Below are 72,089 nucleotides of genomic sequence, written 5' to 3'. Positions count from 1 at the left end.
GTATCTGTAACTTGTTGCTTATATCCTAAGATTTTTTATTAATATTGATTGTTTCTTCATTGCTTATTTGACCCCTATGACAATCATTAAGTGTTGTACCACATGATTCTTGACAAATGTATATTTTACTTTATGTACGCTGAGAGCATCTGCACCAAGACAAATTCCTTGTGTGTCCAATCACACTTGGCCAATAAAATTGTATTCTATTCTATTCTGTTCTGTTCTGTTCTATTATTTCATTTAGCTGTTGTATATATATGAAATAATCAAACTCTGGAGGTAGAGAGAAAAAGGGAGGTATGTGGAAGAGGACTAGAAGGAAGAGAAGGAGAAAAGGGAAAAGAAAGAGAAATGAAGAAGAGAGAAGACAATAGAAGGAGGGGGAAGGGGGGAAGGAGGAGGAGGAGAAGGAGAAGGTGGACCAGTGTGGTGTGTTTATGAAACAGTACTCACTTCAAACAAATCACATAAAGAGATAATAACAAGGAAGAGATGGATTAACACAAGTGATGGGGAACAACTGAAATTGCACTTATGCAGCTGAGAATTTTCAATGCTTCTAAAACAGAAGGCCCTTATGTTTGCTATATTAATTCCATATAATATGCGTGTTATAAGGAGTCAGATCCTACTGAACTCCAGAATTCATATAGGAGAATAATTTGGGAACGTATTTCAAGCAGTACTTGAATAAATTTTCTATGTATAAAACGAGAAGTGTTCTTCATACAATGCTATTGTATTGAAGTTCTTTCGTTTGAAAAAGGAAGCAAATTCTTCATCTGAACAAAGCAAGATTGGTAATAAAGTGGAGTCACTTATCTTTTCAGTAGAAGACTAAGTGAAATACACTTATAATTTGTTAGAAACACCAGAAAATGCTATCATCTGCTATTGTCTGCAATATTTTATGGTTCTTATCAATACAATAAATTGTGGAAGATGACAATGGAGAGAGACCCATAAAATTATGATAGGGAGACTATATGGGTTAGGTGGTGGAAACAGATAACAGGAGAGCGTAGTGATTCTCTAAGAAATTTCAAGTTGTGACTGAGTGCCCCCAAATAGCTGATTCCACCTCACTGAGTTTTCTTCTGTCCCTTTCCTATTTCCCATGGGACTGATTCCAACAAAAATAGAGGTCTAATCGCTTTGGGAAAATTTGATGTGTAGGCTGTACACATCCTCAGACAATTTTTTCCCCTTATTGTTTAACTTGAAAATTGAGTCATTCAAATTTAAGCTCCCCTTTTAAACTTTTTTTTAAGTAGCCAACTTTCCTGATTTTTTCAGAGCAGGTCAATTTCAGTCAAAAAACTTAGCACATGATCGTTCCTGGGTGAAAGAAAGTACAGTCATACCTCGTCTTACGAACCTAGTTGGTTCCAGGGGGAGGTTCGTAAGACGAAAGGTTCGTAAGACAAAACATTGTTTCCCATAGGAAACCAATGTAAAGTCAATTAATCCGTGCAACCAACCCCCCCCCCCAGGCAAAAAAAACGCTGCTGCCTGGCTGTCACCTTTTAAAACAGCCTGGGGGCTTCTCAGCGACCTCCCGAATGCCGAACGCCAAACCCGAACTTCCGCGTTTGGCGTTCGGGAGGCCGCTGAGAAGCCCCCAGGCTGTTTTAAAAGGTGACAGCCGGGCGGCGGGGCTTCCCAGCAGCCTCCGAACGCCAAACGCGGAAGTTTGTGTTTGGCGTTCAGCTTCGGGAGGCTGCTGGGAAGCCCCCCGGCCCAGCTGTCACCTTTTAAAACAGCCGGGCAGCTTCCCAGCAGCCTCCCGAAGCCGAACGCCAAACACAAACTTCCGCGTTCAGCGGCTGCTGGGAAGCCCCCCGGCTGTTTTAAAAGGTCACAGCCGGGCTGGGGCGCTTCCCAGCAGCCTCCTGAACCCCGAACCCGGAAGTTCGGCAAAGGTTCAGGGTTTGGGAGGCTTCTGGGAAGCCCCCCAGCCCGGCTGTGACCTTTTAAAACAGCCGGGCAGCTTCCCAGCAGCCTCCCGAAGCCGAACACCAAACCCGAACTTCCACGTTTGGTGTTCGGAGGCTGCTGGGAAGCCCCCCGGCTGTTTTAAAAGGTGACAGCCGGGCTGGGGCGCTTCCCAGCAGCCTCCTGAACCCCGAACCCAGAAGTTCGGCAAAGGTTCGGGGTTCGGGAGGCTGCTGGGAAGCCCCCCAGCCCGGCTGTCACCTTTTAAAACAGCTGGGGGGCTTCCCAGCAGCCTCCCGAAGCCGAACGCCAAACCCAAACTTCCGGGTTCGGCGTTCGGAGGCTGCTGGGAAGCCCCGCCGCCCAGCTGTCACCTTTTAAAACAGCCGGGGGGCTTCCCAGCAGCCTCCTGAACGCCGAACCCGGAAGTTCGGGTTTGGCGTTCGTAACACGAAAAAAGTTCATAAGAAGAGGCAAATTTTTTCTGAACCCCGGGTTCGTATCTCGAGTTGTTCGTAAGACGGGTTCGTATCTTGAGGTACCACTGTAATCTCTATTCTTTTTAACCCTGCTGTTCTGTTCGGGTCGTATGTGACCCGAAACCAAGTTTGAGTCCCCTGTAAAACATTTTCCCTGCATATCTGAAACTTGAAATTTCATGACTTTTCATCATTTCAGGGGTTCTCCCTATGAGAATTTTTTTGGGGGGTGGGGGGCTTAGTTTTTGCTGGGCAAAAAGCTCCCTAATGTTATGTTCCCGGGTCTATTTGACCTGGACTGCAAATTGATCATTTTAGATACTTATATTTGGTCTTTTTGAAAGCTTTTTTCATCTGGAAACAAGTTTGAACATTTCTGCACACAATGGAATGAAAATTGAACTGAAAAAATTAATCCTTATTGGTTTATTTTGCACATAAATGTGCCTCCCCCCCCGTTTTTGTGAAAGTTTTTTCAATTTATGGATAGTTTTGCTTGCAAAATGCATTCTATTTTACTGGAGTTGGTGTGGGATTGGTAGCTTGAACATTTCTGAATATAAGAAAAATATAAAGGAACTGAAAAAAATGATTCTTACTGTTTTTTTAACATGAGAAATAAGGCCTCCCCCCCCCTTGGCTGCTTGCAACCATTTTCACTTTTTATTATTTTATGCTTCAAATCCAAAATATTCTTTAAAATATTAGGCATTCATTTACTCAATTTAACAATGCTGATCATCAAAAAAATATTTGTGGGGGTGGGGAAATTTTTTTTTCTTGGCAAAAAAAAAGTCACGTTTACTCTGTTCGGGTCATATAGACCCGGATCAAAATGATTTTTTTTAGGTACTTGAATTTGGTCTTTTTGAAAACTTTTTCCACTGGAAAACTAGTTTGAACATTTATGAACATAATGATATGAAAATTGAACTGGAAAAATTGAGACTTATATTTTTATTTTGATCAAAAAGCCCCTCCCCCCATCCTTTTTGAATTTCGTGTCAATTTATATTTTTTAAGGCTACAAATCCCTAAGGAATTTTCCCCCAAAAGGTTTGATATACTAAATTGAACAATCCTGAACATAAGAAAAATATAAATGAACTGAAAAAAATGACTCTTATTGGTTTATTGTTTTATACTCGAGTATAAGCCTACTCGAGTATAAGCCTATTTGAGTATAAGCATGGGGGCCCATTTATGAGTAAAATAAACAAATAAGGATCATTTTTTCAGTTTAATTTTCATATCATTATGTTCAGAAAGGTTCAAGCTACCAATTCCACACCAAAATAGAATAGTAAAATAGAATGCATTTTGCAGGCAAAATTATCAATAAACTCAAAAGTTTTGATATACTAAATTGAATAATCCTAAACATAAGAAAAATAGAAATGAACTGAAAAAAAATGATTCTTATTGGTTTATTTTTGAATATAAGACCATATCATTTTATACTCGAGTATAAGCCTACTCGAGTATAAGCCTATTTGAGTATAAGCATGGGGGCCCATTTATGAGCAAAATAAACCAATAAGGATCATTTTTTCAGTTCAATTTTCATATCATTATGTTCAGAAAGGTACAAGCTACCAATCCCACACCAACTTTAGTAAAATAGAATGGATTTTGCAAGCAAAACTATCCATAAATTGAAAAAACTTTCACAAAAATGGGGGGGAGGCACATTTATGTGCAAAATAAACCAATAAGGATTAATTTTTTCAGTTCAATTTTCATTCCATTGTGTGCAGAAATGTTCAAACTTGTTTCCAGGTGAAAAAAGCTTTCAAAAAGACCAAATATAAGTACCTAAATGATCAATTTGCAGTCCGGGTCAAATAGACCCGGGAACATAACATTAGGGAGTTTTTTCGAACAGAACAGCTGGGTTAAAACAAAAAACCTCCAATCTAAAGAGTGATGCTTCTCATGTTTTGCAGCTTGAAGATATATAGATTTCCATTCACAGAATTCCTCAGCTACCATAGGATTCTTGGAATTGAAATCCACACATCTCCAAGGTTTCCAAATTGAGAAACACTACCATAGAGAAATGGAATAGGATAAACAGTTGAAATATGGAGAGATTCCTTCCCTAGCAATTTGGCACATTCCCATGTTCCCTTGTCACCTTGTACTACACTGCTCAAAAAAATAAAAGTAACACTTCAACAACACAATACAACTCCAAATAAATCAAACTTTCTGTGAAATCAAACTGTCCACTTAGGAAGCAACGCTGATTGACAATCAATTTCACATGCTGTTGTGCACATTCAACTTTGTACAGAACAAAGTATTCAATGGGAATGTTTCATTCATTCAGATCTAGGATGTGATATTTGAGTGTTCCCTTTATTTTTTTTGAGCAGTATACATTTTTGTTGTTGGTTTTGTTTCTTACTATAGCAACTTCTTGTCAGTGCTCCTTTATAATATTACCAGGTCTTTTATAATTCTTTATAGGAAATTTAGCTTTGGTATTTTGGGGCAATCCCTTCTGTTCAGTCGGCATCCCAGCAATTTTGTCATTGTGATTGGGATAACTAATGGTAGATTTTCTGAAGACAAAACTTTTTGACTCAATATATCTCTCTTCTCTCCTTCCTTGTCAAAAGAGTGATTGACTCAAGCAAGTGCCAAATGGCTGTATGTTTTTCACCTGTCGTGATTCTGTCATTTATAGTGCAAAATAACTCTGGCAAGAAAAAACACAACTGGAGTTTTGCAGTGTGGTTTGAAATTAGAATATAAGCTGGAAAGATGCACAATAAGAGCAAGATCCTGCCAAAATTCCTTCTTAAAACAAATTTCAGAAATAAAATTTAGCAGAGGAAAACATTATCATTTTTCTACTTAAACAAATTCATTTTTGAAAAATTTGAAAAATTTTCGAGATACTTGAATTTTGCAGCTATTTCTTTCTTTAATTCAATCCACCTTTAAGAAAAACCAGATTCTGGGTAGAAATAGTTATTCCCATCCCAAATACATTTTAATAATAATAATAATAATAATAATAATAATAATAATAATAATAATAATAATAATAATAATAATAATTATTATTATTATTATTAATTAGATTTGTATGCCGCCCCTCTCCGAAGACTTTTGGATCCCTGTACTTTGTTTTTAAAAGTATTACAAAGTTTTAGGGGGGGTTATTTCAAAAAATTGAGTAGAGTCCCTGAGTATATTTTCCCGTAACGTCATAGCTCTGATTACTGTGCATCCCCCTCCTTCTTTCATCATTTAAAGAATAGAACAGTGAAGATAGGGAAAAAAGGGAGATCTATTTTGAAAGTTCCTCTGAACTTCATAAGTCAATAGTTTCTTATATAACTGTAATAAAAACCTCTGGGAAAGAACCTATTACGAGGACTGTGTCAGCAATTTCAGTTTATTACAGATGGCTTGTTCTCCTTTCCATATAACTATTTAATGAATTTAAACTAAAGATTGTATAATTTCATAGCTGAGTTTTTTCTCTCTGAGTTTTTATAACTGAAATTACAGACCAATTTAGTACAGGGATTTCATGAAGAAAATAATTCTTAAGCACTGCTGAGCTGGAGTTGCTTTCAGTCATCCTGCAACAGTCAAATTCCAAAAATTGAAACAGCTTTTAAGATTAAGTCAGCCCACAAAACACAATGGGAAGATGTGGGAAGCTAGAACAGAACTGAAATAGTTTCGCATATACTCGGTAGGAGTATTTCAAATTGGCTGAAAGTGTTTCTGTTGCTATTTGAGTTATCGAGAGCTATGCAAGATTTGTTTTGTTTTTCATTTTATTTTTTTAGAAATAATTCCAAAAATTTCAATCCCAGCTTTTGATTGAGAGATTTAGGATGGATGAGAAAGTTGCAAAGTTGGGAGGGAGGGAGCTGATCTGCCCTGTATAACTGAGACCTGGCTGGGCCAGGAGTGGGGTGTCCCCCTCTCAGATATGTGTGCAGATGGGTTTTGAGTACTGCATCAGCCATGATCCCAGGGAAGGGGTGAAGGAATGGCAATGATTGCCCACAAGAGTCTTTTTTCTTGCAGGATCTCTGCCTTGTTGGGTGTGAATCTCTCCTCTTGAAGTTAGACTCAGGGTTTCCTTGGGCTTATTGATGATGTACCTGCCTACCAGCTGCAATACAGTGGCCCTGCCTGTGCTGCTAGACCATTGCCACGAAGGGCCAATATCTTAAATTGCACCTGAAAACAAATCAGCAACCGATGCAGTTTACAGAACAATGATCTAACATGGGCTATCCTAGGGACTCCAAGAACTGTCTGTACCATTGCATTCTTCACCAGCTGTAGCTTCCAAAAGTCTCTGAGGATAGCCCCATGTAGTATGAATTGCAATAGTCCAGGCTATTCTCACCATGGTATGTATGTATGTATGTATGTATGTATGTATGTATGTATGTATGTATGTATGTATTTATTTATTTATTTATTTATTTATTTATTTATTTATTTATTTATTCAATTTTTATGCCGCCCTTCTCCTTAGACTCAGGGCGGCTTACAACATGTTAGCAATAGCACTTTTTAAACAGAGCTAGGCTATTGCCCCCACAATCTGGGTCCTCATTTTACCCACCTCGAAAGGATGGAAGGCTGAGTCAACCTTGAGCTGGTGATGAGATTTGAACCGCTGACCTTCAGATCTACAAGTCAGCTTCAGGGGCCTGCAGTACTGTGCTCTACCTGTATTCCAGCCATGATAATGCCAACATGATGTAACAGGTGTCATGATATCCCAATATTAATCCCATTGATGTACATGAATGCAAGTTGCTTGCTAATCAGCATGTTTATGGTATTAAGCTATACATTTTTGAGGATACGTGTTTAATACTACTTTAGCTTCCAGTTTGAAATTGCTTTTATTTTATTTTTAATTGGCAGTTCAGTGTCAGCTGCAAGTTTTACTTTACTTTTAACTTAGGGATGGGTCTTTGGGCAATTAATTTGTCTTAATAGCACATTCATTCTAACGGACTCACCTCATCTCTATTTGTTCTTTCATTTATTTGCTCTTTTCTAGGTCAGTCAGTACAACTATCTAGAGACAACAACAAGCAGTACATGTGATCGCATTCTTCCTATTATTTGCATTGTTTTAAAAAGCAGAAGAGCTTGTGATAGCAGTAATACGTCCTGTAAACTTCAAATAATGAATTTGGGCCTCTTCAAAGATGTAAGGCATTAGCAGATTTCACTATGACAGCTCTATTCTTCCAGACTTAATATGACATACCTTAACTATAAGTCAAAAGTTTAGAAAACTCTTGAGTAAAGATGCAGAATAATTTCATTGATAAAAACTCTGACTCATTCCATTTTTAATCCACATTACCAGACAAAATCAGATAGCTTTAGAGGGAAAAAGTGAGTTTTGTAAATCCTTTATATGCTTCTTCTCAACAGTGTGACTGCCTTCCATAAATAATTAAATGTTTGAAACATCTTCTCTAAACTTTCATCCCCTGTAGATGTTATTTAAACTCCAATCTTATCTTTCTTTACCTGAATGTTGTTGAATTTAGTAGAGCTAACTTGTGAACAAATAAATGATAGGGCTATTTTTCTGGATGCTTAGATTTTAGCTTTTATAAAGAAATGATATTTTTCCATTCTTTTGTGAACATTATATTCTCCTTGAAGCAACTATAATTGAAAACAGACACAATATCTTTTTCAGATTCTCAACAGGTTTTTATCTTATAGCATGTTCTTTTTTTCCTCCTCTCTAAATCTTTACTTAGAGGTCCCCTAAATTGTCAAACTCTGAAGAAAGGCTTAATAGCTTTCAATTTCCAGACTCAATTTTTGCTTGCATTAAAAAAAAAAAGTTGTCTATTGTCCTTTCAGTTTTAATGTTCATATAAAAATATAGTTGTGACAAGAGAAGAGAAGAGCTGATCTGGACTTTAAATTCTCATAGAAGCATTAAGCAAAGAAGCATTTATCTCTCATGTGGAAAATGTGTGATTGCTACATTCTACATAAACTCTTGCACATCTCTAAGTTTTGTTTTTGTTTAAAATGCTATAACTGGATTGGGGTTTTTTTTCTAAGTATTGCCCACACGATCATATGCTGCAACGTTCTACCTGTCAATGACTACTTCAGCTTCAACTGCAACAACACAAGAGCACGCAACAGATTCATACTTAATATTAACCACTCCAAACTTGACTGTAAAAAATATGACTTCAGCAACCGAGTTGTCGAAGCGTGGAACTCATTACCTGACTCAGTAGCATCAACCCCTAACCCACAACATTTTCCCCTTAGACTATCCACGATTGACCTCTCCAGGTTCCTTAGAGGTCAGTAAGGGGCGTGCATAAGTGTGCCTTCCGTCCTCTGTCCAATTGTCTCTCCTTATCTCATTTTTCTTTTCTTCCTTTCAAATATGTTCACCTATACTTCTATATCTTTTCTTCTATTCTTTTCTTTATTTAAATTACTACATATCTATTCTCTTCGATGTGTATTATGTATTGGAATAAATAAATAAATAAATAAATAAATGAATGAATGAATAAATAAATAAATGTTCCTCTTGCTTCTTATCGAAAACCTCATCTCAAAAATTGCACCATTGAGCTTGACTGATTATTTGCATTAAAATGCGGGCTAAGCTAACAAAGACTCAGATGAGTTTGGTGATCAATAATAAAAAGAAGTCGCTCTCTAATTAGTAATTAGAAGAAAGCCAAATAGAAACAACTATTAATCATTACAGGCATTTTGAAGGGTCCTGAAGATGTGGCCCATTCCATAGGTCTTTCAAAAGTACAAATGGCACTCCTTCATTTCCTTGTTCCCACCAGGATTTGTTTTCTCTGCTATGTCTGCTGTCTTTTGTTTTGGGTTTTATATTCCTTATTTCTAATGTTTTTTAACAATGTGTCACCCAAATTTGGTGGGAATCCAATGGTACATAAATTTAATAAGTTACTCTTCATCGTTTTAGCCATTGTCTATCCACTGAAGGATGTTCATGTTTCTATACACTCCTGAGCTTTCTTTTGCCAATACAACATTTGCTGAATAAATTATTATCTATAAAAATGTGAAATCATAGCTGCCAGTACTTTCCTGAGTTGTTTTTCATACACATTGTGTTCTTCCCAAAAACCTAGGAACCTAGAAATGTATTGGCCTAGTACATGTGTAGATCCAAGGAGCATGGCCTTTTTGTAATTGAGACATGGAAATTTTGTCAAAGCACAGATTTTTCTTAATGCCATTCAAATTTTTTTGTTACGGCACTCTGTGTGCCAAAAAAACAATGGGGACAACAGGGTCAGCTTATGCCACAAACTTTTAATTTCACTTTTCAGATCTTGATACTTTTGAATTTCTCCAATGCTTTGTCTTCTATTATACTTTCTTTTGGCATTGTCACATAAATTATCTACACTCTTTTCTTTTCAGCCAGTTATATTTGGTGTGTCATAAGCCAAGACTTTATTAGTTTGCATCTTGAAATTCCATCATATTTAAACATGCTCATTGTTGCCTACTTTTTCCATCTCTGTATTTCCACAATTATTTTATATTTGGTACATGATATTTTTTACAGATATTCTGTCAGGTGAGAAAGATCAGGCCCACACACGAAGATCTAAGTAAACTGATTTCTTGCTAAACAGACTATGACCAAATTTTATCAATTAATGGTTTGTAATAATTTTATACTCATTTGAGTAAACTGTGAAAGTAAAATTTAGAATCAAATAGAAGCAAAACAGTTAAAACTATTTGCCATTATTACTTAACTAAATGAAAAATATTAACCCAAATAAAGCAGGGAAAGAGAAAAATAAGTAAGTAAGTAAGTAAGTAAGTAAGTAAGTAAGTAAGTAAGTAAGGAAGGAAGGAAGGAAGGAAGGAAGGAAGTCAGGAAGTCAGGAAGTCAGTCAGTCAGGCAGGCAGGCAGGCAGGCAGGCAGGCAGGCAGAAAGAAAGAAAGAAAGAAAGAAAGAAAGAAAGAAAGAAAGAAAGAAAGACAACACAGAAAACAAAAATAAGAGAGAATTCCTGATGAAAATCTTCCTTGGTGAATCTTTGTGTGACTTTTTATCTTTTGCTAAATACATGTTTCTTTGATTTCTTCAGGTCTGGAATGGATCAAGAGAGGATTTATAAGTGGACTCATTTATTTCTAGCAGGCCAGATGACTTCTACTGTATGGGACTATTTTTTCTTTCTTTTAAAGCTCAAGATTTCTTTGATTACAATGCCATTTGTAATGTCATGCTTCTCTGACTTTCCGTCTATCTAAACACATGACAAATTAAAGTTTTCATACCCTGCAGTTTGTTCAACAAAATGTGTGTCAGTAATCTCCCAATAACTTTCCTCTTGATTCCTTGTGATTAAGCTAACAACATACAGAGATAGGGTATAAGCTGTATGAGTTATTTTCAAGAATTTAAGAATTGAGCTTTTGAAAAACTATACAGAAGTTTCTTAATCATGGATTTCCTGGAAGAAGCATGTTTCTTGGTATTAACTGGTGAATCAAATAAGTTGAATAATTATACATTTATTCCTCAAATGTTCATGAGATAAATAGTTCTTTCCCACCTTCTTCTTTGGAATACATCTAAAGAATTTAATGTCATCTCATCTGAGCTGTCATTTTCCGAATACCAAATTCAGACTTCTTACTTATGTTCCTCTTTTATTTCCTTCCTTCCTTCCTTCTTTCACAGATGCTGTCCTATATTTGTTTTTTCTTGTTTTCAGATTCTAACTATGTTTTTGTATAAACATATTAGCTTCTTCTGTTCTCTTCCTTGTTTTTACTTTGTTTGCACTCATGTTTTTAATATCTCCTTTTAAGAACTGCCAACAATATCCAAACTGAGCCTCTTTCCCCTTTAACATCTGCCATGGAGAAGATCCAATTTATTACAGCGGCAAACTAATTAAAATCTGCTTTCTTACTTACATCTGACTATATTCAGATTTAGTTCCCCTAAGATCAAAGACTACAGTATTATAAGGTTACATTCTCTCACCATTCCTGCTATTTCTATTTCTCCAATTAACCATTCCCCATTGAGTCATATTATGTTAAAGATAGTTGCTTGTCTTTATTCATTCATTTATTTATTCAATTTTTATGCCGCCCAATTGTCTAGGGACTCTAGGCAGCTCACCATCAAAAAATATAAAACATCCAAATAATACTAATAATACTACAACAGTTTAAAAACAATTTAAATACAACAGTTAAATTCATACATATCATTTATGGCCAGATCTAGATGATTACCACCATCAGATCAATGGCTCCAATCCTGCTGGAAAAGCCAGGTCTTTAAAGCTTTCTGGAAGGACAGTAGAGTGGAGGTAATCCAGATCTCAGGAGGTAACTGGTTCCAGAGAGTCTGAGCAGCTACAGAGAAGGCCCTACCATGCGGAGCTGCCAGCTGATACTGTTTAGTTGATGGGACACGGAGAACACCAACTTGGTGGGCACTTACCAGTCACTGGGAGCTATGTGGTAGAAGGTGGTCTCAAAGATAGTCTGGCCCTAAGCCATGTAGGGCCTTAAAGGTAATGGCCAACACCTTGAACTGCATCTGGAGACCGATTGGGAGCACCCACAACAGCTCGTGCAGCTGCATTCTGGACCAACTGTAGTCTACAAACATTCTTCAGAGGTAGCCCCACGAGGTGACAAGAGCTTAAGTGACTGTGAGAAGATCCTCCTGATTCATGTAGAGTCCTAATTGGTGCACTAGGCGAACGTGTGCAAAGGTCCCTCCAGCTACAGCTGTCAGATGTTGGTCTAATCTTAGCTGTGAGTCTAGGAGGACACCCAAATTGCAAACCCATTCTGAGGGGGGTAATTTCCCCCCCTCCAGAACCAAGGATGGACAGTCTTTTGGAGGCAATATCCACAGCTTCTCGGTCTTGTCAGGGTTAAGACTGAGCCTGTTAACTCTCATCAAGACTCTCACACTGGCACATCATATCCACTGCTTCACTGAACTGATGCGGGGTGGAGATATATAACTGGGTGTCATCAGCATATTGCTGATACCTCGTGCCATCTAATGACACTCAGTGATTTCATGTAGATGTTAAATAAGAGAGGAAAGAGGACCGAGCCCCGAGGTACCGCACAAAAGAGCGGTGCCGGGGTCAACCTCTGTCCTCCTACCAACACCAACTGTGATCGGCCATCGAGATTTTGGAAAGCTTGTTTTCTGTGATCTTATTTACTTAAATCTGCCTAATGTGTCTCGAAGAAGGCACATGATGTCGCAGACAGCTGTTAAAGTGGTATCTGTTTGTCTTATCCCATTTTGCATGATTTCAAACTGCTGTTGGCAGGAGCTGGGGCAAGAACAGAAGCTCACCCTGTCACACAGCACTCAGGTCTTATCTATGAGCTATGGCACCACCCATTTGTATTACAGTGTTCCCTCAATTTTCACGGGGGATGCGTTCCAAGACTGCCCGCGAAAGTTGAATTTAAACAAAGTAGAGATGCGGAAGTAAATACGCTATTTTTGGCTATGAACAGTATCACAAGCCTTCCCTTAACACTTTAAACCCCTAAATTACAATTTCCCATTCCCTTAGCAACCATTTAGATTATTACTCACCATGTTTATTTATTAAACTTTATTTAAAAAAATATTTATTAAAGGCGGACAAAAGTTTGGTGATGGCATATGAACGTCATTGGGCGGGAAAAACCGTGGTATAGGGAAAAAACCCGCAAAGTATTTTTTAATTATTATTTTTGAAAAATCATGGTATAGACTTTTCGCGAAGTTCGAACCCGCGAAAATCGAGGGAACACTGTATTACACTCTACAAAATAAAATTCCAGTAGTGTATACTTCTTGACCTGACCTGTCTTAAAAGGCTGAGAGATAAGATCACAAAGAAGTCTGTATTAAATTTTATTTTGTCCTGATATTGATTCATGTTCTCAGTGGATACTACTGAAATAATTGAACAGGTTTTGCCAACTCATTTTTTCTTCCATCATACTTGTGAAGATCTGGATTGGTTTAATTTTTAATTTGGTTTCAGGCCGAACATTGAAAAGCAATATAAAATGGGAACATTTCCTTCTTTGCTTCCTTTAGAATCGTCTGAACCTGATAATTTATATGGGTCGGCAACAACTAGTGAAGTAAAAGTATTTTGCCTTAATTAAATTAAAATTAGCTGGCTACCCATTGAATTATCACAGTGAGCTAAAAACTATTATTCATCATTGAAATGCCTCAACACTACTTTAGGTAAATTACTTTTTAAGCAAAAATTAACTATATCTTACTTGAAATATAGAAAAAAATACTTTTAGTTTAGCCAATGGAAACCCATGCTGTATTGACCACATCCTATTTTTAGCACTGTCAAACACCTGCTTAGCTACTAGGAAAACAATTTTAAACTATTTATTCATGTTATACGAAATCAGACTAATGGCAATTTCATAGCAATTTCATGCTAAGACATCAATAAATGCCATCCAACACACTTGTCACCTTAGAGGTCATTGCTTGCTTTCTGCTGATATTTACCTCTTTATATTCTGTTTGCAGTTAAATAGTGATAGGTTCTCCCATTTAGAATCTAGTATCAATTATAAAGGCATCAACATTGAAGAAATATGCCAAAAAAGGTAGAAAATACTATAACAATACTATGACAATTCGATGACAAAGGTATGGAATTATACAAATCATGCAACAGAATATGAAAATGAACTGTGGATTTTGAAACAGCAGGATAATGATCTATAATCAAACCAACAGTTCTAAATCTGTTGGTTTGATTTTAAAAGACAATATGATTATTTGCTGCAGAAATTTTGAAAAAGAAATAGATTTAGATACATGGGAAAGAGTTTGGACATATAACTGGAAAATAATGAAATCAGTTTCCTTTAAAGAGAATCAGATTAAGATGTTTTACAGATGGCATCTACCCCCTAATAGACTTTCAAAAATGTTTCCAAATACATCCCCAATAGACTTTAAAAAATGTTTCCAAATACATCCCCAAATTGTTGAAAATGTAAAAAAGAAATTGGCTCTTACTATCATCAATGGTGGACTTGCCAAAAAGCCAAACTCTATTGGAACAAAGTAGAAAGATGGATTAGAGAAATCACTTCACAAGAAATTAGGAAAACCCCAGAATTTTTTCTACTAGGTATTACAAATTATAAATATAAAAAAGAAATTTACTATTTAATAACTCATGTTTTAGTAGCTGCCAGGATTGTTTTTGCACAAAGATAGAAAGGAACGGAAACCCCTAAAGAAGAGGAGGTAATTAAGAAAGTTATTGAATGTGTTGAGAGGGATATGATGACGAGGCGGTTAAATAATGAAGAAGAATCAGAATTGTACAAAATCTGGGAGAGAGTTTATATTTGGTTGAATAAAAAAAATGTTTAATAATTTTTTTAATATACTGTATATGTATGTATGTATGTATGTATGTATGTAAGTAAGTAAGTAAGTATGTAAGTAAATAAATAAGTAAATAAATAAATAAATAATGGCACTTGTGTCGAAAAAAATTCTTTAAAATTATATGGATTACAATGGATTATAGGGGGAAAAATAATTCTAGATTTCTCACTTGAGACACTTGGCAGGCCTCAAGATCCAAGGCCCAACATAGTTTCCAGGCCTGACAGCGAATCTATGCCTTGGGGTTTTCTTTCATTGGGGATGTTACTTGGAGTCCTGACAGCACTATTTATTAAATTCATATGGCCACCTATCCCAAGTTAATGACTCTGGGTGCTTGGCAATGTTAAAAATATTTAGAGATTTAGAGATTTACAGATTTACAGATTTAGAGATTTACAGATTTACAGATTTACAGATTTACAGATTTACAGATTTACAGATTTAGAGAGGGCGGTCTAATAAATAGATAGATGGATGGATGGATGGATGGATGGATGGATGGACGGACGGACGGACGAACGAACGAACGAACAAACAAACAAACAAACAAATAAATAAATAAACATTTTCATCTGTCAATATAAGTATAGTATAGTATAGTATAGTATAGTATAGTATAGTATAGTATAGTATAGTATAGTATACTATACTATACTATACTATACTATACTATACTATACTATACTATACTATATCCTGAAAGGCAATTCTTCATTGTATAGTGAACTATAGTATAGTATAGTATAGTATAGTATAGTATAGTATAGTATAGTATAGTATAGTATAGTATAGTATAGTATAGTATAGTATAGTATAGTACCTGTAGGTGCTCGGTAAGAAAGGATTTATTCAAAATGACTATCAGATTTCTTATATTATTATTAACAAGCTCTGATGCTAAGGAGTTAAATGTTCTAGTTCTCCTCAACACCTGAAAAGAACTCTGTTCTAATTGCCAGTGGATGTGGCCAGCAAGTGACCCATTTGACCTGTGGGCTGGGAGTTTAGACATTTTACTCCAGGCTAAGAAGTTCAGTTTTGTAGAGAAGCAGGGTATCCAGCTACTTGTAAGGCATATTTGATAAGAAAGTGAATAAGTTGATGCCATCACAGGAAGTGCTTCCTGAAGAAATCCCAAAAGGCAATTCTTCATTTTTGTGCAGATCTATGGCATTTCTTAAAATCAAATGCTATGCTTAATATAGACAGTAGGCTCATTTATTGTTTGAGCTCTGCTTGAATGTAATGTTTCCATTTTAATAAAAATGCATGTCTCCCTAAGCAATGATTAGGAAATGCAATTTTCTATGAGAAAACGTTTTGAATCGGAAAGGATCACTTCATAGTTAATTCCACTATGTTTCAATATTCTCCTCTCATATTGTTTTGATATTCTCTCGTGATCTTCCTTATAACAGTGGAACTTCATCCGTCATGTAAAGAACAAAACAAGAACAGTAAATTAAAGGAGAAAAAATGGAAAACCTAAAGATGCCAAGAGAGATCACAAACGCTATGAGTCTCTGGGACTGTAGAACACCTGAAACTTACAGACATTCTTGCATTATAGCAGCATTATATCATGCAATTGCGTATGCCTAAGTTAATGAAAAGGAAGACTAAGGGTGACATGATAGCAGTTTTCCATTAGTATACAAAGGTCTGCAACAAAGAAAAAGGGGTTCAACCTATTCTCCAAACCACCTGAAGGTAGGACAAGAAGCAATGGATGGAAACTAATCAAGAGCGAACTACCAAAATGCTGGCAGCTGGTGATCAACAGAAATAGCTTGCACTACTGCACGCTAATCACTGCACTACCATAGCTCAGATTTCCTAGCGAAGGGATCCCCAACCTGTGAGTTGTGCCATGGCCTATTGGCCACCAGAATGTATGAGTAGCTGAGCAGTACACATGTCCCGCTCACATTACAGCACCACTTGTGTGGGCACTCATGGCCTACTTGCATGATCATTATAAGTGTTGAAATCGGTTGCATCCACACTCACGTTAGCATTTTTACAAGGATGATGATGATGATAATAATAATAATAATAATAATAATAATAATAATAATATTCGGAGCAGCTCACAACAATCGGAGCTCTTGCAGGCCATCATGGGAGCTCTTGCAGGTCATTTGCACAAACATTTCTTCAAGAGTCACAGGCACTTGTGTTTCCGCTCTCATGGGAATCCTTTTAGGCACTGGCATCTACCCTCTCATGATCAATGGATGTTCACACGCATGCATACAAGTGGCTACCCCTACCACAAAACTATCGCCTCTTTCTCCCTCCGCCCACTCTGGGCCACCAACCTGGAAAGAACCTTCCCTCTTTGTCTTTGCAAATTTGCTTAATCAAAAACACTTCTTTAATATGTGACACTACTCCTCTCTCTTTTTGTTGTTGTGCTAATGAAGGATATATATTCCCTAATTTGGGATAGTCCAACAATTGTTTTGGTTTTCTTTTACGCAAACTTCCAGTATTGCCTGTCCAAAGTTAATATTTTTAATTTATTAGATGTTTTCCCTCTTTTCAAGGGTAAGTTTAGTCCATTCATATTGAGAAATATTTTTAGCTCTTCCTGCATTTCTCTATCTATACCTCAACCTTGTACTTCTTGTTGCTCTGACTTCTTTTGGTTCTTTGTGTTTACTTTCACGATTTTCTATTTTTTTCTTCTTTTGCATCTCCACTCTCTTTAATTTGAAGTATTTTCTTTTCCTTGTTGAATCTCTTTCTTCCCTTTCTGCTATTTACTTTTCATTGCTAATGTATTGGTTATAAAATAGTTTATAGTCAATAGATTTTGATCTTTTTTAAAACTGTTTCTGTAGTAAGGTTTCACCAACATATCTTCCAATGGAATTGTAAAAAAAATATTTCATAAGAACATACCAAAGTTATAAAATTTCCACCAATCTCTCCTGGTTGGTTGATTATTAGTAGAAGATCTAAACTTTCCAAGCGTTTTGTCAACATTATAAGACTGCCACTGATAAAAAGTCGGTAGAGTTCTAGAAGCCTCTGCCAAAGTAGTATCATTTTGATTTGATGGCACTGAGAAATTAAGTTAGTAAACACCTGACTCTTTGATTCACCTAATGTCAGATGGTGACAGCCATTGTCAGTATGCCATTTTAATGGAAACTTACTGGCTTGGAATATGATGTGAAATAGAGAATAATTCAATCTCTTGAGGGGTAGCAGATGGCATAAATATGCCAAAGTTCAGACTTCTGTCAAGACAGTGACAATTTAACAATCAGGAAAGACAAAAAGAAAAGAACAAAGAGATGCATTGTGAACATCTGATTCATTTTATTATTATATGCCCCCTTTTCAATTTATTCTGTCTCCCTCTCCCCTTCAACAGATAGATAAATTTAGGGATTTAAAGAACAGTCAAAAAATATTTTAAAGGAAAAAAGCTGTCAAAACAGGTAGCAAAAAGCTTCAGTCCTGATAGGTCTTTATGTGTTCATAGTACAATCATTTTCCACACTATAGTATAGAATAAGAGAGCCAGTTTGAACTTGATCATCAGATTTGCTGATCCCTCTGTATCAGCAACTGGAACATAAACCTGAATAATATTATGTTAAAAAGTTGCCTACAAACTCTGATTACTATTACTCAATCACTGATTGTATTATATAAGTCCTGTCTTTGTTCTAGTCTTCCTATGAAAATAATACAATTTCTTATTTACTTTTTTGTATCCTGTGGCTTCTCACTGCAAATGTCCAATTTCAGCCCATTTGAATTCACTAACAGCAAGGATGTCAATATGTTGTCAATTGATTTCATCTTTCATCACGTAGAGTTTTGCCATGTTTCGGCTTGTAGCACTTGATGTTCTTACTGAACTTCTGTCTTCACAGCTTCAGATTTTCGTTTCCCGCTGACAACATCAGCAATTAGATGTGTACAAACACAATATGTAGTAAAAAATTAAAAAAAGATATGCAGCTGTTCCTCAGTAGAATGTTGAGTATCATCTGTCCTGGTGTGTATGGGTGTTTGTGTTCTTATCTAAGACCCTGTTTCCCTGAAAATAAGACATCTCTGGATAGGAAGACCAATTGGGCTTTTGAGTGCCTGTGTTAAAATACATCCCCACTGAAAATAAGCCCCTCTCCGAAAATATTTAACTGTACACGCAGCCGGTTCTTGCCAGTTCTGCAAATTGTGCAGAACCCGGTCGCGCGAGCACTCATGGGTTCACTCAGACATGTACATATCTCTCCAACACTCCGCAGACTGCATTGGCTGCTGTAAGAAAAATTCCCCAGACCAAGAGAATAAAAGCTTAAAAACTTTATTAACCACATGATATATATATCATAGAAACATACATCAAACATAACATATATCAAACATAACATAAAGATCTTAAAGATGCCAGCATGATCATACAGTATCATACAGGGACCAAGAGAAGTTACGGGGAAAATATACGTGAACCTCAAAAGGTAAAGTACCTAACTACAAGAATCATCTTATATAGAATTTTCATGTCTGGTTTACACCCCCTTCTTCCTGTCCATATATGGGATTGTCTTGAATCCAATTTCATCATAGTTCCACGGAACTCTCTAGATTAATCCATCAAGTTGTTCTGCCTTTATGAATGTTTCTTGGCCTAAAAAATAGGATTTCTTCATCTCTGATACAGGATGTAAACATGTTTTTGTACTTTTTGCTTTTCTGGCAAGGTCCGCTGTCCAAAAGGTCAGAAGTTTAGTACTCTAATAAGAGTGTTTTGTATCTATCTAGGCCTTAGATGCCTAGATTCTATAGATAATTCTCACAGCTGCCAATTGGTTTCCAGATGCAATTCAAAGTGTTGGTTATGACCTATAAAACCCTACATGGCATCAGGCCAGAATACCTACCGGACTGCCTCCTGCTGTATGAATCCCGGCGACCGGTTAAGTTCCACAAAGTTGGCCTTCTCCTGGTCCTGTCAACTAGACAATGCTGGTTGGCGGGGCTTAGGAGAAGAGCCTTCTCTGTGGCGGCCGGAATCAACTCTGGAATCAACTCCCTCTGGGGATCCTCCTTGCCTTCCACAAGAGTCTCAAGACTCGCTTATGTCGCCAGGCCTGGGGCCATTAGATTCTTGCCCCCTGGCTGATGAATAGACTGAAAGAAACTGTTTGAATGAGAATGACTGTTTTTTTACGGTTTTTAGTTTTAGATTATATATTTAATTATTATTATTTTTTAAAATACTTTATTAATTATATACATTTAAAAAAATAAAAAGACAAAACAACAATACAACATTTACAGAATGTATATACATATAGATCTATGAGTCAGAGGAGAAAAGTAATAATAATAAGAAAGAAAATGATAACATATATACACTCATAACAAAAATAAAGCATTATGCTTTATACATGGATTATTTTGGTATCAGAGCTTGTTATTTACATCTGCTACATAGCAGTATACTTGATTTACAGCTCATTCATTTATAACAGTATTTTCCCTTTGTTGATTGTTACTCATTCATCTTGTTGATTTTTTGATTTAACATTTTGTGAGATTATTTTCATTTTCTCTATTTTCTCTATGGTATAGTAGTGCCTTATAATAACAATATTTCCTCTGATTAACATTTTAATTTTTCTCTCAAAGTTAATGACCTGAATAACTTTATAGTTATTCATATTGTTCCTTTATTTTATTTTATTTTATTTTTGGCAATCCAGATATACCACCTGCCCCAAGTTTTGTGGGATTCCCTAATATCTTTGTCTTGTGGTTTGTATGTAAGCTTTGTCATCTCTACAACCTCATATATTTTGGTTATTAAATTAAACATTGTTGGGACGATTTCCTGTTTCCAGGTTTGCGCATATATAATTCTTGCCGCGGTTGTTATATGCAAAATGAAATGCCTGTCATTTATTGTAACTTTATGTCTAATTATATATTTAATTAATTGGACTCAAAATGTTATGTGTTGTTTTATTATATGTTGTGAGCTGCACCGAGTCCTCGGAGAGAAGCAGCATAAAAGTCCAATTAATAAATAAGTAGTAATTAGGGAGACAGACCTAGAAATCAGGTAAGCTGGCAAGAGGAGCCCAGTCTTGCTCCATGTGGCCCAAAATAAGATTTCCCCGTAAATAAGGCCAATTGCTTATTTCAGGATTCAAAAAATATAGGACAGGGTCTTATTTTCGGGAAAACATGGGTACCATATCATCAATCATTTATTTGCATTTCATGTTTTTTGGGTATAATGCAGAAGTGACCATAGACCTCTCCCTGAGCAGGATGAAATGATGCCCTACCTCCAAGTTCTTCTATATAACTGCTGGATACAGACATATTTTTATTTATTTATTCGACTTCTATGCCGCCCAATCCCGAAAGACCCAGGGCGGCTTACAACAGGCATGGGGGAGATTAAGATATTCTTTCCCCCTAGGCCATTACAAGTTATGCATGGTATGTTTGTGTGTATGTTTGGTTTTATTATAAGGGTTTTTAGTTGTTTTATTAATTGGATTGCTACATGCTGTTTTTATCATTGTTGTTAGCCGCCCCGAGTCTGCAGCATGCAAATCAAATCAAATCAAATAAACAAACAAACAAACAAACAAACAAATATTACAAAGTCAATTTAAAAAAGTCAAATATAACAACTAAACTATAAAATCTTAATTAAAAACCATGATCTCATTAACATACATACATAAGTATGTAGTAGTAGATGCTTGGAACAAACTTCCAGCAGACGTGGTTGGTAAATCCACAGTAACTTAATTTAAACATGCCTGGGATAAACATATATCCATCCTAAGATAAAATACAAGAAATAATATAAGGGCAGACTAGAGATGTATAACTCGGTATCATGAGCATACTGATGATACCTCACCCCATGCCATCAAATTATATTGCCCAGTGGCTTAATGTAGATGTTAAATAGTAGGGGAGAGAGAACAGACCCTTGTGGCACACCACAAAGGAGAGGCTGAAGGCTGGACCTCTTCCTCCCCCACTAATGCCGACTACAAATGGCTGGAGAGATCGGAGGAGAACCACTGTAAAGTGATGCCTCCCACTCCCAATCCCTCCAGCTGTCACAGAAGGATACCATGGTCAATGGTATCAAAGGCCACTGAGAGGTCAAGGAACACCAGGATAGAGGAATGTCCCCTATTCTGGGCCCGCCAAAGATCATCCATTAGCACGACCAAAGCAGTTGCCGTGCTGTGACCGGTGCTGAAGCCAGACTGAAAGGAGTCCAGATAATTAGCTTCATACAAGGACCACCGGAGCTGAAGTGCCACCACCTTCTCAACAACCTTACCCAAAAAGGGCAGGTTGGAGACTGGCCTATAGTTCTTCAATTCGGCTGAATCTAGGGATGGTTTCCTGAGGAGGGGTCTTACAATTGCTTCCTTCAACAGCTGTAGAAATGACTCCTCTCTCAAGAAAACATTAATTAACGACTGGATCCTGCTGCATGTCACCTCCTGACTGGCCGAAACCAGCCAAGAGGGGCACGGGTCCAGAAGGCAGGTGGAGGAACTCTCAGTTCCCATGGCCTTGTCCACTTCCTCAGGAGTTACCAGGTCAAAGTCTTCCCAAATAACAGGACTAAGTTTCATGCCTTTCTTGACCTTTTTTGGTCTATACTTATGTAATTTTTCATTTATTCCTCCCACGAACATCCCACAGGTTTATTACAGAATTTTGTAGTAGTTAAACTTTAGTACTTCTAGTTTTCATTAAAGCTTTTATCTAACTGTCCTTGAAGTTTCTGCTGTTACATAGTTGCTGAGTTGGTGGCTTGAATATCTAAAGAATCACGAATCAAGCTGTTCCTATATGAACTCTAACATCATAAATTTATCTACCTTCCATGACTCAAAACAACTGGAGCTACCTTCCATGACCCAAAACAACTGGAGCTACCTTCCATGACACAAAACAAAATCCCTACATGATTGTCAAAAATAGATAAATCTAGCAAAATAATATTTATTAACAAATTTCAAATGAGAAAAAATGAGATCAGTAATGGAAAATATATATAGTATCTACTAGTAGCTTCTGTTTGAGAAGTGAACATTATTTCCTAGCTCTCAGTTTATAAACATAGCCATATTTATATTTTGTTCAGGATTATTATTATATATACTTTTCTAGTTTTCAACCACATTGCTTTTCAAAATGATGGTTTTATAGCATAAATTGTTCAATAGTAGCATTTCAATATTTATCTTCTATTTGGTTAAAAATTGCATTTGGTTCTTTTTTAAAAAGCTTTGTATGCTTGATCAATTTCTGAAGTTTAATAATTCACAAAGATATATTTTGCTTGACCAAACAATCAAAGTGATATATTCTACTAACATTTTTACTCATGCATTTTTCATTTACAAGTCTGCTAAGGAAAATCCTTGTGCAAAATTGCTTAGGTTACTTTTAAAAGTCACTTCAATTACCCCTAGGAGATAGTTAAAATAGCTCCAACTATTTTTTGAAATGAAAGAACCAGTATGATCACACATCTATCATTTCACCAGATTTTATTCCACGGTTTTATTCCCAAAACATACAACCAGATCAATGGGAGTGGCATGTGGGAGTGGACATTGTGAGGTTAGTTCATTGTGGGAATATTGAGTAGGATACTGAATTAGTATCAGCCCTCTTTGATCGATGTGACAGAAACGGAATTCTTCATTATTGTAATGTTATTGTATATTAAAACCTGAAAGTACAAATCGCCTCTTGTGTCCTTTTGCATTCTGATGAGTTTAGGAGAATCCTTTCAGAACTTCTTTCTCTGTTAATTATGCAGCTGCTTCCCCACTACCACTGCTCTTATTTGACGGTTCCTTAGCAGCATCTTATTCATTAAACAGTGTCAAACCAACTCCATCAAATCTTTTGGAGCTCCTAAAACCTTATTAAGGAACCCATTGTGTTTACTGAATACTCCAAGAAAACAAGAAGACATAAGCTTGAAACGGTGATTCTTCCAATTCTTTTTGGCAAAGTTTGGTAGCACAGAGCACACTTCCCAAGCACAAGCAGCCAAAGTATACCTATTGCTACCTAGTCAAACTCATGATGTCTTATCTGAATTCTTAAGATACAATATCTTACAGTATCTCATTGAGAAAGTGAATGGAAATACAATATACTCAAAATAATGCCTTCAATAACTTGCCTTCAGAAGTTGTAGATACTTCATCACTGGTGATTTTTAAGGAAAGACTGGACAGCTACATATCTGAAATGGTATAAGATCTCCTTCTTGAACAGGGAGTTGGACTAGAAGACCTCCAAGGTCCTTACAATTTCCAGTTCCGGTGGGAGGAGGAGGGTGGAATATAGCTCCACCGGACTACGGCTAAACATCAAAGGAAAAAAAAATATATAGGAACCCCCCGTTGAGTCAGCAAACCTGCTTTGAATTTCTGGGGAGGCGAAGTGTCCCCGTTTCCTGAAATCCTAGATTCGGTGGTGTTCGTGGCGGTGGCGAGCTGTTTGGACACGAACACGCCTGGAGTCGGGTTGGCGGAGACACGGAGGAATGGCGGCTGCTATTTACAACTGAGCCGCGCTGCTGAGAGTGAGTCGGGTGAGTCGGAGAAGGGAAGAGTGGAGGACCGTGACGGCCAGGGAGAGGGAGAGAGAGCCAACCAAGAAACAACTGGCTTGGACGACCCAGACTCCGGGGGAAGCCTTTTTTGGAGGAGGTCTCCTGAAGCTGATGGTCCCCTGGAGGGGTCTCGAGTGTACAAGGAAGGACAGCTGACGGGAGGAGAGAGCGTGCACCGAGAGGAAAGGAGAGAGGGGAGAAAGAGGGGCGACGTCTGAAATTGCCCTCCTCCCACTGCATAGACCCGAGACGCCAAGGAGCTGTATGGTGGGAGCACCCCGCGCCGGAGGGACTATGGAGGAATGAACTAGTGGGAGGAAGGAGAGGAAAGAAAGAAGAAGGAGGAAAGAGGAACTGAGACTGAGATAGTGCCTGAAGCTCGCCCTACTGAGACCACATGGAGTTTCTATTAAGACCTTATAAGACTGCAGAGGGTCTGGAGACCTGGAAGCATTGTAAGAGCAGAGGAGTGGAAGTGACTGAGAACCCAGAGAAAGACCTGAGAGTGCCAGCCAGTGGCAGTGGCTGGCACCAAAAACTTGGGACAAACCTGAAGAACAACAACATGCCAGGACTTCTCCCTCAACAACATCTTTCCCCTGATCAATTCTTTTCCCCCCAGAACTCACCTTTAAGAACTGGTGTCAGTATTGCTGACTTGATGGATAGTTGATTTTTAATTATTTCCTATAATTTTTAGCACTTTAGAACTTTGCACTTTACCAACTTCAATTAATAACTAAGCTCTGATTTTATATTATTAACTATTAATCTATGAACTTTTTTATTCTCTATTTTATATTGTGATATATATTATTAGTATTTTAATTATTATTAATTTAATTCATTTTAATATTACTAGGGGGTCTCGTAATTAATGGATGATTGGGGTAGATATGGGATGAATGATTGGTATGAATGTAATGGTTGGGGCGGGTGGGATTATGGTATGAATGAGATAAATGGAAACAGTATGAATGATAGATTTGGCCCACCTCACGCCGGAGAGGCGGGAGGGGAAGGGGCACTAATCTCTGGGGTGACAGAGGGTCAGAATATTCCGGTGTTGCTGGGGAGAGGCAGATATGACGGGGGCCACAGAGTTAGCCGTTCCAGGGGAACGAGGGACCGTTGCTTAATAACGGTCCCTTGTTCTGGCTCTGTGAGCTCAATCTTGGGTACTGGTGATGAGTGTAATTCTGGCCCTGGGCTCAGGTTGCTGCTGCTTAATGCCAGGTCGGTGGTAAATAAAGCTCTCCTCATCCGGGATCTGATCCTGGATGAGGAGGCCGACCTGGGATGTATTACTGAAACCTGGCTGGGCCAAGAGGGAGGAGTTCCTCTCTCTGAAGTTTGCCCAGCTGGGTTTCAGATATGGCATCAACCTCGACCCCAGGGAAGGGGGGGAGGAGTGGCTATTATAGCCAGGGAGAGCCTTTGCCTACGTAGATTCATTGCTCCAGAGATTGCGGGTTGTGAGTCTCTCTTGATGAAGTTGGACTTAGGGGTTCAGGTGGGCTTGTTTCTCACGTACCTGCCTCCCAGCTGCATGTCAAAAGCCCTGCCTGTGCTGCTCGAGGAGGTAGCTGGGTTGGCGGTGGAGTTCCCCAGACTTATTGTCTTGGGGGACTTCAATCTGCCGTCACTCGGCGAAGCCTCTGGACTGGCACAGGAGTTGAGGGGCACCATGACAGCCATGGACCTGACTCAAATAATACAGGGTCCGACTCACGAGGGAGGACACGCACCCGACATGGTATTCCTCTCTGAGAATTGAGCAATGGTCTGAGACTAAGGGGCTTAGAAGCATTGCCTTTGTCATGGTCAGACCATTTTCTACTACGGCTTGACTTCCTGGCTCCAATCCTTCCCTACAGGGAGGCGGAACCAATTAAGATGTTCTGCCCCAGACGCCTGATGGACCCAGAGAGCTTTCAGACGGCGCTTGGGGTTATTCCAGATGCACTCGTCCACAGTTCGGCGGAGTCTCTTGCGGAAGCCTGGAACAAGGCTGCAGTGGAGGCTCTTGATCAGATTGCGCCTTTGCGACCTCTCCGTGGCGCTAGACCCCGTAGAGCTCCATGGTTCAACGAGGAGCTCCGGGAGTTGAAACGCCAGAAGAGACGTCTAGAGAAGCGATGGAGGAAGAGTAAGTCTGAATCTGATCGAACACTTGTAAGAGCTTTTATTAAGACTTACAAAGTGGCGCTCAAGGCGGCAAGATGCGCGTACCATGCCGCCTTGATTGCATCAGCGGAATCCCGCCCGGCCGCTCTGTTTAGGGTGACCCGCTCCCTTCTTAATCAGAGGGGAGTTGGGGAGCCCTTACAGAGTAGTGCCGAGGATTTTAACACGTTTTTCGCTGATAAAATCGCTCAGATCCGGGCGGACCTCGACTCCAATTGGAAAACAGAGTTGGCTGACAACGAGTCAGTTGAGATGACTGGGGCACGTACTTGTCCATCTGTCTGGGAAGAGTTTGATCTGGTGACACCTGATGAAGTGGACAAGGCCATTGGAGCTGTGAGTTCCGCCACCTGTTTACTGGATCCGTGTCCCTCCTGGCTGGTTTCGGCCAGCAGAGAGGTGACACGGAGCTGGGTCCAGGAGATTATCAACACTTCCTTGGGGAGGGGATCCTTCCCATCATCCTATAAAGAGGCGCTCGTGCGCCCCCTCCTCAAGAAGCCTTCCCTGGACCTAGCTGTACTTAATAACTACCGGCCAGTCTCCAACCTTCCCTTTATGGGGAAGGTTGTCGAGAAGGTGGTGGCACTCCAGCGATCCTTGGAAGAAGCCGATTATCTAGGTCCCCAGCTTTCGGGTTTCAGGCCCGGTTACAGCACGGAAACTGCTTTGGTCGCGTTGATGGATGATCTCTGGCGGGCCCGGGACAGGGGTTTATCCTCTGTCCTGGTGCTTCTTGACCTCTCAGCGGCTTTCGATACCATCGACCATGGTATCCTTCTGCACCGGCTGGAGGGGTTGGGGGTGGGGGGCACTTTTCTCCAGTGGTTCTCCTCCTACCTCTCCGGTCGGTCGCAGTCGGTGTTAGTGGGGGGTCAGAGGTCGACTCCGAGGTCTCTCCCTTGTGGGGTGCCTCAGGGGTCGGTCCTCTCCCCCCTGCTATTTAATATCTACATGAAACCGCTGGGTGAGATCATCCAAGGGCATGGGGTGAGGTATCATCAGTACGCTGATGATACCCAGCTTTACATCTCCACCCCATGTCCAGTCAACAAAGCAGTGGAAGTGATGTGCCGGTGTCTGGAGGCTGTTGGGGCCTGGATGGGTGTCAACAGACTCAAACTCAACCCGGATAAGACGGAGTGGCTGTGGGTTTTGCCTCCCAAGGACAATTCCATCTGTCCTTCCATCACCCTGGGGGGGGAATTATTGACCCCCTCGGAGAGGGTCCGCAACTTGGGCATCCTCCTCGATCCACAGCTCACATTAGAGAACCATCTTTCAGTTGTGGCGAGGGGGGCGTTTGCCCAGGTTCGCCTGGTGCACCAGTTGCGACCCTATCTGGACCGGGACTCACTTCTCACAGTCACTCATGCCCTCATCACCTCGAGGTTCGACTACTGTAATGCTCTCTACATGGGGCTACCTTTGAAAAGTGTTCGGAAACTTCAGATCGTGCAAAATGCAGCTGCGAGAGCAGTCATGGGCCTATCTAGGTATGCCCATGTTTCACCAACACTTCGCAGTCTGCATTGGTTGCCGATCAATTTCCGGTCACAATTCAAAGTGTTGGTTATGACCTTTAAAGCCCTTCATGGCACTGGAACAGAATATCTCCGAGACCGCCTGCTGCCGCACGAATCCCAGCGACCGATTAGGTCCCACAGAGTGGGCCTTCTCCGGGTCCCGTCAACTAAACAATGTCGGTTGGCGGGCCCCAGGGGAAGAGCCTTCTCTGTGGCGGCCCCAACCCTCTGGAACCAACTCCCCCCGGAGATTAGAACTGCCCCTACTCTCCTTGCCTTTCGTAAGCTCCTTAAGACCCACCTGTGTCGTCAGGCATGGGGGAACTGAGACATCTCCCCCGGGCATATACAATTTATGAATGGTATGTGTGTATGTACATGTGTTTAGAAAATGGGGGTTTTAAATGTTTTTAGTAGAAATTTAGATTTGTTGTAAATTGTTTTTTCACTTTGTTGTGAGCCGCCCCGAGTCTGCGGAGAGGGGCGGCATACAAATCTAAACAAATAATAATAAATAATAATAATACAGATTGAATTTGATTGATGATTGATTGATTGATTGATTGATTGACCAATCAATGTACTTTTGAAAACCCTACTGTGCTCCAGTATGATTATGGAGAACGTGATCCATTAATGATTTAATTAACTGAGAACAGGACCATGAATGACTAATGGATCTCTGCAGGCTCTTATAGCTATAGAGGAATACAGCATTTTATCACCTTTCTTGCCACACTTGTTAAGTGAATTACTGAAATTGTTAAATTAGTAACACAATGTTTAAGTTAATCTGGCTTTTCCATTGGCTTTGCTGTCAGAAGTTTGCAAAAGGTGATTACTGCAACTATCATAATTATGAGATAGTGGTGAAGCATCTGAATTTTGATGACATGACCATGGGGGTGCCACAACAGACATAAGTGTGAAAAATCACTCATAAGACACTTTTTCCCCAGTGCCATTGTAACTTCAAACAGTCATTAAACAAAACTGTAATAAGTTGAAGACTACCTGTACTACTTCAGAATCAGAATAGAGCTGGAAGGAACCTTGAAGGTCTTCTAGTCCAAGCTGCTACTCAATTTCTCCTGAACCTGGTTAGTTACATGGCAATGGACCAGATTACCTCCGGAACCACCTGCTACTGCACGAATCCCAGCGACCGATAAGGTCCCACAGAGTTGGCCTTCTCCGGGTCCCGTCAACTAAACAATGGCGGGCCCCAGGGGAAGAGCCTTCTCTGTGGCGGCCCCGGCCCTCTGGAACCAACTCCCCCCAGAGATTAGAACTGCCCCCACCCTCCCTGTCTTTTGTAAACTACTCAAGACTCATTTATACTGCCAGGAATGGGGGAGTTGAGATAGCTCTTCCCCCTAGGCCATTACAAGTTATGCCTGGTATGTTTGTATGTATGTTTGGATTTATAAAAGGGGTTTTTAGTTGTTTTTTATTATTGGATTGTACATGTTGTGTTTATTATTGTTGTTAGCCGCCCCGAGTCTACGGAGAGGGGCGGCATACAAATCCAATAAATTATTATTATTAATTATTATTATTTTGTTTTAAGAGAGTTCTAAAAATGACGAAGATATATGGAGATTGGCCCAAAGCAAGGAATAAAAATATATCTCCAGCCTTCTAAGAATTCTGGCTATTAGAAATATTTCTTACCATTCTGTTTTCCTATGTATCCTTATTACCTTAGCATATTATTTAAATAAAATATGAAAAAAAATGTTCTGGCAAATTTCCAAGTTTGAAAAGGAGAGAAGAAGAAGAAGAAATAAATCATATTTAACTTTTGTTCATAAATATCTATTTCCCTTGATTAAATGATTGCATTAATTAACTTGGATATCTCATTTCTTTAGTTACATTTTGAGAAGTAGAAACATAAGTTAGGATTTATTTTGGATAAAAGAGGCTTTAGAGATAGCATACAAAAGCCAGCAAGATATTTAATTGAAACCCTGGGACCTGACCTTACCACAACTCTCCAGCAGGCTCACCTTTTCAAAATTCCTATTCTTTTCCTGCAGAAACAGATTTAAAAATAGGTGGCCATTTTTAAAACATTAGGATTGAAACTGTTGCTATGTAGTCTATAGAGTATAAAATTAAAATGCTTATGTAACTATGTTTTCTACACAGAGCCTACCTAAATTAGACTGTCAGAGACAGAATCTTTGTGACTCATCTATGAGGTTTCACCTATTTTACCATGCTTTTATGAGAATCTAGCAGTTATTTTGGCAATATTAAATACTCCAGATCTTAGTAAATTCTCTGACTTTAATTTTATTTTTATTTTTTTAATAATAAATTTTATTGAGTTATATACATATTAAAAAACACAAAAGCAGATCGGTGTATTGTCAATTTGTGAATACAATTGTAGGATGTCTGTTATAAGACAGTACAACATATATTCCCATCCCTCCCCCCTCCCCTGCTGCATCTTTGCAGCCTATCTTGTTGTGGATTCACCGATAATCGTATCAGCGAAATTATACACACATATGTATATGTACATGTATATGTATATGTACATGTTGACTGTATGACTGTAACTTGTTGCGTATATCCTAAGATTTTTATTAATATTTTATTAATATTTATTATATCCTAAGATTTTTATTAATATTGCTTCTTCATTGCTTATTTGACCCATATGACAATCATTAAGTGTTGTATCACATGATTCTTGACAAATGTATATTTTATTTTATGTACGTTGAGAGCATATGCACCAAGACAAATTCCTTGTGTGTCCAATCACACTTGGCCAATAAAAATTCTATTCTATTCTATTCTATATACATAAATTATACATATATACATATATATACCTATCTAGAAATAACAGTAATAACACAGGTAAAAAGAATTTGTCAACAAATAAATAAAGTATTATTTATCTATACAGTGGTACCTCATCTTACGAACGCCTCTTCTAACGAACTTTTCAAGATAAGAACCCAGTGTTTAAGATTTTTTTGCCTCTTCTTCCGAACTATTTGCACCTTATGAACCCAAGCAGCTGCTGCTGGGATGAAGGGGTTTCTTTTTTCCCCCTTTTTTGAAGAAAGAAAAGGGAGGGGCAGCTTGGAGGAGTAAAGATTTTGCATGCTTTTAAAGGCACTCAAACGGTGTTTTTTGAAGAAAGAAAAGGGAGGGGCGCTCCCCTTGCCTTTCTTCCTTCCCACTCACCCTTTAGCCTAGCCTTGCTTCTTCCACCCGCCCCCTTTAGCTGCTCCTCCCTGCCCTCTGTTCGCCTCCCTTCTAAAGTTTGGAACTTTCCTGAACGATTTGCACGCATTATTTGCTTTTACATTGATTCCTATGGGAAACATTGTTTCATCTTACGAACTTTTCACCTTACGAACCTCCTCCTGGAACCAATTAAGTTCGTATGATGAGGTACCACTGTATTTGGATTGCTTTTGTATTTTCTTTCATTTTTTATTTTAACCTAATGTACAGCTGTTCTTTTTTCGGTTGTTAACCCAATTATAAAAGTTTTTCCATGTGTCTATATCTTGTAATTTTTTATCGTTTTTCAATTTTTGTGTTAATGTATCATATTCTGCACAGAAGCATTTTTTTGATCATATCTCTGACTTTAATCACTCAATCACAATAGAGCTGGAAGGGACTTTGGAGATCTTCTAGTGCACCTTCCTGTTCAAGTTTGAGTTTAAGTTTATTGGATTTATATGCTGGCCCTCTTCGAGGACTCGAGGCAGCTTACAACATATCAAGCAGGAGAACCTATATCAGTGGTGGGCTACTGCCCGGATGGGGGGTGGGATGCAGTGGGGTAGCAAAAATGGAGCTCCACATCAGAGCACCCAATTTGCACTGGAAGATGTTGAAAGAAAATGCAGGGCGTCCTGCATAAACCACACTCACTGATGAAGCACTCACAGCTCCTGAAAGCAAGTTGTTTCACTGATTAATTGTCCTCACTGATAGGGAGTTTCTCATCAATTCCAGGTTGCTTCTGGTTTGTTTTCTAGGAAAAGACACCACTGGTATACTTGATGAAAATGTGCAAAATACTTTCTGGATGCAGCTGCAGCTTGTTTGTCAAACAGGGGATATGTATCCAGGAAGACACCCAAAATGTGTGCCACCCTTGAAAAGAGAAGTGCCACCTCATGCAAGCTCAAAGATTAAATATCCAAAGATTTGGAAGATGCAAACACCATAGCCACCCAGTCTTGGTAGGATGAATGAAAAGGAAAAGGGGGAACATGATCTAAACATTTAAATATGTCAAAGGGTTAAATAAGGTCCAGGAAGGAAGTGTTTTTAATAGGAAAGTGAACACAAGAACAAGGGGACACAATCTGAAGTTAGTTGGGGGAAAGATCAAAAGCAACATGAGAAAATATTATTTTACTGAAAGAGTAGTAGATCCTTGGAACAAACTTCCAGCAGACATGGTTGGTAAATCCACAGTAACCGAATTTAAAAATGCCTGGGAGAAACATATATCCATCCTAAGATAAAATACAAAAAATAGCATAAGGGCAGACTAGATGGATCATGAGGTCTTTTTCTGCCGTCAGTCTTCTATGTTTCTATGTTTCTATGATTAAATCAAAGACAGTTCTTCCCCACCCAACCTGAACACTGGGCCAAAAGTTTGATAGTTTCATTGGCCAGCCTGAAATAAAAATAAACCATTGGGTATCATCAGCATACTGATGATACCAAGCCCCAAAGTAGTGGAAAAGAACCGTTGTACTCACCTGAACGGTCTTCTCCAGGTCCTGGAAGGAGAGTCCAGCATGGGATTTAGCTCAATCTTATTGGTAGGAACTGAGTTTTAAATTAATATAATTAACATATTAATTAGGTACCGCCCCCTTGCTGCCCCAGTACCTCAGTTTTAAAAAAACGAATCTCATGAATAAACAGAATTTATTTAACAAGAACAACAAACAGTAACTGAACGCAACAACTGTCCATGGTTCAATGGGAGGGTATGGACTCTCCTTCCAGGACCTGGAGAAGACCGTTCAGGTGAGTACAACGGTTCTTCTCCCATGTCTCTGGAAGGAGAGTCCAGCATGGGATATACCCAAGTTCCACTGTTCAAGGGAGGGATATCATTGAATCATGACCCTGTAGTGTCACACACTCGTTGCAACACTCTCCTCCCGAAAGCCGCCTCGGCTGAAGCAAACGTGTCCAATTTATAGTGCCGTATAAAGGTGGTAGGGGTGGCCCACGTGGCCGCCCTACAGATGTCCTCTATCGATGCATGTGTGGCCCATGCCGCTGAAGTAGCGGCACTACGAGTCGAATGAGCCGTGATTCCACTGGGTAATGGCTGGGAACATGCTTTGTACGCTTCTGCTATACAAAGCTTCAACCATTGACTAATTGTCTGGGATGACACCTTGAGACCCAGTCGATGTTGGCCGAAGGATACAAACAAGGCCTCTGACTTGCGAAAAGAGGCCGTGCGCCTAATATAGAGTTTAAGAGCTCTGCGCACGTCCACCTTATGCCACTTAAGTTCCAATGGATGTGATCCATGCACGCAGAAATCCGGCAAGACAAGTTCCTGTGTCCGGTGAAAGTGGGTGTTGACTTTAGGTATGAACGTTGGGTCCAAACGTAGGGTCACCCTATTAGGTTGAAATGTACAAAGGTCAGGCCTTACAGACAAGGCCGACAGCTCCGACACCCGCCTTGCTGATGTAATGGCCACTAAGAATGCTGTTTTAAGAGATAACATCCTCAAAGACACAGTTCTCAGCGGCTCAAACGGAGGAGCTGTGAGCGCTTGCAACACCGTCGTAAGATCCCAAGTAGGAAACCGTCGTATCGGTGGGGGATGCCTATTGGTAGCCCCTTTTAAAAAGTCTCTAATCAACGAATGGTGGGACAATAATCCCCCATCCTCAGATCGAATGATCGTTGCCAAAGCCGCTACCTGTCTCCTTAATGTGTTGGGGGCCAATCCCTTCTCCAGACCGGATTGTAAAAACTCCAACACCAAGACTAAATTAGCATCCTGTGGCCGTTGATGTTTGACCTCGCAAAAGGCGGTGAATGCGGCCCACGTAGCCTGGTATATCCTAGTCGTTGAAGGCCTCCTGGCCGACTGGATCGTAGCGATGACATTCTCAGGAATGTTCCAGGTTCTTAATCTGTCCCCCTCAAGCGCCAAGCGGTCAGGTGGAACCACTGCGGCTCTGGATGGACAATCGCTCCCTGAGTGAGGGTGATTAGGTTGTCTGGGATCCTCCAGGGCTGGACTATCGAGAGCCCCATCAGGTCTGCGAACCAAGCCCGGCGTGGCCAGTGTGGTGCTATCAGTATGATCTCCGCCCGTTCCACTAGGATCTTCTCGATGACCCTTGGAAGAAGTGGTATTGGTGGAAAGGCATAAAGCAATTCCTTTGGCCACGGAAGGTACAGGGCATTGGTCCCCTCGGCTCCCGGTGTGGGAAATCTGGAATAAAACCTCGGGAGCTGGGCATTGCGGGAAGTCGCAAATAAGTCTACCTGTGGGTTGCCAAACCGTTTGGTCACTTGCTGGAACAGGTGTGGGGTCAGACTCCACTCCGCGGGATCCACTGCTTGTCGACTGAGCCAATCCGCTTGAACATTGGCTTCCCCCGCAATGTGCTCCGCGTGAAGAGACGCAAGATGGATCTCCGCCCAGTCGAAAAGGAGTTGTGTTTCCTCCATCAACCTGAGGGATCTGGTCCCTCCCTGGTGGTTGAGATGCGCCCTGGTTGCAACATTGTCCGTGCGGACCAACACATGCTTCCCGTGGAGGAGCGTTGCGAATGTCGACAAGGCCAGGCGCACCGCTTTTAGCTCCAAGAAATTGATATTCACAGGAACCAAGTCCTGAGGCAGCCACACTCCTTGGGTCACATGATGGTCCACATGGGCTCCCCAACCCAGGAGGCTGGCATCCGTAGTCACAATGATGTGTTGTAGGTGACCAAAGGGGGACCCTTGATGTATCGCCCGGGACTTCCACCATCTTAGGGAGTCTCGCAGGCCTCGTTGCACCGTAATTGACCTGCGTGTGTGACTGACACGGCGTTTTTGGTAAGGAAGTAAAGTCCATTGTAGCGTGCGAAAGTGATACCGTGCCCAGGGAACGATGTCCACGCACGACACTAGAGTCCCTAGGACCTTGGAAAGGAAGGCCAGCGGCACCATCCTCTGATGTTGTAATTTGGTGACTAAGCCCTGGACGTTGCGCTTTCTCTCCGGAGACAGGTGAACTCTCATGGAGGTGGTGTCGATAACCGAGCCAAGATGGGTTATAATTGTGGTGGGCGAAAAATGACTTTTTTCGTTGTTTATCGTAAAGCCATGCTCCTGCAACAGCGCTACCGTGTCCCGCAGATCCTGCTGCGCGGTCGCCCGATCCCTGGACAATACGAGGATGTCGTCCAAGTACGCTAAAAGTCTTATTGATCGGGACCGTAAGGCGGCGATTAACGAATCCAGGATCTTGGTAAAGGTGCGCGGTGCGGAAGAGAGGCCAAAGGGCATCGCCCGGTACTGATAGTGCCTCCCTTGGACATAAAATCGGAGGTATTTCCGGTGCTCTGGGTGGATGGGAATGTGTAAATACGCCTCCTTCAGGTCGATGGATGACATGAGATCTCTGGGCCGGATGGATGCCAGGATCGTGCGGAGGGAGGCCATCTTGAATCTGCGGTATAACACGTACTTGTTTAGATTTTTCAGATTCAAGATGAGCCTGCAACCTCCTGATGACTTGGGTACTATGAAGACCCTGGAGTAGTACCCCATGCCCTCCATCTGGGCTGGCACCCTCTCGATGGCTTGAATCTCTAGGAGATGCGCAATCTCTTGCTCTAGTAATGTCCGATTGATAATGTCCTTGGGTACTGGACATGATACAAAATGGGTAGGCGGAATACAAAGGAACTCCAGGCGTAGGCCCCGGCTTACCGTGTCCAGGATCCAGGCGTCGGAGGATGTGGTCCTCCAGGCGGTACAAAACCTTTGGAGTTTTCCCCCCAAAGGGACCTGCCCTATGGAGTCACTTGGCTCCACGGAAACCTCGTTGATTGAAACCCCGAAAGGGGCGTCTCGCCTGCTGATATCCCCTGCCCCTGCCTTGAAAGTAGGTCCTATCACCCCGGTACGAGTAGGACTGCCCATATTGACCTTGTGAGTAGGGTCGGGAGGCCTGGGTGGTTCCGGAGGCAGGGTCCCATCGAAAGGGCTGCCGACGTCGATACGGTGTGTTACTGCGATCTTGCCTTCTAGAGGATCTGGGAAGGATCTTCCTCTTATCCTTGTCTTCCACAAGGACGGATTCCAACACCTCCCCAAACAGTTTCGTGCCCTGGAAAGGGGCAGACGACAGGCGCCACTTCGACTTGGCGTCCGCCTGCCAATGTCGAAGCCACAGGAGGCGCCGAGAAGAGACAGTGGAAGCCATGCCCCTTGCAGAAAACTTTGCCGCATGCAAGGTAGCATCCGCGGAAAACTCGGCCGCCGCTAGCAGCTTGTTTAAGTCCTGCTTGAGGCGAGAGTCTTCAGGCCCCATCCTAGACTGCACCTCCTGAAGCCACATGATGGAGGCTCTATTGAAAATGGATGCAGTAGATGCCGCCCGCAGGGCCCATGCTGCCATTTGATGGGCCTTTTTCAGGAGAGTCTCAGCCCGTCTTTCATCAGGCTTGAGACTGTCCGCAGTCTCCGAAGGGACGACAGCATTGGATACCAGCGTGGCCACTGGCTTATCCACTGGCGGGAATTGCAGCAGGTTCTCCATCTCTTCGTCGAACGTATAGAAGCGACGCTCCATCATGGAGGGGCCCTGTGCCGCTGCTGGGTGCTGCCAGGTGCGTTTGATATTTTCCAAGAATATCTCCATTGCAGGCACGTTCTCGGATTCCTTAGGTTGCTCCTTACACAGGGAAGCCGAAGTCCTAAGTCCATCCCCTGCATCCGTAGGTGCATTCGCCCCTGGCACATCTAAGGTTTGCTTCACCTTATGCAACAGCAGCCTAAATAAAGTTGGCTTAAATAGTCCTGCGGGAGCTGGCTGTTCAGGGCAGGCATAATCATCATCAGATAGTTCATTGTGCCCATGCTCGCTGTCTTCTTCCAGAAAGCCAGTGTCTCCCGCAAAAGAATCCAACCCAGGAGGGGGCGGTGGTGCTGACCAAAGATCCCTGGGCTGGTAAGCTTGTGGCAATGGAGGTGTTACTTGCTGGGCACCGGCCACCATTCCCTGCGCATATATGTTAGCAATCATGTCCTGCAGGGATGGTGGAAAGGCTTGCCAGACATCACCCTGGGTTCTAAGCCCTGCAGCAGTAGGGGTAAAGGATGCCGAGGGAGCTGCAATTGTTTGTGGACCAGTAGAAGGCCCATACAATGGTTGGCTGATTGAGGCAGGCCTCTCTGGCCTGACCTGAGGTGAAGGCAATGGTGTAGTTGTGCCAGGTAATGCCTGACGGTCGGGGGACCAATCTTTTTCTGAGGCAGAGCCTAAGGCCCCCATTGGCAGTGTCCCCCCTGGTGGAAGTGGCTGAAATGGGGGTATATGGAAGGCCCCTGCAGCTGGAGAAGTTAATGCTGCATCCAAGCGTTGCTCTAACGCTTTTATTTTCCTCTCTGCTTCTCTTAATGAGGAAGACGATTGGGAAGATTTGGCCTTGGCCTTAGAAGAGGCCTTCTCCTTGCTTTTGCAGGAACCCTGAGCAGACTGGGATTGCTCCTGCCCTTGCTGGTCAGCCATCCTGTCAGAAAGTGGGGCAGCTTTACTCACAAATTTCCTTGAAACCAGTATCCAAACACACTCTCAAAGCAATTTTGGCTCCACTCGTGAATGCCTGTAATGGCTGTCGGCAGTTGCTCACTGCACGTGAGTGACCTAGCCAATGAGCCTGTTGCTGGGTAAAACACCGGCCTGGCTCCTGGCGCGGTGCCAAAGCGCGCCAAAAATGAGGCTGTCAGGTCTGCCGCGCGCCAATTAAGCCCCAAAATGGCGGGCGCAAGTTATTGCCGCTTCGGGGGGAAAAGGGGGGGGGCGCGGCTTCCATGGCTTCATAAACGGCCGAAATCGCCGACTCTGCCCCCCCCCCCGCTCGCCGCTTGCATTTCGAGCGGCTTCTTCACTCTTCCCGACTTCAGCGGCTTCATTCTTTTAAACCTGTAATTAGCCGTCAGCTGTGAGGCGCTCGGGACGGCTCCCCCGGCATCAGCTGAGAAGCGCGGCTTTTCTTTTTAAGGCAGATCGGGACTGCGAAGTCCTTCCGCTGCCCCCTTAAGTGGGTAGGGGGCGGACCCCTCCCACACGGGGTGAAAGCCAGATATGACCACGGAGGACAGGGATCTCCGGCTCAACATTCCTCTTCAGGGCAGTACTCTCGGAGAGAAGAGGCCCCATAAGGAGAACGATGGGGGCGCTGCCCACGGAGGGCAGAAACCCCTTAATCCTGTAGAAACCTGTTAAAGACATAAGCAAAAACATTAAAACTGTAAACATAAATTTTACTACTATACACTTTATTTTAAATTGCTCCTTCAGGAGCAAGCAACTCAGTGTTCCTATCCTAGACTGAGTTTTTTTAAAACTGAGGTACTGGGGCAGCAAGGGGGCGGTACCTAATTAATATGTTAATTATATTAATTTAAAACTCAGTTCCTACCAATAAGATTGAGCTAAATCCCATGCTGGACTCTCCTTCCAGAGACATGGGAGAATTGTAAACTTCTCATTTGAAATTATGACATCCTTAAGGATTACCAGTTAATCTGAACCAGAACTAGAGATAGCCTACCGTTTCTAACCAGTTCTTTAGAAATGTTAGTAGTTCGGCGATGATGTCATGGAGCCAGTTCTGCCAGTGTCTCAGTAGGCACCACAATCTTAGATTTTGCTTCTGCACAGGTGCACAAAGCTATGTTTTGATTGCTATGGGCATGCATGGCACAACCCTAAGTGAATTGGCAGCAAAAGGACGCAGAACTCACCCTGATCTGAACACAAAAAAGACTCCATAACTCTTGTTAAAAAAGAATACCATCAGGGGTGGGTTCCTCCAATTTCAGACTGATTCACCCAAACCAGTAATGGTACTGGTCCGTGGGCACTACCCTATTCTTTTTAAAAATCTTTTTTTTTTAAATGTCCTTCTGACCATGTGCAAAAGCCAAGTTTCCAGCACTGTGCATGCAGTTGTCGTCTCGTTTTTGGCTTTTTAAAAAAAAAAATTTCAGATTTTTTTGGTACTGCGCAGGTGCGAGAAGCGCACACATGCCCACGCAGCACAGAAGGAAGCAAACCAACAATGAGATAAGTTAGAACCTACCCCTGAATACCACCCTTGAAATTAAAAAAGAAGGAAAGGAAAAGTGAAAAGATAGTTTATTCATTTATTTATTTATTGGATTTGTATGCCGCCCCTCTCCGCAGACTCAGGGCAGCTAACAACAGCAATAAAACAGTATATAACAAAATCCAATACTAAAAACAATTAAAAAACCATTATATAAAAACCAATCATACATACAGACAAACCATGCATAAAATTGTAAAGGCCTAAGGGGAAGTGTATCTCAGTTCCCCCATGCCTGGCAGCAGAGGTGGGTTTTAAGCAGCTTTCAAAAGGCAAGGAGGATGGGGACAATTCTAATCTCTGGGGGGAGTTGGTTCCAGAGGGCCGGGGCCGCCACAGAGAAGGCTCTTCCTCTGGGTCCCGCCAAGCGACATTGTTTGGTTGACAGGACCCGGAGAAGACCCACTCTGTGGGACCTAACTGGTCACTGGGATTCGTGCAGCATTATTACTTATTACGTGAGCAAGAAATTTACCCTCTTGTCCATCTATTCATTTGGCAAATCAAGTAGCACATACTAATAGTGTTGTGCTAATTTCACTTGAAATATTTCAATACAGAACATTCAAATTACCCAGTTCATATCATAGGCTGATCAGCTTCAGAATATTGAGAAGAGATGAAGCTTAGTTGCATCGTGTTCTTTCTGCTTCTTGTAGAAGGAGATGAATAAAGGCCTCTTTGGAACAAGCTTAACCAAGTGTATATTATTTTATTTAATATATTTATACATTATTTTCCATCCAGATGGCTATTGACGTAAGGATGAAACAAAATAGATAATGCAATGGTATAATAAAATATGAATAACAGTGGAAATGACCAAAAGACACATGAAATTATAAAGAATATTGTGACGCCGCTGAGTCCTAATGAAAGCAATGCCTTCAAAAGGGACAGAGAGCAAGGCAAGCCAGTGGGGTCACTCACGAACGCGAATCCTAGAAAGTAGAAACTGGACACATTCTCTCTCTGGGTGAAGTGACATGGTGTAGAGCCATGCGCTTCTATTTATTTAGGAACATAAGGAAATGGGGTATGATTACATATACATGTCAAAATGATACATAGCTTCAAACGTATCTTTGAGTTTCTTCCTTTCCCATGCATATTAAGGAACGATCTTTTTGGGACTTCCTAAAAAGCAGATGTTAATTCGCACCTAGTTTCTTTGAAGGTTTCTTCTGGCTAATCCCTCTTAATTGCCCTTTGATAGTCTGTGTGCTTCAGGCAATGAAACTTCCCCCCTTTGATCCTATAATGTCCTGTCCTGAGTTGTAAAGCTTTTGAGATGTTTATTCTGAGCCCCTTTTCCCAGGGATGCAGATTAGGTTTACGGCCTCTCCTTGTCCTGGGTTTATGAATCAGGGTCACACAGAGTATATATATTTCTATGCTAGAATTCCAGATTAATAAAAATCCTATCCCAACATAGCTTGATATACTGCAACAGAATATAAAGAACATTATCGTATAACACAGAAGCTAAATGTCTTTACATGGTAAACAAAAGAACAATGCTTCTTTTGAAGGTTTGCTCAAGGTTATGATTCCGTCATAAGAAGGCCTGTCCTTTGACATATAATTCACCGCTTCTGTGGAAAATCTCAAGGTCTGAGCAAACTGGTAATAGAAAAAGTCATTTTCCCCTAAGCATTTGGGCCTAAAAAGTTAAGGTTAAGTGCCAACACTTTAAATTACATTTATGTCTGGCAGCTTAATTCTGCATCACTAAAAGCTGACTACTCACTATCAGGGCATTACAAAAACAGAACTAGTTTCAAAAGCAATACTCAAAACTCAACACTATATGTTCAAAACTATATAACCCTCCACATTTTAAAAAATGAATCAAAACACAGCCTCAATTGCCAAACTCAAGGGAGTGCAGTTCAACCAGAGCAAATTGAATACCCATTTCTTGTTCATACAGCCTTCTATTCTTCTTGCCTCCATAATGTCTTGTTTATGTTTACAGTTTATTGATTTTTAAAACTTTAAATTAAAATTCTCAGACAGGCTTCTAGAATCCCTTTTAAAAAGTCATTCTATGGTCCAACATATGGCTTGGGATCCTCCTCACCCTCCTCAATCAGAACAGAACTGGAAGGGATCTTGTAGATCTTTTAATCCAATCCCCTGCTCAAGCAGGAAACCCTATACCAGGATTATATCAGGGTTCCAAATAGCAACCTTGATAAGACGGAGTGGCTGTGGGTTTTGCCTCCCAAGGACAATTCCATCTGTCCGTCCATTACCCTGGGGGGGGAAACATTGACCCCCCTCAGAGAGGGTCTGCAACTTGGGTGTCCTCCTTGATCCACAGCTCACATTGGAGAAACATCTTTCAGCTGTGGCGAGGGGGGCGTTTGCCCAGGTTCGCCTGATGCACCAGTTGCGGCCCTATTTGGACTGGCAGTCACTGCTCACAGTCACTCATGCTCTCATCACCTCGAGGCTCAACTACTGTAACGCTCTCTACATGGGGCTACCTTTGAAAAGTGTTTGGAAACTTCAGATAGTGCAGAATGCAGCTGCGAGAGCTATCATGGGCTTCCCCAGGTATGCCCATGTTACACCAACACTCCACAGTCTGCATTGGTTGCCGATCAGTTTCCGGTCACAATTCAAAGTGTTGGTTATGACCTATAAAGCCCTTCATGGCATCGGACCAGTATACATCCGGGTCCACCTTCTGCCGCACGAATCCAAGCGACCGGTTAGGTCCCACAGAGTTGGTCTTCTTCGGGTCCCGTCAACTAAACAATGTTGTCTGGCAGGACCCAGGGGAAAAATCTTCTCTGTGGCGGCCCCGACCCTCTGGAACCAGCTCCCACCGGAGATCAGAATTGCCCCCACCCTCCAAGCTTGGGGGAACTGAACTACCCTTTTCTCCCCTAGGCCTATACAATTTATGCATGGTACGTTTGTGTGTATGTTTGGTTTTAGTAAGGGTTCTTTAATTATTTTAAACATTAGATTTGTTACATGCTGTTTATTACTGTTGTTAGCCGCCCTGAGTCTACGGAGAGGGGCGGCATACAAATCTAATAAAATAAATAAATAAATAAATAAATAAATCCAAAAGTAAATCAGAGTAAAAGAATTCCTCAGTTCCAATTTATTGCCAGAGCCATGTTGCCACTTCTGAGTGCAACCTGAATCTGAAGGGTTTCACTCCCCAGTTGAAAGTTCAATCACATATCCCCACTCCCACAACTTCATCATATTCTCTAATGTCCCTTCCCTTATATTCTCTAGTGGAGAATATAAGGAAAATCAAGAATATAAGGGTTAGAGAAATGAGAAGGAAAATGCTACATACCATCTTTTTCGGAGTATAAGATGCACCGGAGTGTAAGACACACTTTAGTTTTGAGGAGGAAAATAGGGAAAAGAATCTGCTTTCCAGGTATTCATCTGGCTAGCGTCTTTAGTCTGGTCAGCTTCAGCACATTATTCTCTCCCCTGATTAAGGGATTTAAAAAATTTTATTCTGAGAGAGTAACAGTGAAAGAGCTTCCAAGCCAATAAGAGCTGGGAACATCACTAGGTACCTGGAAAGAAACAGTCTGAGCAAATAGAGCAATGGAAAAAAAACCTGCAAAGACTTAGAGCCTGGAAAACATTCTTCTTTTCAGAGAATAACAATGAAAGAGCTTGCAAGCTGGTAAGGGCTGGGAATATTGCTAGCACCTGGTTTGGGCTGGAGCAAGTAAAGCAATGGAAAAAAAGACAGGGTTTGGAAAATATTCCTCACAGAGAGTAACAATGAAAGAGCTTGTAAGGGGGTAAGAACAGGGAATATCAGTAGCACCTGGTTAGGGCTGGAAAGAAACATTTGGAGCAAGTTAGACCAATGGTAAAAAAAAACCCTGCAAAGACTTTGGGCTTTGAAAACATTCTTCACAGAGAGAAACAATAAAATATCTTGGAAACATTAATAGCACCTGGTTAGGGCTGGAAAGAAACATTTGGAGCAAGGAAAGCAATGAAAAAACAATCCTACAAAGACATTCTTCTTCTCAGAGAGCAGATGAAAGAGCTTGCAAGCTGGTAAAAGCTGGGAACATTGTTACTGAAATAAACCGAGTGAAACGGTAACTGAGTTTAATCGTTTATTCTCAACAGGAGACTAACAGCCGCGGCTTACTTTCACTCCGGCGCGTGTCTGACAGGAGCCACGTAAGACCGGCGGCACATTCTACTTATAAACTTTCGCCCGGCAACAAGCGACGCCTGACAGCTTCTTCAGATTGACGCCAAATCCGAGCAGCCAATGAGAGGCAAGTAAACAATCCTTTCTGAACATAGTGAATCTTGCTTAACAACAAATGCTTAACTTTTTTACCCGGTTACAGAAACTTCTGGATATAACAGTTACCACTTAGTTAGGGCTGGAAATAAACTTCTTGGGAGCAAGTTAGAGTAATGTAAAAAAACCTGCAAAGAGTTAGGGCTTTGAAAACATTCTTCACAGAGAGAAGCAATGAAATAGCTTGGGAACATTAATAGCACCTGGTAAGGGCTGGAAAGAAACATTTGGAGCAAGGAAAGCAAGAAAAAAACAACCCTACAAAGACATTCTTCTTCTCAGAGAGTACATGAAAGAGCTTGTAAAAGCTGGGAACATTGTTACCACTTAGTTAGGGCTGGAAATAAACTTCTTGGGAGCAAGTTAGAGTAATGGAAAAAACCCTGCAAAGACTTAGGTCTTGGAAAACATTATTCACAGAGAGAAACAATGAAATAGCTTGCAAGCCGGTAAAAGCTGGGAACATTGTCATTTCCTTCCATTCCATCATCTTTTCAAGCCATTGGGAATGTGGGAATCAATGTCTTTTTTTTTCATTTTTGAGCATATAGGATTCTTGTTGCCACCATGATATATAATAACAGTTCCATTTTTTTCCACTCTGTTTATTTTTTTAATTAATAACTGAAGGCAGCAAATATATGTCACACTCATTTTTGTTTCTATTTCTCCTACTATTCCTCCACCTAATCTCCTTCCAATAACAACATTATGAGGTGAATTGAACTTTTTATTTTATTTATTTATTTATTTATTTTGTCCAAAAAACAATGAGGGTTTTAGTGGGTATATATCTATATACACATAGTAAAATACATGATGAAGGTTATAGAGGAGATACTCATAGTAAAATATATCTAAGAAATAATAGAAAAGAAGATATAGGAATAGAACATAACAATGAAAGAATAGAAGAAGAGATATAGGAATAGAAGAAAGGTATAGGAGACATAGGAGAGCAATAGGACAGGGGACGGAAGGCACTCTAGTGCACTTGTACTCGCCCCTTACTGACCTCTTAGGAATCTGGATAGGTCAACCATAGATAATCTAAGGGTAAAGTGTTGGGGGTTTGGGGGTGACACTATGGAGTCCGGTAATGAGTTCCATGCTTCGACAACTCGGTTACTGAAGTCATATTTTTTACAGTCAAGTTTGGAGAGGTTAATCTTAAATTTAAATCTGTTGTGTGCTCTTGTGTTGTTGTGGTTGAAGCTGAAGTAGTCGCTAACAGGCAGGACGTTGCAGCATATGATCTTGTGGGCAATACTTAGATCTTGATTAAGGCATCTTAGTTCTAAACTTTCTAGGCCCAGGATTGAAAGTCTAGTCTTGTAGGGTATTCTATTTTGAGTGGAGGAGTGAAGGGCTCTTCTGGTGAAGTATCTTTGGACATTTTCAAGGGTGTTAATGCCTGAGATGCGATATGGGTTCCAAACAGATGAGCTGTATTTGAGGATAGGCCTGGCAAACGTTTTGTAAGCTCTAGTAAGTAGTGTGAGATTGTCAGAGCAGAAGCTACGTAGGATTAGGTTTACAACTCTTGAAGCCTTCTTGGCTATATTGTTGCAGTGGGCTTTGGCACTTAAATCTTTTGTTATTAGTATACCAAGGTCTTTAACCGAGTGAGGATTATCTGTGATAATTTGATTATTCAGTTCGTATTTGAAGTTCAGATTCTTCTTCCCAATGTGTAGGACAGAGCATTTGCTAGCACTAAGGCAATGTGACTGGCCCAAATTCACCCAGGCAGCTTTCATGCCTAAGGCAGGACTAAAACTCACAAATCTTTTGGTTTTTAGCTTAGGACCTTAACCAGAAGACCAGGGTATCATTCCCCAAATATGTAACATCCACCTTCTCTGTATTCTTGACCACACATTATTTATAGAAATATTTCATAATGCAATAAACTTTGTCAATATAATTTTTAAAAGCAGAGATATTATAGATGGCATTGCAGCAGCAAAGTGTGATTCTCAGCCACCTAATTTTGGAGCAAAAACTGTTGAGCATTTGCTGGAAGTCTAGAATAGCCATATATGTAAATTTTAATAATTTTGAGAGAAATTTTCATCTAAACTGAGAGACAACATAAGAATTATTTATATGTTTATTATGTAATTGCATTTTAAATTATACAGATTCCTATTAAATTGAAATAATTTCTGGAAATTAAATACACCTTCCAAAGAATTCTAATTTAGCAATTTCTATGTATTTTATGTAACTTGGTATCTGGCAAAATAGGTTATCAATTTCAGTACCAAATCAAACCAGAAGCTTTAAAGCCTCACCTGTTTATAAAGACATAAATCCAATCTTTTGCATATAATATTCAAGTATAGGAAATTTCTTTATCTATGCTGAAATAATAACCAGAATGATATTTCTTTAAAACCTAGGAACAATTTAATTGCATTTTTAATGCAACTATTTTTGGATATTTTAAAATGAGCCACCAAGTAGCTATAAACATAGAACAGTACCGTGAAGAGAAGATAGAGATGAAAATACCAAGCTACTTTATCTTCCATTGTTTCTTGATGACAAAACAGAAGCATCATTAATCTTATACCATGAGCAAAAGTCAAGTGTTATTTTTTAGTGAAGATCTAATTATTTTTTTAGGTCAGTTTCTGGTTTGATGTTAAAAACATCTTATTAGCGGTTTTGAAGATGTCTGCAATGAATAGAAAACTTAATTGTGGCCATGTTTTCAGATTAAACAATACCTAAATTATGCATTAATGAAAGAGACATTACAAAAGTTCAAGAATAAGGCCCTCAACTGTCAGTTATTAAAATCCAGTCCATTTTGACTGATGAAAAGCTTAAAGCAAGCTGAAAAATGGATCTAATTGTGGAAAACCATACACTACAAAAGTCTAAAGTAATGTACACAAGGAAAACATCTGCAGGAAGCCATGATAAAAGTTTTCTGGTTCACGTGAATTTTGTCCTAAATCTGAATTTTAGAAAATTTTGCCCAGCAAAAAGAAAGTATCATTGTAAGGATGCAGGCTTTGCTGTTTGGCCATTCCAGCACCAACGGAACAGAATAGAGAACAAGCGTCTGACAGCTCCTTTTATAGTGAAGCTGTCAAACTATGAGCCTATAGCAGGGCTTTGTTTTCCTGCTTGTTGGCTGCTTGCATCAGAGCCAATCAGGCTCGAGCATCAGCCAGCATATGTGTGATTATTTTATTATAAGGGTTTTTAAATTGTGTTTTAAACATTGGATTTGTACATTGTTTATGATTGTTGTGAGCTGCCCCGAGTTTTCAGAGAGGGACGGAATACAAATCTAATAAATTATTAATTAATTAATTAATTAATTAATTAATTAATTAATTAGTTATTATTATAGTTATAGTGTTATATGAGCAAAAATTAAATTAAATCAAACAATAGGAGTGTTTGGATTATGAAATAAGATGTGCTTATACATAGACTTTTGGTAATAGTTCCCATCAGCTCAGATTAAATCAGAGTCTATTTGTTTCAATTTACAAGCCACAGGTGATATTCAGAATTTCAAAGCTTAATTAAAAAACATACTATTTATTCATTTTCTTACAACTTTATGGAGTTGAATAAATTCTAGAAGAACAGTGGACCTTTATATGGGAATGAAATGTGTTGCATTTCACAGAAACACAAAGCCCTTGGAAAATTAATCTCCTTTAAATTTGGGTTGAGAAAATTTGGGGTGTTTGGGGTGGCAGAAGAAGATGTTTGCATCCATCTTTTGATTGCAGATTTCCTCTGGAAAAGTTCCAAATAATTATACAACAAACCTGCTTGTTGCTCAAATGAATTTCTCTCCTTTCTTCATCATCCTGGAATTTGGCAAATAAATTAAATCTACAAATATTAGTTATTTAATTAGCTAGTTAATGAGTTATTTCCACTTTTGGAACTACCTTTCTGCACCACTCCAAAAACATCCAAGTGTTTCTGCTTAATGGTAACACATCATTGATCATAGTGGACTGATTAAATTGGTTTTTTTTAAAATTCATCAGAATTTGATACACAAATTAAAGTACTCTATAACTTTAGAAGGCAAAGATTAATCAATAGTTTTCTTACTGACAGAAACAAAAATTGTATTCACTAATTAAAGTTTGTTGCAAAATCAAAACCAGAAGCACACACAGATGGCTGATTCAACTGGATTGAATAAGTTCTTTATAAACATAACAGATGAATTTACAATACCATCAGCAGATTACTTCTTCAAATAAACACAAGCAGGAGGTGGTTTCATTTTAGCAGAGAGTATAGAGAGGAAAGTGCAGAGTGGAGACTGAGCCAGATCCAGCCTTAAGCTTAAGTTTCCGGTTTCTATTCTCTGCACAGACTCAGAAGCGTTTAGCTGCCATTGGCTGACTTAGTTGCTATGCCTATTCATTGGCCTTGTTAACATGGGGTCTCCCAGTTCACGGATATCCTAACATTTACACACATACGTATCTGCTCTCCAATCACAAACTGTTTGAGACCATGTATTTTATTACCATGATGTTATTATCCACTATTATTAGTAGTACTATCTTTTAACACTATTGTAAACAGTAATGATTCTTGTCTATGGGTGGACTATGATGATAATAAAGTTCTATTCAACTTATGGGGAAAATCATGTATATTTTTGATCCAAAAGGTTATTTTTAACAGAAAATAATCTGCAGTATTTCCTTCCTTGTTTCATATTGTCCTGTCTTTTTCCCATATTTGTTTAAGACTTTCTTTCTAGTGCAAATTGACTTCTATGTCATGTTATGCAACACCTTGTAACTGATTTTCCCCTTCTTGACAATACCCTACATCCATTCTTCTTTTAAAATAGAAATATTTTATTTTTGCAGGAAATATTTCAACAAAACCAAAAAAATTAGCTTTCGTATTTTAAATTCATTACTGCAACAGTGGTAGCATGCACACTAAGTTTACTTAGGTCAATAAAACTTTCTAGGGAACTATCTACAGTGTTATAATAACATAAATTATTTGAAGCTCCCTCACAGATACATACCCTTTTTAGCTCACAGATACAATCAAGTTAGCGCCACAGATCTTGTTGATCACCAAATAAAATGCATTGCCTCAGAAGTGTCTGAAAGTATCTAAGGTGAAAACCTGGACAGCTTTCAAGAAGCTGTTCAATCAAGATTACTCCTAACTGTGTTTCAAGCTGTGAGTAACCACAGACGGTTTTTAAAAAGTGCTCACAGGAAGGAAAATAATCTCAGCCTTGACTGATGGAAATGGGCAGATAAGATAAGGGGCAATTTTAGTCAAGAGACAGAAATAATAAAACATAATAAAAGAAACATGGATCCATCAAAACAGTAAAGAACATAATGCAAGAAATTAGTGCTTTATCCATGGAGTATGTTTTATTTTCTCACAGGCTTCTGTATTGAATTGTAAAGTATAATGAATATCAATGTGTAAACTACCGTATATACAAGGCTGACCCTTACATTAGGCAGGATGAAGAGGCTGTTTCATTGATGGGAAAGAGAGTGGATTGGATTTTTTTTTTATTAGTGAATTGATTGGCCTTTCCAGCATTCTTCTCCTTCCTGATCTCTGAAGCAGCTTTCTGACTTTGTGGCTTAGACTTGAATGTCTCCCTTAAAATCCTCAGACAAGCCAGAGAGCCAGCTAGCATAGGAATCTGATAGCAAATGCAATACTTTAACCCACTCTTTTAACAGAGCTGAATTATTGCAGTTATCAGTTCAATTTATCATCTTTCCATTCCTTAAAGTCTTGCAAAAAAAATAATAATGTAAAAATGAGGGGGGGATCTTTAAAAGGGGGGAGGCGATATAGATATGGCTCCATTTGCCACCTGTGGCACACGTGCCATAGGTTTGTCATCACTGGTTTTGTCTAATTAAAGGAAGGGGAGAAATGATAGAAATGTTCCAATATTTGAAAGACGGAAGGGTCAAAATATTTTCTACAGCACCAAAAGGAAGACAAGAAACAATGACTTATGTGCAGAAGATGTTCATATGACTGAAGTGAGTGTGTGCCCACTGGACAAACCAGTTGGGAAATTATGAGAACACCCTCTCTGCACGGGAAGCTTTCAAAAGAAGATTGAGTAGGAGGTTGAGTAGAGGATATCCAAGATCAGGCTGGAGCCATTGTTTTGAGTTAGAGACTTTGGCCTGCCACAAATTGTTCTGCCAGCGTGTTTCAACCACCTGTAATTACAGGGTAATTAGTCCAGGAAGACACACACCACATGATAAAAAGAAAACCCAAAAGTTTTTATAAACAGAAAAACAGAAACAGCTCCCTTTTGAAATGTCAAAGGGATTTTCTGGTACACATAAGGCACAGGTTAAATGCAATCCAATTGCTCACCCAATAACTGGGAAATTGAGTCCAATTCTAAAGTCCAGAGAGTCCACACACAATCTTGAACAGCACAAAAACCACGATCTTGACGAAACAATGAATCAGATAAACTACCATGAGGCTAAAACACCAGGTTGCACTTTTATCTGTAGCACTAATTACAGCAGCCCTATCCAACCACAGGTGGCCTCATTTTCTCTTGTAATAATCCTTCAGTTGTTGTCTCCTATGCATCAGTCTACGCATGTGTGGATGTTTCATTAATTCTTGTTCAGAATCCAAGGATGATAAGATGATTGATCTCCTCCTGGGCTGTCTGCCAAACTCCCCTCTTCCCTGTCACTCATGCTTCCTTGGTCAGAGAAGGCTTCGTCAGCAGATTCCATCAGGAGCAAAACAGGCCTGCGGCATGTGGATGTTTCCCCCACATCCACCTGCACATTCCTTGGGGCAGGAGCTGTGCCAGAGCTAACCACAACACAAATAGAGTAGTACTGTGAGAATTGGCAGGTTGGTTGCATGAGGGGGGAAAGATACGAGCCAGAATAAATTCCTTCCAGAAGATTCAAGGTCATCCTTTGTTCAGCACCAGCGGAAGTATAGGGGAGGACTGTGGACATTCAGAGGACCATTTTTTATTCTATTTTTAAATTTACCTATTCTGATTTTATATATGATGGGACTGGTCTCTGGGTGTCACACGACCTTCGTTGCCAATGACAATTCATTGCTTGACAATGACAATAAATTTATTATTATTATTATTATTATTATTATTATTATTATTATTATTATTATTATTATTATTATATACCAAAGATTCACAGAACACTGTTACCTTCCCACCAACGTGGTATCTATTCATCTACTTGAATTTGCATACTTTTGCAGTTGCAGATGGGTAGAATAAAAGGCATTGTTTGGTTATTCTGCTAAGGATGTTGTGCCTGATGCAGACATGAATCTGATTATTCTGTTGCGGGCTTTATTATTTCACTGGTTGGTACATATAAATGAAGGCTCCATCTTGACCAACAAAGTAGCTGTTGGTGTTCTCAGAGTTTGATTGAGTGGTTTCATTACCCAACCAGTAACAACACTGAGCAGCCTGCCCCATATTTCCCAGCACACATATATAAGCACAATGAACATAGTACATCACATTGCACATGGGCATAGGACCATGTTGTCCATGTTTCTCCTAACTTACTTCCTTAAGCAATATCCTCTCCTTAGAACTATTTCAGTATTTACTTATATACTTAATGGGATTTCTGTGCCATTGTACTCCAGAAGCTTTCCGAAGGCTTACATTCTCTTTTTAGAGTAATAGATTAAATATCATAACCCAAAAGTATAATAAAATTTTAAAAATCACAGCACAAAAATAACAATAACAAAACATCCAAGGGTGGGAATTTTAGCTTAATGTTAGATTCCCTTATAGAGCAATTATTTCACAAACTGCATAAAATGGTTCAGGATGCAATTCGATGCATCCGAACGAGATATTCAGTTTTAAAGTTTTGCATCTTAGTTCTATGGGCACTTTAAGCAATCTGTTATGAAGGATGGGATTTATTTTTAAAGAATATTAAAAATAAAATGAAATGGCTCCTGCAGGATACCTAGCACGGATTATTTTTCCTTGGGATTTTATTGAGGGCAAGCTCTATTACCGAATAATTGCCAAAATTCAGGAGTAACTCAATTTAAAATCCATTACAGAGCAATGTTAATGGTCAAGAATACATTATTACTTGTGTATGTTACTTTACTTTGTTCCCCCTTTTAACCTTTTGTATATTATATATCTTACATTAATAATGGAAAGCTAATTTAGATACTTTAAGTACATTATCAGATGATAGCTACACCATCTATATAGTCTTGGCTTTCTAACCACAATTTGATTGTAGCATGTGAGCTTGCCCATTTTCTATGAGATCTATTATATTGCACTGCACTTCTGCGGGCATGTAATACACTTAGAAATCAATTGTCTGTTTGTTTTCCTGGATGATTATTCTCATTAAAGAAATACACCATGCCTAAATGGATGTCTCCTTAAATCTCCTTGTAAGCAAATAGCCAACCAGAGCTTAAAACCACAACTTTTAAATCATAAATTTTTTAAAAAGCATAGGTTGGTTGAAAGACAAATTATATGAACTTCACATTTTACACTTGAAAAAGGACAGCAGTGCTGAAAATCACCTATAAATAGAACCTGGGCTTACTGAAAAAAAGCGTGAATTATGTTGTTATATTGTTTTAAACTACAGCATATTGTATTTTTATGCAAATGAATATCCAAGATACTTCCTAGAGACCAAAGAATTGTAAAATAGGAACAATACAGTTCTTATTTTTTTTAAAAAAAGGAATAAGAAGAAAAACACTCTTTCTTCATGAAACAAAAAATCCGGCTTCCCACTCCAGGTTTGCTGTAAGATAGAATCTAACTTGAACAATGGTTTGCAAAATAACATTTAACAAAAAGTCACATTTAAGAACTAGCATTTTAAATTATTTCTTAAGCACAGCAAGGAATGTAGAATGTCCACAGGGTTATAGAGATGCATCATTAATATTGTACATAATTGTCACAAGATCCATGGTTTTAAGAACATTCCTGTAGTTCAGCAGAAATGTCTAAATATTTGTGAAAGGGCCGTTAAACAATAGTTAACAATGACAAGCAGCATCTCAGCATCTGTATTTGTCTCCCATTGTCTTTCATAATTCAGTTCTTCCCTATAAAGTTCTTAATGCCCTAAACAGTTCCATTCTATGCTCACTTAACAAGAATAAGCTCTATTGAATAAGACACAGATTTCAGCCAATTTTCATTGAGTCATGCTATAAAAGCATTTTCTATTATGTTCTATGATTATCATTCAGCAGCTAGTCATCTTTCTAGATGAATAAATTATTGACTTGCAAAAGTCCGACTTAATGCAAATGTATTCAAGATCAATGAATAGACCTGGCGGAAGATGCTCTCGGGGAACTAGGATTCGCTGTCTTAGAGCAATTACTTTCTTCTGGCCCCTCTCATTCTGGTTCATCGGGCTGGTCTCGTATATCTGGTGACATTGGATGTCAGGGCCCTGGCCTCAGGCTGCTGCTATTTAATGCCAGGTCTGTTGCTAACAGGTCCCACCCTCATCCAAGATATGCTCCTGGAGGAGGGGTCAGCCCTGGCATCAATAACTGAGACCTGGCTGGGTCATGATGAGGGTGTTCCCCTCTTGGAGATGTTCCCTGACAGTTTTAGATATTGTATCAGCCATGATTACAGGGAAAGGGTAGAGGAATAGCAATTGTTGCCCGGAAGAGTCTTTGTCCTTGCAGGATCCCTACCCCAAAGTTTGTTGGGTATGAACCTCTCTTCTTGAGATGTTCAGCTGGATTTGGTGTTGACATACCTGTCTCCCAGCTGCATTACAATAACCCTGACTATGCTGCTAGAGGTAGTATTCAGGTTGGTAGTAGAGTTTCCCAGACTTATGGTACTGGGAGACTTCAACTTACAATTTTTTGACAAATCCTCAAATGTGGTTCAGGAGTTCATGGATTCCATGACAACCATGGACCTGTCCCAAGTAGTTCAGTTCCTCTCAGGACAGTGGAGATGTGATCTGGAATTATGGGGTGTAGATGTTTCTCCCTTGTCATGGTCAGATCATTTCCTTCTGAGATTAGACTTTAAGGCATCACTCCCCCATTGCAGAGATGGAGCCAATTAAGTGGTTCTGCCCCAGATGCCTAATTGTCCCTGTAGGGTTCCAGAGGGAGTTTGGAAAGTACCTGACTCCTTTGTCTACAATCCAGCTGAGTTCCTGGTGGCAGCCTGGAACTCTGCAACCTTTGCAACCTCTCCTTGGCGGTGGATCCAGGAAAGTTCCATGGTTTACCAAGGAGCTCCAGGAGATGAAGCACCAGAAGAGACATCTAAAGTGATTCTGGAGAACCAGTTACTCTGAATCTGACCAAACATGTTAATGTTGTGGTTAGCTCTGGCCCAGCTCCTGCCCCAAGGACTGGGAGTGTGGGGGAGACATCCACATGCTGCAGGCCTGTTTTGCCCCCCCCCCGCTGGAATCTGCTGATGAAGGCTCCTCTGACCAGGAAGACATGAGTGACAGGGAAGAGGAGAGTGTGGCAGACAGCTCAGAAGGAGATCAATTATCTAGCTCCTCCTTGGATTCAGAACAAGAGTTAATGATACAGCCACGCATGCGGATAGCGATGCATAGGCAACAACTGAGAGATTATTATCAAAGAAAATGAGGCCACCTGTGGTTGGGTGGGGCTGTGGTAATTAGTGAGGCTGCTATAAATAGCAGTCTGTGGGTTTGGCCATTGTGGAGGATTATCTGATCGTTGTGTTTCATGACTGCGTTACTGACTTTGACTTTTTGTGTGCTGATTTTTCCCTGCTTTGAAACTAAACCAGAGCAAACTGTGTTTCACTTTGTGAAAGAAGGACTTTGAATTGCCTCACAGCTGTAAGCTAAGTATCACAGGACTGATAAGGGACTTGTATAAATTACCAGTTTGTTTGGAGACAAGTGCTCTTTGCTATACCAAAAGAGGGCTTAGTTGAAGTGAATTTTCATTATAAAGAACATTGTTTTGAATTTTCAAATGTGTGTGTGTCTAAAATTTGTACCTGTGAATTTTTGGGAAGATTCTACCAGAGAGCCCGACAGAACAGTTAAGAGTCTTTATTAACAGTTATTTAGTGGTGATACGGATGGCAAAATGTTTGCATTTTTCCACGCTTATTGCATCCGCTGCTTTGTGCCCAACCACCCTCTTTAGGGTGACTCATTCCCTTCTCAATGTAGAGGGAATGGAGGAGCCCTTGAAGGAACTCTTAAGCGTCTCTGCAAAGTAAAGTCATCTTTAATGGTCTCCTTGTTTTAAATAGCCCATAGTTGCCTCCAGCTGAATCAACCCACAATGCCGTTTTGCAAGAAAATGCAAAGGGTCTCTGGTGGAAGGAAAGGGCAAGGGTCTTCAAACCTGGCAAGTTTAAGGCTTTAACTCCCATTTCTGAGCTAGCATGACTGGTGGAGGAATTCTGGGAGTCGAAGTCCACAAATCTTAAAGCTGTCAAATTTGAAGTTTGTAAAAAGTTTGTACATGCTTGTAAAAAGTATTCTGCTACCCTGGTATTTTATTAAACAATATAATACTACACCATTTGGTTCAGAATACTTTTTTCCCTCCTCTAAAATCTAGGTGCATATTATACACCAAAAAATATGGTTTAAAGAACCATTGCTGGAATAGGATATACCTAATTTAATGAAAAAAAGGACTGAGGCTGACATGATAGTTAGAAAGATGATAAACCATAAGGCCATTTCCATAATTAATTTTAGAAACTGTCCAAATAAAACAATTCACAAAAACATGACGATCAAGCAGGTGTGGAAAAAAAATGTATTACCAACATGATCCTATAAGCAATCTTAAAACATCTATTGTTGGGATAATAGTAAGACAGTATGGTTATACCAAATCTGACCTATACAATCTGAATGACCAGTAACTCTGGCAGGAAAAGGATATGGAAAATTCTATTTTGCTTCTTAGATTTCATTGTCCTACTTTAGACAACAATTATTATTTCACACTAAAGTTTTGACTAAATCAACATCAACAGTAAAGAAACAAGAAAATAAGAGATAACCCCTAGGAAAAGGCAGAAAGTGTTATTTCCATTATTCTTCAATTGATTAGAAGTTAATTAAAAAATGAAAATGATTGTACAGATGGGTTGGAAGAAACACATATGTAGTTAATCTGGTGGCCATTTCTCCCATCAGTAGAAATTTTTGCAAATAATTTTCGATTTAAACAAAACAACAACAACAACCCAAAGTCCAGTGGCTAAACTCTCTCCCAAATAACTTTAAGATGTGTGAATTTCAATTTCATTTCCTGACTATGGAATTCTGGGAATTCCAGGTCACATGGTTAAAAGCAAACAAGAGTAAGGGTCATGATAAGGTCTTGTGTTGTTGCCTATATACAGTGGTACCTCTACTTAAGAATGCCTCTACTTAAGAACTTTTCTAGATAAGAACCTGGTGTTCAAGATTATTTTGTCTCTTCTTAAGAACCATTTTCTACTTAAGAACCTAAACCCTGAAAAATTTCTCGGTAAATTTGAGAGGGGCACGAAGGCCCAGCCAGTTTCCTGCCATTCCCCCTGGGTTTCTCTCTCTGGTGCAGTGTATGGGAGGCAGCCTCGCGCCGGGTGTATGGGAGGCGCGTGCTCCTCCACGCCGCCTTAGAGTCCTTTTTTTAAAAGCCTTTTTTTTAATTCCCCTTCCCTCACCTTCTTCCTTCGGCAGCGACTGTCCTCCTCCTCCTCTTCTTCCTCCTCCTCCTCCCACCCAAATTCTAAGCTTTTATTTCTCTCCTAATGGGTTTGCACGCATTATTTGCTTTTACCTTGATCCCTACGGGGAAAATTTATTATTATTATTATTATTATTATTATTATTATTATTATTATTATTATTAATTCGATTTGTATGCCGCCCCTCTCCGCAGAATTGCTTCTACTTACAAGCTTTTCTACTTAAGAACCTGGTCATGGAACGAATTCAGTTCTTAAGTAGAGGTACCACTGTATATATATTTGTGTTTAAAAGGCAAAAAATAAATTTCTCCCTCTCTCTATACACACACACACACACATACACACACACATTTGAACCCTCTGTGCATCCCATTTTCGGCATGCAGAGTGCTTCTGGAGTCCAGGAAGGGCAAAAAATTGATGTGTGGAAGATTTGGGAGGCCAGAATGGGTCCATGTTTTGACAAAAACGAGACATGTGGAACAGAGTGCTTATAGGGCCTGGGAAAGGTGAAAATGCAACACACAGAGGATTCAGGATTCCAAAAACTACCCCATATTCAATCTATAAGGCTGCCACCTTTTTTATTATTTTCTTATTATTTTTTCTTCTAAGCATGTGCAGAAGTTGAGTTTCCAGCACTGTAAATGCAGTTGCATCTTGTTTTCAACTTTTTTGGAAGGAGGGGATTTTTTGGAATTTGCACCTGGACTCAAAGCACACTGCAATTGCATATGCACCTGGACTCAAAGCACACTGCATGAATGAGATGCAGCGAAAGAGCATGGGAGGAAGCAAACTGGCAGTGAGATAAGTTAGAACAAGTGATGGGCTCCTACAGGAATGGTCAGAAACGCAGTTCCGGTAGCAAAATTTGGAGCTCCACCCCAGAGCACCCAATTTGCACTGAAAGGTGTTGAAACAAAATGCATAAGCCATGCCCACAGTGTGGTAATAAAAATTTTGGTATCCCATCACTGGTTAGAATCCAACCCTGAACTGGAAATCTCTTTCTTTCTTTCTTTCTTTCTTTCTTTCTTTCTTTCTTTCTTTCTTTCTTTCTTTCTTTCTTTCTTTCTTTCTCTCTCTCTCTCTCTCTCTCTGTGAGAGAGAGAGAGAGAGAGATAATATCTACATACTTTTTACCTAAAACACAATGAAAATATGTTAGCATTTAGTTCTCGGAGAGGAACAGCATAGAAAGCCAATTAATAAGATTAATAAATGAAATTTAGTGCTAGGTAAGGTAAGTACCTAATTGTCTCTAAGACAATTCATCACCATTTACTCATAGTGTATACTTATAATTCTATATTCATTCTACACTTAATTATTCTGTATTCTTTCCGCATATTACTTATGCTCATGAGCACTTCGTCTAACATATTGAATTCAAATCTCCAACAGTAGAACTTCATGATAAGAGGTTGGAAAATGCAATTAACTAGACATATCTTCGTGAGTGATATAATAAAACACTACATTGAAAATGTTAAAATATTCAAAAACTAAAATGAAGTCTTTATTCTGTTTTGAAATGCTCCAAGTGGTTTGAAGTTATGCATACTGCACTTTTGAGGCAGAGTTGCCAGTCATTTAAAATTTTGACTAAATAAATAAATATCATGTCTCAGAAGTTTATGATGTACTAGACTGAAGTTCAAGGATAGTTATTTGAAGAAGCAGAGTAATTATTCCCAGCACTGACAAAGCTGACAACAAGGCTGATTCCTGAATGATAGCTGAACATAAAGATATTTGACTGTCATTTGAATAATTGCACTGAGACATCAAAAACAGGAAAATAACTATTTAAAAAGAAGGGATAATTTCACAATACAAGTTTCAACTTGGGGATTTTCAGTAGTCAAAATTGACAATAAAGAATGAGAAGGTTTAGAAGGTCAATTATTATTAAAACTCATTAAACAATCTAAAAGTGAGATAAAGAAAAAGAAAAGAATGAATCCTTAATTTTATGTTTAAAAAGTTTGTCCTGTAGATTAAACTTCATATCTGAAGGCAAGAATAAGTATACTGTAGACTTCTGAAATAAAAAGCTGTCCTTGTTTTTTAAATGGATATATTATGATGTGGTCTCCAAGGTCAAGGAAAATGTTAGAGAATTGTTGCAATATTATATACTGTAATATGAAACTTTCTGTCCTCTATAGCCAAAAGAGGAAGGGGTGTGGATCAGTTCTAAAACCCATCACTACCAATTCACAGAACCAGGCCGGACAGGGAGCAACCCACTGCAAGTATGGACAAAAAATTAATAAAACTTTCCTTGAGTTACACTTAACATGAATACAGGAGCATAACAATAGTTTGCTAGTAATAATGCGTTGTTGTTGTTGTTGTTGTTGTTGTTGTTATTATTATTATTATTATTATTATTATTATTATTATTATTATTATCTAGAACAGAGTTCAGCCCTAGAAATTCTACAGTCTCTTGTCTACCTGTACAAATGCAACCAAGTGTGTTTTAAGATCAGATTAAATTCAGTGAGGGAATAGATAAAAAGAGTCCAAAAGTAGTTATGTGTCCTTAGGTGTCCAATCAGACTTTGCTAAAAAAGAATTAGCATCTGTATAGCCTGGAGGATAGAAGGGAAATGGGGGACATGATTGAAACATTTAAATATGTTAAAGGGTTAAATAAGGTCCAGGAGGGAAGTGTTTTTAATAGGAAAGTGAACACAAGAACAAGGGGACACAATCTGATGTTAGTTGGGAGAAAGGTCAGAAGCAACGTCAGAAAATATTATTTTGCTGAAAGAGTAGTAGATGCTTGGAACAAACTTCCAGCAGACGTGGTTGGTAAATCCACAGTAACTGAATTTAAAGATATATTATGTTTAAATTATATATTAAACAGTAACTGGGATAAAGATATATCCATCCTAGGATGAAATACAGGAAATAGTATAAGAGCAGACTAGATGGACTATGAAGCCTTTTTCTGCCATCAATCTTCTATGTTTCTAATTCTATTCTACTAGAAATGGTGACTCTTCTGTCTCAAATATCGGCCCACATATTTCCACTGCTCTTTTCTCCTTTGCCTTATGCACATCCATACGTCAAGGCATTGAGCTGAACTGTTTCGCTTTTTCCTCATCAGCCACCTTCAGTTCTGAGGGTTGTTGACTCTATCTGAGGGCTGAGGGATCTCTCTCTCTCTCTCTCTCTCTCTCTCTCTCTCTGACAGCTCCATTCAGAGCTCTCAGGTTGCCTTGATGCTGACCCCGACTCCTAAGCCTGCTCCTCCTCAGTTTCGGCTGCTGGAAGGGTTGGTGACTGACAGGCCACAACATTTGCTTACACTTTAATTTCATTATTCATCAGACCACTTACAATGGATAATTTAAAATGACTAATTCCTGCATGTTTTTGGCCACTAGTGAGTAACTTTTAATAATAAACCTTATTTATTTATCTATTTATCTATCTATCTATCTATCTATCTATCTATCTATCTATCTATCTATCTATCTATCTATCTATTCTTTTCTTTGTTTGTTTAGTTATTTATTCAATTTTTATACTGCCCTTCTTCTTAGACTCAGGGCGGCTTACAACATCTTAGCAATGTCCAAAGATACTTCACCAGAACAGCCCTTCACTCCTCCACTCGAAACACAATACCCTACGAGACTAGACTTTCAATCCTGGGCCTAGAAAGCCTAGAACTAAGACGCCTTAAACATGATCTAAGTATTGCCCACAAGATCATATGCTGCAACGTCCTGCCTGTCGGCGACTACTTCAGCTTCAACCACAACAATACAAGAGCACACAACAGATTTAAACATATTAACCGCTCCAAACTTGACTGTAAAAAATATGACTTCAGTAACCGAGTTGTCGAAGCGTGGAACTCATTACCGGACTCCATAGTGTCATCCCCAAACCCCCAACATTTCTCCCTTAGATTATCTACGGTTGACCTATCCAGATTCCTAAGAGGTCAGTAAGGGGTGAGTACAAGTGCACTAGAGTGTCTTCCGTCCCCTGTCCTATTGTTCTCCTATACCTTCTATACCTTTCTTCTAACAGAGCCAGCATATTGCCCCCACAATCCGGGTCCTCATTTTACCCACCTCAGAAGGATGGAAGGCTGAGTCAACCTGGAGCCGGTGGTGAGATTTGAACTGCTGACCTCCAGATCTACAGTCAGCTTTAGTGGCCTGCAGTATAGTACTAGACCTGCTGTGCCATCCCGGATCTATATTATATCTCCATCTTATATTCTATAATAGTCTTTATTAAAGAAAAGCCTTACAAAGCCTACTGAATTTTGGGACAATTGTTAGCACATCATACAGCATGTTAACATAACACAAAGTATTAGTTGATACATGACCAGAAGTCCCATTACCTCAAAGAAGTTGATCAAGTTGCTTTAAAGTAGCTGCTTCTCTCAGTTTAATTTTCCTCACAGATTTAATATTTCAGAGATAACTTGAAAGGTAGAATACCATGTATGCTGACTTGTGATCCTATGGGAAAGAATCTAATGAGTAATAAATAAATAAAAGAGTAATATAAAATTGCAAAGGATTCTTATTCAACTAGAACTTAATCATTGATTTTTCCATACAGAATCCTACCTCAGCCAAATATTTGGCTGCCAAATCAGATACAATACAAACTTTAAAATATTACAAAGCTTCCTCCTTTATTAAGAAACAAAAATGCTGATCTCTTCCTTGCACCTTTGGATGGTGATTTCTCAAAGAGCCATCCTCAAAGGACAATTGAACTCCACAGAGATTTGAGATCACACAGCATGCCTAAACTTTCATTGACTGGAATATAGAACAAACAAACAAACAAACAAACAAACAAATTACATAGAAAGTTAAATTTGGCATTGAGGGACATAATATGACCACTGTGCATTATGACCAGCCAGATGACCATTGGTTGACAGAGACTTGTGGAAAATATTCCTAAAATTTGATGGTGATCTGGATTTTCTGAAACTCAGATATGGAAATACTTACACCATGTGTGTCCAAACTTTTGGCTTGCGCATATATATGAGGCAAATAAGGAGCTGTGATGTTCTTTCAATACACCAGGGTGATTCGACACATATGTAACCCTTCCCTGGTGCAGAGCTGAAGGGATTGGATACTGTAGCCTAGAGGATAATTATCTGCCTTGCAAGGCAAAGGTTGCAGGTTCAAGTCCCAGTGGGTATGGCTAGCTGATGAGGCCAAAATAAGGCCGAAATAGATCTATCCTAGTCTCCCTTAATTTTCAAATTCAGCAAAAAAACATGTAACATGGATAGATAGATAGATAGATAGATAGATATAGATATAGATATAGATATAGATATAGATATAGATATAGATATAGAATATATAGATATAGATAACAAATATAGAGATTTGTTTTTATAGATTTTCACGGGTATATGTATGTAGATTGTTCTGAGTTCGGGTTTTGCCCCGTGTAATATTATGCATGTCTATGCGACGTTTCAGTGAAATCACATTCACCATCATCAGGCTGAAGTTGTAAGCTTCGTGCTGCTGTAAATATAGTTTGTTTGCAAACAAACTATATTTACAGCAGCACGAAGCTTACAACTTCAGCCTGATGATGGTGAATGTGATTTCACCGAAACGTCGCATGGACATGCGACGTTTCACCGCATGTCTATGCGGTGATACGATTTCACCATAGATAGATAGAGTATATAGTATGCAAACAAACTATATTTACAGCAGCACGAAGCTTACAACTTCAGCCTGATGATGGTGATGTGATTTCACCGAAACATCGCATAGACATGCATAATATTACATGGGGCAAAACCCGAACTCAGAACAATCTACATAGATATAGATAGATATAGATATAGATATAGGGATAGATAGATAGATAGATAGATAGATAGATAGATAGATAGATAGATAGACAGACAGACAGACAGACAGACAGACAGACAGACAGACAGACAGACAGACAGACAGATGTATATTATGTTTAATGTATATAAATAACCAACTTCCTTTAAAGTTTTCAATCTTGTAGGGCTGCATTAGGAGCAATTCAGGGAAGCATGTGGTCTGCAGGTCACAACTGAAGTCATGCCTGACATACAGTAATACTATCAGCAATGGGCTACGAGCGGGAACGCTAAATTGCACTTGTCGCCGCGGCTCGTAAGTTCAGGTAGCAAAATTGTGCCTGTGTTTCGGCAAGGTTTTACCTGCTGCTCTGTGCGCGATTTTGCTATCTCTACAGGTGCAGCAGCAAAATTGCACTGGTCCTGCAAGAACGTACGAGCCACGGCGATGAGCGCAATTTAACGTTCCGGCTTGTAGCCCACTGCTGAATACAAGGTTACCTTTTAATGGTCTTATGCAACATATCTTTGGCCAGCAGTCTATATTACCACCATTCTATTGCTGCATTTGATTTCCCACTAACTAGCATTAAGAGCCAGTGTAAGAAATTCAATTTATTTTCCCAGGAATTCTCAAGGCAATGGCGTACTGTCAGGAGTCAGATTTTGATTCATGAGAACCAGGGTAGAGTGTTGGAACTGATATTGGAAGCTGGACTTCCTGTTGCTAATACTGTAAATCCAGCTGTGATCTCAATGAAAGGGCTTGCAGCAATCAAAGCAATCACTAAAACATTACTTAAATTGACTATATTCTGTATTTGAAATGTCATGTAAGTTCCCCGTAGGTGGCTGCTTTGTATTGTTAACAGCCAGAGGGGTGCATGGAGAATGTGAATGGCATGCTAAATGGAAAAGTTAAAACTGATTAAGTAATTCTGTGATTCTTGGTATGCTGAAGCTCAGGCGGGGTTTTAATCCTCATGCACAGAGCCACTCTTAATAATGAAGTTAGAAATCTAATCAGTGATGAATCATAATTTGATAAAACTGATATTGCAACTTGGAAAACAAAGTAGCCAATACTTATGAATGTCATAAAGTTGCCCTCAAAGCATCCTCACTAGCTCAATTGTAATACATTAAAATCTGGTCCATGCTTAGCAGTTTTAGGAACAGGTTATAAATCTATCCTTTTTTTTCAAAAAATTGGAGTGTAACTTTTTATGGATGTGCATTGGAGGCAGGGATTTGATATACATTCAGATGTTTGTTACGAAAAATGTGTGTAGAAACTTGGGTTCACACTAAAACTTTATTGAATTGGAATACGTATTAAGAACTGAAAATTTTGGATTTTACTGGAAATTAAAATATATTTTGTAGTAAAGTTTGGGGTGCAACTTTAAATCTCCCTTCCTCCATATCTCTCTCCCTCTATTTCTCTCTCCCCCCCTTCCCCCTTTATCTTTATCAAGAAGATCTCTAAGGTATCTTCCAATACTATTATTCTGTATTCTATTCCAACATCATGCTATAATACCTTTGGGACCGCCTTCTACCACACAAATCCCAGCGACCGGTTAGGTCCCACAGAGTTGGCCTTCTCCGGGTCCCGTCGACTAAACAATGTCATTTGGCGGGACCCAGGAGAAGGGCATTCTCTGTGGCGGCCCCGACCCTCTGGAACCAGCTCCCCCCAGAGATTAGAACTGCCCCCACCCTCCTTGCCTTTCGTAAAGTTCTTAAGACCCATCTCTGCTGTCAGGCATGGGGGAACTGAGACATCTCCCCCGGACCTATACAGTTTATACATGGTATGTTTGTGTGTATGTTTGCTTTTAATAATGGGGTTTTTAGCGTTTTTTAAATTATTAGATTTGTTCTTACATTGTTCTTGTTATTGTTGTGAGCCGCCCCGAGTCTACGGAGAGGGGCGGCATACAAATCTAATAAATAAAAATAAATAAATAATTCCCATAGTGTTTGCTTTTTTCTGGATCTTGTTTTTACCCTGTGGTGAATCAAAAATAGATGGTTCTCTGAGGTTTTGCTCAGAGCTACTCAGCTTTACCTGGTGCCCAAGGTGACAACTAAAAGTATTAACTACCCTGTTTTCTTCAAAATAAAACATCTCCTAATAATAAGCCCAATTGGGCTTTTGAGTTCATGGCAATAAGGCCAAGTACTTATTTCAGAATTTAAAACAATATAAGACAGGGTCTTATTTTCATGGAAACATGGTACTAGAATGCCATTGTCATTGCCGCCCCGAGTTTTCGGAGAGGGGCGGCATACAAATCCAAATAATAAATTTTAATCATCCTATTCATCCTCATCTTCAACCATTGTCTATCACTGTAGGATGAAGGCCCCTTCCTCATATTTCTCATATTTCAACCAATAAGGACCTGAGCTTTCTTTTGCCTGCAATGTTGATGTTGTCAGCCCATCTTGTTTTATGTCTCTTTTGTGGATCCTTTTTATCCAGTTGGATCCATTCTATGACAGTCTTAGTCCAGCTGCCAACAGTTTTATAACCATCCCATTTCCATTTCAATTCTTTTACTGTCTTGATGATATCTTATGCTTTCATTTGTTCTCTAATTGATGTGCAGGTCTTTCAATCTGCCAACTAGAATGTAAGCGAGATGAAATATTACAATAATACAATATTTTAAAAAAACAATGGTTGAAGATAAAATAAAAAATTAGCTACAACTTGCGAGACCTTTTGTTTACAGCAAAAGGAATCTTTGTATTAAATCAATGAAATTAATTTTATCACTAATTTATTTCATATTGATGATAATGTCCTGTGGAATTGCTACTAATTGACTACAATTATAATTAAACTAATTAGTGAAACTAATAATATGCAAAATCTATAAAAAAACTCCACCTTTCCTCAGACTCTGTTTCCTTCCAGTAGCAAACCCATCAATAAATCAATTAGACTTCTATGCGTGAGTATCTTAAAAACAAAACTCAGTCTTTCAGGGCTTTGCAGAAAATATGCTGAGAGAGTAGCAGACATATGTGATGTTGTCGTATGTTCAAGGTTAAATCATATATTGGAAATGATAACACATTTCTGTGGGAAGAGCAAATTAGCTATGGAAAAAGGAGTTATTTGGATCAATATGGCAAGGGTAAGCACCATGGATACTTTTCTTTCTAGAACCACTTTATTGATTATTAAACAACTTCAGGAAGCATCTTAAAGTATTGTGAGGATTTTTCTCTCTCTCTAACAAGGCAGATCAAGACATTTCTGCAAGGTGAAGAGGCTCACAAGGGGCATTGATTATGACCCACAGAGGCTTTGTGAGTGGTTGCAATCTATACTTGATGTCTCTAATAAATCTCTCCTTGCAAGTCTGTGCATTATAAGTGGTTTCTCAATTGATATAATGGTAAAATGTGTGACAGAGTGGGAGGGGAATAGTGTTGAACAAACTATTGAGTTTGTAGAAGTCCTCCTTCAAGGTGGAAGAAGTCACCCATAATCAGAAGAAGGAATCTGACATTGGATCCTTTCCTTCTCACTATCTTGCTCTCTGTATCTTACAATAACAATAACAATAACAGAGTTGGAAGGGACCTTTGAAGACTTTTAGTTTAACACCCTGCTTAGGCAGGAAACCCTACACTACTTCAGACAGATGGCTACCCAACATCTTCATAAAAACTTCCAGTGTTGGAGCATTCACAACTTCTGGAGGCAAGCTGTTCCACTGATTAATTGTTCTGTCAGAAAATTTATCTTTACTTCTAAGTTACTTCTCTCCTTGTTTAGTTTCCACCCATTGCTTTCTGTTCTACCCTCAGGTGCTTTGAATAATAGGTTGTCTCCTTCTTCTTTGTGGCCAAGGTATGCCCATGTTACACCAACATTCCACAGTCCGCATTTGTTGCCAATCAATTTCCGGTCACAATTCAAAGTGTTGGTTATGACCTATAAAGCCCTTCATGGCATCAGACCAGAATATCTCCGGGACCGCCTTCTGCCGCACAAATCCCAGCGACCGATTAGGTCCCACAGAGTTGGCCTTCTCGGGGTCCCGTCGACTAAACAATGTCGTTTGGCGGGTCCCAGGGGAAGAGCCTTCTCTGTGGCGGGCCCTACCCTCTGGAACCAGCTCCACCCGGAGATTAGAACTGCCCCCACCCTCCTTGCCTTTTGTAAACTCCTACGGAGAGCGGTGGCATACAAATCTAAATAATAATAATAATAATAATAATAATAATAATATTTTAACCAGTTGTTTAGAACCATTAGTAAACTGGTGGTGAAGTCACAGAGCCAGTTCTGTTGGTGCTGGTCTATGGGTGCCGCCATCTTATTTTTGGTTTCTGTACATGTGCAGAACACATGTTTTCAGCACTGTGCATGGGCAGCATGGCCACATGGCACTCAATTCATGCGTAGTCATGCAGCATGAGAGAAAGCAAACCAGTGGTGAAGTAAGTTAAAACCCATCCATGGGATGTCAGACTCTAAATACAATTACGATCTCTCCATGCATACATGGAATCACATTCATATTAGGGTTCTCACTAATTACTTGTGCAAGACCCATTTTCTATATTATTCATGTTGCTTTGTATTTTGTTATGGATTGCACCGGTAGAGGCTAAATTAATTTCATTGTGTGTATGTGTGTGTGCGCGTGTGTGTGTGTGTGTATCACATGTTTTTGCTGAATTTGAAAATTAAGGGAGACTAGGATAGATCTATTTTGGTCTTGTTCTTGCCTCATCAGCTAGCCATGCCCTCACTGGGACTTGAACTTGCAGCCTCTGCCTTGCAAGGCAGAGAATTAATCTATAGGCTACAGTATCCAATCCCTTCAGCTCTGTACCAGTACAGAGTACAGCTCTGTACATACATACATACATACATGCATGCATGCATGCATGCATGCATGCATACATACATACATACATGCAGTACAGTACAGCAGTACCTACAGTACACAGTACAGCTCTGTACATACATACATACATGCATATATATAAAGACAATAAAGGTGGTTATTATTATATACTTTATTAATTAAACATGAAACTCGGTCAACTGAATATTACTCATGTTTTCTATATAAGTTGGAAGAGAAAGCTTTAACCTTGCTCCTATGCTCAGGTATATATGACCCAAAATGAAATTTGAGACCCTGTAGATTATTTGTCATGCGGATCTGAAACTTGTGATTAATTGACTTTTTCCTCATTTGAGGGGTTCTTACTATGAGTGTGTGTGTGTATTGGTTTTGTTTACTTTTTACTACATGCTGATTGTTACTTTTTGTTACACCCAAAACAGTACAAGTGTATTTTGTATGTATCCTTTCACCCATTTCCTCCCATGTTGACTGTATGACTGTAACTTGTTGCGTATATCCTACGATTTTTATTAATATTGCTTCTTCATTGCTTATTTGACCCCTATGACAATCATTAAGTGTTGTACCATATGATTGTTGACAAATGTATATTTTATTTTATGTACGCTGACAGCATATGCACCAAGACAAATTCCTTGTGTGTCCAATCACACTTGGCCAATAAAAATTCTATTCTATTCTATTCTGTTTCATTTGGAGTAATGCAATACTGGAAACAGTACTGTTTTATCTTTGAACCTGATTTGATCTTTCAAACTGACTTCTTAAATTCTGACCTGTTTATTTTCTTCAGCAAGAATAATTTTTAGACAGTTGTCCTGTTTTCTGACTTTCTTCTCGTTCAGCTATGCTTTTCCTTTATATGGGCTCAGTGCTGTAAATATACTACTTTGGGTATTATTTATTTGGATTTTTTGACTTCATTACTTTATAAAAAATTAATCAGAAATACTCTTAAAGTTATGGATGAAACAATCCTTTTCTGTAGCAGTTCATTCAATCTATAAAATAATCCTTAACTTGATTATTACCTTTCCATTTTTGTAGGCATGGGAAAATAACATCTGATTTTTTTTATTTTCTAACATAGAATTAATTGTTTTCATTATCAATTTTGTATAATTTTATTTTGTATAATTTATAATTCTATCTCTAGCTGTGTTTATGTAATTCTCTAAGTCACGTTATTCTCCCTCTATGCTCTTTGGGAAGTCTAAACAATTTATTTTAGTAGTGTTCCACCTTTTTAGAATGATAACCCCTGATGGGCAAAAATAATTATGCACTTTTAAAGTTATCTATAAATACTTTGCCCATGAGTAAGGGTATAACTTTCCAGTCTTTATAGATCATTTCTTTTTCACTCTAGAAATTTTGATCTATAGCTCTATTGCTAAAGTATGAGTCTCATAACACACAGATTTTATTTTCATTTTGTTAGAAATGAAACCAGAGGGATATCATTAAATTGGGAAAAGAAACAAGTAGTTGAAAAGCATCACATCACTCTGAAAAAATATTGGTTTACAGTATTGATTTCTGGAGCTGGCTCACATAATTTCTCACTTAAACACAAAGAGACCTTTCTTCTTGCTTGGTCCAACTTCATGACATTTGTCTTCACATACTCATCCTTGTGTTGGCTGTTTCAAAGCTAACCTACTCCTTGAAATATTTATGAAATTAAATCCTGTATCACATTGAAAGCAATTCTTGAATTCAACAGGGATCATAAAAATAAAATATTTTGTCTTCTCAAGGACTTTATACATTTCTGGACAAACCTTTTTTTTAAAAGAACCTAAAAAGCAAAACAACTGGAATTTCTCATTCAATTGAACCAAAGGGTTTTTTGATCTACTTCATACCCCATTCTTCTCCTTCTTTTGTGTTTCTGAATAACACCCCATATTCTTTCCCAGTCCTCTACTTTTACACGTCTATAAAGCTTTTTATTAGATATAGTTATTACATCTGCCTCCTCCTGCAAAATCTAACAGTCTTAGAAACTTTAGGTACCTAGATTTGTTGTAGAGAATTAGGAAGCCAATAGAAGAAAATACTGTATATGTAGCTCAGAATTGAACTGTATAGTTTTTGATATTCTCTGAGCAGTATTGTTGGCTTGCAAACAGTTCATTAACCAGCTAGATAACACCATCGTGCAAGGAAGTGTGGGATTTTTTATCTTTTGCCTGTTTATACGTAGTGTTTACCCGGTCAGGATTTTTTTTCTTTTTGTGGGGTGGAGTAGAGATTTCTTCTTGGTGCTTCCTTGATTAGAGTATTGTTTTACTATAAATCATGCACAGAATAAATTCCCAGTCTCTAACAAAATCTAATAGTCTGGTCTTTTATATAGTGTAGATGAAATCCAAGGATTGAAACATGGATTTTTGGAATCAATAATTTGGTTTCTATCCATTTGTGGCCTTCAACAATTCTTTCTTTGATCTTTGTTAACAAGAGTTTAAGATCATAGCCTTTTTTGTGTTAAAAAGGCTTTATCTAGAGCAAAAACCACCAGGTTGTAACATTATCATCTTTAATCCTAATATTTTCTCCATTTCTTTATTTTTCTTTTTATGTTTTCTTCATTTTTTCCCACCCACTTTAGATCTTGGCCTATGACTAACTATAATTTCCCTTCTTGGCCTTATCCCTTTTACTGTCCACCTGTCTCTACTAACTTTCCTCATTGTCACACCAGATTGTATTTTAGCATCCAATCCTTCTCATCTCTCTTTTGACTTAAGACCAGAATACATTTTTTTCCAAATCAGTAACTCCACAAAGAATTCCCATTCAATTGGAATGACAAGTAAAAACCACCCAGGAGAGAAAAAACAAACAATAGTATTTGCTACAATTTCTGCCTTGTTGCCTAGATAAACAACAGAATTTATCCCATATACACAAGCCCAGGGAGACTAACAACCCATATACTGTGCCTTACTCCACAGGTTTGTCTACAACATTTTTCTGCCAGGTAAAAATAACATTGTCAGTGGATTGCTAACCCTCCAGTAATCTTTAATATTTTTTGTTCCTATTTGATCACAAAGAATGAAATAAATCAGTAAGCATAAATTGTAGTTTAGCATTCATGGCAATTCTTAGGTATGAGATGCAGAAAAAGACTAAGCACAGCACAGTGCCCTTTCTTGCAAGAGATACAAAATTGTATGTATTTCTGCCAGAGATAAAAGACAAGATAGTACCATATACAAAATCTCTCTACATGGCCCATATGGTCTAATGATTAGAAACCAAGGATATCTTGAGTCAAGTCTACCCACTGGTACTCAGAAACTTACTTGGTGACTTTAGGCTAGCTGTTCAGCCTAACCTACTTCAAGAACATTTTGATGGGATAAATGAAGGAAGATCCCCTTAATGGCTATCTTGAACTCCAAAAGTAAAGCAGGGTATTGTTCTGGTCTCTGGTAGAAGTTTAGTAATTACAAATAACTTTTATTAAATGCATCATTTCACGAATAAAGCAATTCCATTTATTTCTCTGCTATCTTGTACTTCAACACATTTCCGACATCAATCGGTCCGTTATCTCTCTTCTAGCCGCATTCCTCACATTCTTTTTCCTGCTTAACTTAGACAAGATTTATTTCCTAACTACATAGCTATAAAAAACAGCCACTCTGACTAAATACAATACAAAATACTTTGGCTTACTTTAGCGTGGCGAAAAACCCCTCCATATTTCTTTACGGCAACGTTGAAACTCCACCCTTCTTCTCCACTAGCCCCCTGACGTGCCAATTACCTCACTACAATATTTAACCCATTCCTCTCCTTAATATCTTCTTCCAGACCTTTGCTCTCTACGTTTCTGAACTCGTAGCCCCATTCTGTGGCTGGCCTCCCACCTGTTCTACTACCTGTAACCCTGGGCCCCCCACTACTTCATAAACACTATCTGAATCTGAGTCCTAAATATCTTCATCATCCTCCAACTGATCAAGAGTATGTACAACAGGTATAAATCAAACAAACAAACTGGCAATTTACTTCAGAACTGTCAAAAATGAAAGCAGTAATATTCATAATTCAGGGTAGGTCACATATCACCTAACATTATCTCTAAAACATTGGCTGCCTTGCTGGTTGCCATTTTTCATCATTTATAACTGCCCTACTCTATGGTAACGTCAATTCTGATTTATAACAAGCTTAGTTTTTGTTATTGGTTAAGATAAAATAATTATAAAATAAAATATATTATAAAATATATAAAATAATTATAAAATTAATATCCAGGATCATGAAAAATAGAAAATGTGATAACACTGGAAGAAAGGTTTTTTTCCTCTGGAAGAAATAATTGCAGAGGCATTTGGGGGCATCTGAAGTTTTTACCATTTCTCCGTTGTAGAATATTACTACACTGAATTAGTGTGACATCTTCATGAAGCCATGAGAATCAACAAATGTGCAGACTTCATAGAAGCATTTTCTTCCCTGAGGTTATATATAACCATATCCAGCTTTGACTTAATAGCATAATTCTGCAGTTGAATGTTCCTGTCTGAACTACTCACATTTGGGGTGAGGTGGGGGGGAATCTTATATC

General features: G+C 39.3%; 1 protein-coding gene across 1 annotated transcript; it reads right to left on the bottom strand.

The window, feature by feature from the left end:
- Positions 1–36,319: 36,319 nt before the first annotated feature.
- On the bottom strand, positions 36,320–38,032 carry LOC139168621 (lamina-associated polypeptide 2, isoforms alpha/zeta-like). Its single transcript, XM_070754244.1, has one exon. The coding sequence runs from the start codon at positions 38,030–38,032 to the stop codon at positions 36,320–36,322; it is 1,713 nt and encodes a 570-aa protein (XP_070610345.1).
- Between the last annotated feature and the right edge of the window lie 34,057 nt (positions 38,033–72,089).

Source organism: Erythrolamprus reginae, chromosome 5, assembly GCF_031021105.1.
Source record: "Erythrolamprus reginae isolate rEryReg1 chromosome 5, rEryReg1.hap1, whole genome shotgun sequence".
Lineage (NCBI taxonomy): Eukaryota > Metazoa > Chordata > Lepidosauria > Squamata > Dipsadidae > Erythrolamprus > Erythrolamprus reginae.
This window is presented reverse-complemented; position numbering and strand designations above follow the sequence as displayed.

Excerpts from the sequence above, each read along its gene's own strand:
- LOC139168621 (XM_070754244.1), bottom strand. The coding sequence starts at position 38,032 with ATGGCTGACCAGCAAGGGCAGGAGCAATCCCAGTCTGCTCAGGGTTCC.